At 43.1% G+C, this 72,089-nt stretch overlaps 2 long non-coding RNA genes across 2 annotated transcripts; both read left to right on the forward strand.

Annotated features, from left to right (window-relative positions):
* Window positions 1-1,171: 1,171 nt before the first annotated feature.
* Window positions 1,172-8,578, forward strand: LOC140696955 (uncharacterized). Its single transcript, XR_012073691.1, has 3 exons — window positions 1,172-1,308; window positions 5,437-5,589; window positions 7,853-8,578. It is a non-coding gene; the product is annotated as an uncharacterized lncRNA (long non-coding RNA).
* Window positions 8,579-32,056: 23,478 nt separating this feature from the next.
* Window positions 32,057-48,494, forward strand: LOC140696954 (uncharacterized). The gene is made up of 5 exons (XR_012073690.1): window positions 32,057-32,141; window positions 34,950-35,622; window positions 39,449-39,609; window positions 45,877-46,357; window positions 47,984-48,494. It is a non-coding gene; the product is annotated as an uncharacterized lncRNA (long non-coding RNA).
* Window positions 48,495-72,089: the final 23,595 nt, after the last annotated feature.

A 72,089-nucleotide genomic window follows, 5' to 3' on the forward strand; every position in this document is an offset into this window, starting at 1 on the left:
AAGAATTAAATTTGATTGTCTGTGTTTGAAGATGTTCTTGCTTGTGTATTAACATGTTAAAGGTTGATGTCAGCCCAGAAAGCACTTTCTAGAGACTTGGTTAAACAGGGAACCAAAGTTTGAAAGGGAACATCTTAACATTTCAAAGAGAATATGTTAACAATGCTATTTAAGCCTTGGCATACTTGATATAAAGGACAATTAAAAGAACTCTCCTGGGAGGAAGAACATTTAAAAACTATCCTTCCTCCAGAGATTTGTAACCTAAAGTAATCCTCTACTGGCTGGATCTGAAGTACTTTTTTTGGAAAGTAAATTAGGCTTTCAAGATACTAGTATCTGAGTGATGGTAAATGGCCCAGGACAGGACTTTAGAGTCAGATCCAGGTTATTATATTAAATAAGATACATACGGAGCTTGACAGGATGCTTGGCAGTAGCACCAGTAAATGGTCATCATCAATGAGGCAAGGAGAAGTGTATCTGGCTTATATGACCTCACCTCGGGGGCTTGTTGCCTGGAGTTAGCCAGTGAGGTTAGTTAGATGAAAGACAATCTTTTAAAGAGAGGATAATAATACAAAGGGCGCTGGGATCAATTTGACAGAAATAAACGAGTGTATGGATTTTGTCCTATTTACCCTGTATCTCCAGACAAGGCCTGGTACATAGAAGGCCTTCAGTAAATATGTGTGAGTCCATGAAAGACCAAAGAGCAGGAGGTCCAGCTCCCTCCTCCATAATTGTGAGCATTCAGGTGGAGGCTAGTGCTTCCCCTTTTCAAGGTGGTTGTCAATGAGCTCCCTCTGGGCTCCACCCCAGGCACATCCTCTCCCCTCTGGAGTTTTATTCACCAAATGTGGATGCATGAACACTGGCCCCTTTCACTTCCAGTGCCCCTAAAATCTCTACTACAAAGATGGTGGGTGAAGCTCACCTTCTCCAAACAGCACGTGAGGATCATAGCGCTGTTCAGGAAAACACGTCCCTTGGAAGTCCAGTGAACATTACTGCTCCTCCAGCCTCTGGACCATTCCTGCCACAGGAGACCCATTTTAGATCAGCTCTCTCCCACGCTCTCCTTACAAGGGCTCACTGCCTTAGGTGCGTAGGAGCCAATACGACGGCACCCACTTCTGAGAAAAGAGCTTTATCTCGAGGACAACGGCAAGGAGACAAGAGGCAGGGCTCAAATCTGTCTCTCCGATCTTGGGTTCAGTCAAACTTCTATGAATCAAGGGAGGAGGGCTGATAAACGTAAGCAGGGCAGGTTTCGACAGAAGGGCTTTGGAACTTCGCAGGTTTACGGTAAGATGTGGTAAAGGGGACTTCAGCAACGGAGCTTTCCGGACTGTGGACTCCGTTCTTCTGAAAGAGTTCCGGCATTCAGGTTCCGGTCGTGCCCTGGCCCTTTGGTTCCGTGGGAGGCCAGTGGTAGGAGAAACTTTGGTTCCGGTTGTTATTTGAGAGCAAAGTTTTCTCCTCTGCGCATGCCCCAGCTGCCTGACTCCGTTTTCTTGTCTCTGGAAAACAACTCAGTATCTTTTTAGAAACGGGATAGGGCCAGTTTAGGCTGGTTCTACAGTTACACCTTGATGGATCAGCAGGTGTTTAGGGCTGGTTCTCCCATCTCCTCTCTCCCTGCAGAGACCGCCAGTCTTGGCTCCCACAATGACGGCCTGGGGGTGGCAGAGGTGGATGGAGGGGCTCAATAATTATGCTTGGGCAGAGCAGGTAAACCCATTTTGTCATCCTCTCTCTAAGACTACACCGAAACCTTATCTTTCAGAACCAAAAAGGCATTAACCTGTTTCTAAAAATAATCATACCCCTAGTATATAACCCACTTACCCCTACTCCCACCCACCAAGTTCACTGGTAAACATTTAAAGTCTTTTTTTTTCCCAATCTTTACTTCCATATTTTTAACATGTTGCTTACACTGCTGTTTCTTGATTTATCCATTTTAGACATTATTAATTGACTTACATACCAGTGAGACTCCATAAACCTATGCCAGATAATTTAATAGAGAGAAATTTAATATAGGATATTAGTTAGAAAGCGTTAGAACTGCTGAAAGAGCAAACAGAGATCAGTAATTCCAGCTCCTGCCTCCCCCAGGGCTGTAGGGACAAGAAGGAGGTGTTCCTCAGGCTACCCAACAGGAGGGGGAACCACTGGGGCCACCTGGCAGATTATGTAAATATTATTCACTGCTGAGTCAGTACCATAATTACGTTTTCTTTCTCATACAACTTCTCCTTGTTTTTCCTGAAATGATTGCATTTTTTGGTGCTATCCTTAGTTTACTGTATAACTAGTGCCAAGTATTCCCAAACACGCTGTGAAACCTCTCTTCTCAATGCTCTCCTCCACGTAGTTCAACACATAGATGAAGGGGTTCAGGACATGCCACCCCAGAATCTGCTGCTTTGGCATGTGGATTATTTTGAGCTGAAAATGTTTGAGAAGTAGCAGTTGCAGGAAGGGGCTCTCTCAGCTAGTTCCCTCTTTCCTCCTAAAAGTAGGTCACAAAGTTTCCCATGAGAAAGATACCCTTCCTATAGCAGGAAGAAAAGAACAATCTCACTGCCAGAATGGACCCATGCAAACAAAACTACTGTAATAACCATTATCTTTTATTAGTTCCTCCCCCCCATATAACCTAGCCACTCTCCCACAATTTACTGCCCCAAGCCCAAGCCCCTTTGTCTTGTCATATCCCCACAATTTATCCTTCTTTGTATAAAAAGATATATGAGATATATAAGCTTTGAAGACTCCCATGTACACATAAGAATATTAAATAAATGTGTATATTTTTCTCCTGTTAAACTACTTTATGTCAGTTTCTTTCTCAGGCCAGCCACAGAAACTAGAAGGCAGAAGGAAGTTTTCTTCCCTTACATAGACAAGCCATCAGTTCCCTGTTCTTTCCCTGGAGACCCTTCCCCACCACCCCCAGCCCTCCCTGCTCCTGCCTGGAATGGTTGCCGTCAGAGACCTGGAACACAGCTGTCATGTGACTATGTCCCATAAAGGAGGCCTCCATAGCTTCCTATTTCTTGGTTTACTCCCTTTTTTTTTTTTTAAGTGTAGTTGCTTTACAATATTGTGTTAGTTTCAGGTATACAGCAAAGTGATTCAGATACAGATATATAGATATATAGATATAAAACTGAATATATATATACACACAAACACATATATATTCTTTTTCATATTCTTTTCCATTATAGGTTATTACAAGATATTGAATATAGTTTCCTGTGGTATACAGTAGGTCCTCGTTGTTTATCTATTTTATATATAGTAGTTTGTATCTGCTAAACCCAAACTCTTAATTTATCCTTCCCCTCCCCCCCAGACTTTCCCCTTTGGTAACCATGAATTTGTTTTCTATGTCTGTGAGTCTATTTCTGTTTTGGTTTACTTCCTTATTGCGCTGAAGCATAAGCTCCCCCAGAGGACAAAAAGTACAGTTTTTGAGTCATGACTGTCTGAAAACACCTTATCTTATCATTACACTGGATTGAATTCCAGATTGAAAGTAGTTTCTCCTGTGGTATCTAGAAGGCATCCCTCTACTTTCTTGCAACCTCCACTGTTGCTTTTAAGAAGTTCAATCCCTCTCCCACAGGATTTCTGATCCTTTGTACGTGACCTTTTCTCTCTGGAGTCTTTTAGGATTTTCTCTTTCTCCCTGATGTTCTGAAAATTCACAGTAATGTCTTTGATCTGGGTCTTTTTATATTCATTGTGTTGGTCAATGCAAGGACCTTTTGATCCAGACCAGGAATTAGCCAACTTTTTCTGTAAAACATAAGATAGCAAATATTTTAGGCTTTATAGGCCATATAGTTTCTGTCACAAATTCTTGAGTCTATCATTGTAGCAAAGCAGCCATGGACAAATAAGTAAATAAATGAGCGTGGCTGTGTTCCAATAAAGCTTTATTTACAAGACAGGTTACAGCATGAATTTGACGCATGGGCTGTTGTTTGCTAACCCTTGATCTGGACTCTAGATACTCGTGAGCCTCGGTTCAGGGTAATTTTCTTGTATTAATTCTTTGATAATATCCTTCCCTCCATCTTCTCTATTCTCCCTTTCTAGATCTTCTATTAGTCAGATATTGGCCTTGTTAGATTGATTCTCTAATGGTCTTTTCTTTTTATTGTCTGTCTTTTTGTTTTACTTTATGGGAGCTATCTCCCGCTATTGAATATTTCTGTAATTCTGTTTTTTAATTTCTAACATCCTTCTTGCTCTTGGATTCTTTTTTTAAACAGTAGCCTGCTTTTGTTTTGCAGGTGAAATATTTTTGTCTTTCTAAGAATTATTGTGGAGGATTTATTTTTAAATTTTGTTCTGTTCTGGGAGGCATCTCTGTTTCCTCTGAGCAACACTTCCCTAACCTTTCCTTCATTTTTTTTGATTTTGTTTTGTTTCTCTGTCTTTTATACTAGATTCTTTCCTCAAACTTCTGCTGACCCTTAGCTGATAATTCATATTTTAAAAGGTGGAGAAAGGTGATAGGAGAATAAATTACCAAACAGTAATAACTACCAAAAAATACTTCCCGTCAGGTCTTATCAGACCAACACTCCTCCAGAAGACTGCTGTAAACACTGAACAATATGTAACAAACCACCACCTAAAGGCACTAGAGAGACCAAAAGTAGCCAGATACTGGAGAAGCGTTGACATTGGGCAGAACGGATCATTTCTCATTCTGTTACTGCTTCTGGCCTGAGAAAAAGCCCCAGTCTGTACCACATCGAGGGTCAAAATACTCAGAGAAACCCACAGACTTACTGGCTTGAATAATCAAAGCCCTGGGCAACAGCAAAGTGAGGGGCAATCCTGAAAGGAGAGTCAGAAAGGGGAACCCCCAATTCTGTATATAAACTTCCACCCCATCTCTGACTCCCCCTAAACCACCGTGTATACCAGGCCGAATTTAAGCAGCTCAGCTAAGGCTAAAATCTAGAACTGAGCTGTCAGCTGCTGCCCACCACAGGGGAGACGGAGTTTGCAGTTTGAGTTTAGACAAGGTAAGTTTAAAAACTAAATAATTAATTTAAAAGAAATAAAGAAAATAGTAGTGATGAGAAGCCAGGCTTACCAACTTCCAAAGCTTAATGGGGTCCTCAGACATCAGGATCTGTATGCATTTCCTGTTCAGTTTCCCCAGAGAAGAAGCCACCTCTTCCGCAGGGGGTTAGGCCCCGGCTGTCAGCATCTAGAAGATGGGCAGGGGATGGTAGTGGAAGGAAAGACATGTCATTGATCTCTGTGTGTGTATTTTATCTGTGTCTCTGATCTGCAGTGTATGATATCCTCGTGGCCTGGGCCTCTCCAGGTTCAATTTCTAAAGAATGAAGGTGGGATTGTTAGAAGGGCCAACTCTGGTTATCACTTCTCTTCAAGGTCAGGAGGTGCCTGGGGCTCTAACTGAACCTACACAGAACTGAACCCACAGCCTGACTCAGCATGCTGCCCTTCTGGAGCCCTCAGGCTGCTTCTTGCTTCTCCTCAGCGCCCTTCTCTGCTGACACTGACGGCGTAGCTTCCCCCTCTCCGGTGAGTCAGTCGCCACTCTTTCATCAGCTTTCCATCCTCCAGGAACGTGTTGGCATCTTTCCTAGTTTCCCACATTTTCTCTATCCTGTGGCTTCATAACTTTTTTTTTCTTTTGAGGCGGGAAGCCCCATAAAAAGACTGGCAGGACCCCCAGACAGGGCTGCTGCTCTCCTCCCACTAGCGTCCGGTTCTCTGGCCCAGAGGCTTTATCTCAGACGTTTTGCCTCTAAACCTAGAATTCTATTGGTTCCCTGAGCTCACTTCTGATTGGTTATTACTCTCACTCCTAATTGGTTATTACTCTCACTCCTGATTGGTTATTACTCTCACTTCTGACTGGCTATTACTCTCACTTCTGATTGGTCCACTTCCCTAACTTCTGATTGGACCATTTGTAGTACATCATTTGCATGGAGCTCATTCCTGATTGGTCTATTTCTACAAAGCTTGTTCCTGGTCGGTCAACTTCTGTTGTACTTTATTTGCATATGATGTTGCAAAGTGTAAAACTGGCAGCCTATAAAAGGCCTGTGTAAACCTACAGACGGGGTCCAGAGCTTGAAGTGTTAAGTTTTCTGGACTTGCTGGCATAATAAACCTGGGTTCTCCAGTTCTTACTGGTGGGGATCCGGGTTGCTGTCACAACTGAGCTGTAACACATTTTTCCCGCAACATTTTGATAGTCACGTTTCAGGAGGAAGAGAAGCTGACCGCATGGGTTAAACTGCCATGTTTCACTGGAACTATGATTTAGGAACATGCCCAGCAACTTGCACCAGGCAGTCATGGCGCTGGGCAGCCCAGGGAAGGATGTGACTGGATGCTGACAAGCTTAGCCAGTAGCTGGCCTGGAAAGGCAGGCACAGATGGAAAGATTTAAAGAACCACCTTCGAAGGTTCTTAATTGTCCTTTATTTCTGTTTGAAGAGGGTAGTAGCAGAGGCTGGGGTTTTCAGCTTGAAAGTGTGTGATGTGGAGGCAACAGAAAGGGAAACACAGCCCTGGCAGGTCGTCAATGGATAAAAGCCAAGGGTGTCCTGATGTTCTAGTTGAACCTGCCCTCCTTTCCTGGCATCGTGTGATTTACGCTAGGGCCTCTCTTCGGCGACAGCTGCCCCTCTGTTCTCCTAGCAGAGTTTCTGGCTGCTTCCAGATTCCTTTCGAGGAAAGACAAAATAGCGTTTTTCACAGAACATGAGGGGCCACCTTGGGTCCAAATTTCTTTCCCAATTAAATTGTTAGTGAGGAGAGCCGGGCCGCCTCCCTCCCATCTGTACCTTTGGCAGGTCTCACATACCCAGAACAGAAACGGAGCCAAACCTGCCTCACAGGTGTGTGAAGATGCAAAGATTTCTCAGAAATTGAGCCTGGCCAGCAACCCCAGACAGTGGTACCAGTATTGGGTGGATTTTATAGCTGGGGGTGAACTGTCGTGCCCACCACTAACCCCTGAGGCCCAGCACAGTGAATGGCATGTGTAGGAAGACCTCAGTAAAAATTTTGTGACTATAAACATGAATGAGGAGAGGTTAAGGACCCAACCAAGTCCACACCGGTAGGACCTGAGGGAAGGGGAATTGGAAACCAGGGCTGAGTCCCACACTGAGGCTGGCACCGCAGAGCTATGTGGACAGAGACAAGGCCCAGGAAGAAAGAGCCCCTTACCTGAGCAACTGAAGATCCACAGGCTCCACGCACATCTGACCCCTTCCCAGCCTAAGTCTGCCTGGCTGAGCCTCCTCTCTGCTTCTTTAGCTGGCCAATGGTGCAGAGTTTTTCTACAACCTGAGCAGACCGAGTGCAGCAAATTGATACCCTTGGATCGAGAGCTTCCTTCTTCCATCTGCAGGACGGCTGCTTCTCAGCAGTAAAAAGAAATCAATCCCTCCTGTAGTTACGTTAGCCAGTCCTGGGGACGAGGAGGCAGCCTCCCCTGCCCGGACGAGAGTGCTTCTCCCAGCAAAGGACAGGGAGGGCATCTGACCTGGGGCTTCATGCCGGCTCTCTGAGGGCACTTTCTGAAAGAAATAGGCAATGGAACTGGAGGCTGCTGAAGGATGGACAACACCTCCAGGCAGGAGCTGTGTCCACTCCAACCTTTGTGCCCACAGCTTGGGCATGCCTTCCTGTGCTCACCAATAAACCATTCCACTGGTTCCCGCTTCCCTGTTGGGGATGTCTCTCATCCTGTCCTCACTCAGCAGCCAGAGAGAACCTTCCTTTCCTCAGTAACACCATCTCTGTTTTCCCTGGCCACAAGCAGGAGACCAGCCAGTCCCAAACAGCCCAGCGGATCTAGGAAGCTCCTAGAAGTGGAGAGAAAAGTACTCAATCAAGTACCCCTTTCAAAGGAAAAATCTGGAAATCAGCTTCTCTTCGGCATCAAGAAAGATTTGTCCACTTTTTTTTATTTCTCTCCTTCCCACTCTTTTCTTCTGCTGACGGGACATTGTCTGTCTGCTCCAGGGGAAAGTTCTCTTTTTTGTTAATCCCTCCTGCAGGGAGACTCTCCCTCTTCCTTCCATTCCAGGAGCCTGGAAAGCCTGACACTTGTTTTGAAAAGGACCCTGTTTCCCAAGGAGCAAAGGGATCATGCAGTTCAGATATAAAATATGATTTATAGGGGGAAGACTTACAAGCAGAGAAGCAGCTGAGCACATGTAACCCCAGGACCTCTTAACATCCCACAGGTCAGGCCAAGTGTAGATGGTCCACATGCTCCACAGTAAGGTTCCCATCAAAGTGGTCCATTCCTGGACCTTTGTGTCCACTGTCATTTTATGTGCATAATAGTTATTTAACATACACCTAGTAGGTACCAAGCACTGCATTAAATGGATGGGAGCTCCTAGCATAACAACACTTAAATGTCACCCAGATGTCTGCTACCTGTGTGTTCCAAATTATCCAGCATTCCTGGGTCACCCTTTCCTTCAATTTGTAAAATAAAATATATTGAACATCCCTCCCTTATTCCATTAAACTCCAAGATTCCGATGCATTTTTGAAAGGGCTCGTGTCCTCGTGGTCATCTCTCTACCTGATTTCCCCACCCTGCTAAACTCTCAGTCACCTTTGAGAGCTTCCTGCAGAAACCCCTCTCCAAGTCAGTGTTCATTCACTGCTCCACTCCCTCAAGATTTTTGACAATAGTTTCCCATTAGAATGAACTCCAAAAGATTGTCCACATTTTTATTTAGGACAAAGTTCCCCCTCATTGAATACTGCTGATATAAATAGGCCATTGGGAATCACTGGCATGCAGAGATTTTCATTATGCTGGTATTTGCTATATGGGATTGCACCCATGTTTGAAATTTTCCATTGGCTTCAAATTGAATTCCTTTCTCTGACCTTCCAGGAAGTGAGATGCAATTGCCCCCAAACATCATCACAGTGTTTAATGATACGGAGCTATCTAACTCCTCCCCGCAAAGAAACAACTGCCTGTAGAGTCCCAGGAAAATCTGGCGAAGACAGAAATGTATAGGCATGCACAATATTAGGAAAATTCACTGACCTCCTGTGGACATCAGCATCTCAGAAGTAGCCAGCACAATAACATAGATCTCAAGCCTATCTCAAAGTAAATTTTGTCCCCAAATATACAGAGATCAGGTTCTTCATAATATACTTTTCACAATGCCCACTGAGTTTAATATTCCCTGACTTCCAAAACAACATTCGGTAAAGAGCAGTAGCCATGTTATTAAAAAAAGATGGGACAAGTCTTCAGACGCAGTTTGTACCTTGATTCAAAAGTGCTTGTCTTCAGGCATAGTATTTAATGTTATTTGAGGAGTTCTTGGTCTCTTATGAGAATCTGCTACCCACAGAAAAGGTCCTCAGACACTCATAAGCATTTCCAAAGTGCTGGCTATCAAGGAAATCACTGTATGCCCTCCCTGCCACACACACACACACACCCTTCCTCTCAAAAAAAATTGTCCTGCAAATGCCAAGTTCACATAAGTCTTAAGAATCGTAGTTCAGACAACCTACTATACCTCAGCTACAAAATGAGTCTATGAAGTGTTCTAAGTGCACTACAGGGCAATGGAGGATGTCGCTGGGGCAGGGACTCGCCTACTCCAAAAACATTTATGCAAAGTAAATTAAAGGAAAGAGAATTACAGTCCAAAGCACGTGTGAAATGTTTACTCAACGCAGAACTTGCCCCTTAAGCTTGGAACTTTATCTAATTTACCTCAATTAAGTATAAGCATCTCACCTCTCAAGACTCCACAACCTCTGTCACCTAGTTTTGAGACCACCAACCATCCCCGGGTTCAGTCCTCATCAAGAACCTATTCAGAAGACTCCAGCTCGTGCTGACTCCCAGAGTCTGTGTGCGTGGGGCGCCTTCGAATCCGTTTCATTTGGGCAGCTGCTTATCAAGACTTTTCCCCAGAAACTGGTTTAGTCTAGTGATTGTGAGCAGCAATGACTTCTGCTTAATTAGTAATCAGTGCAAATTCCCCCTAAATAGTAAAAGACCCATTTGGCAGGTGCCAAGTGATGCTTAACCAGGTGCTAAATAGGTGTGAAAGCCTCAGTTCTGGTCCTTCCCAGCTAGTTGCCAAATACATAGAGATGGAATGGGGTCCTAAGTATGCCTGGATGGATGAGTTGTTTAAAACGTCCCTCTAATTGCTGGTGACACCCCTCCCCCACCCTCACCACAATGAGTTCTTGTAAAGGCAGAGGCAGCACCAGGGACAGAATAGAGCAAAGCAAAGCTGAAAGCACTTTGATGTGTCTGCTCCTGATTCCCAATTCCTCCTCTTTCGGAGCCGCCACTCAGCATTCCTTTCCTGGTCCTATGTCCTAATTTCTGCCTTTGTGCATAACAGTGGAACTGCTTTTCATGCACTGAACAAGCCCATGGCTGCCATCCCAGCTTGTGCACTGCCCTGTCATCCATTCTGATGGGAAGTGAGATTGTGCCCCTGGACCAACGGAGGGACTGAAGATAAACATTAAAGATAGAGGACATTCCACATACAGTCAGGTGTATATGTGGAACTGACCCAAACAATACTCTCCTCATTATTTGGAAACATAACTAATTTTACTGAGGTTTTTTCTAGCTATGAGCTGGAAAATGCCCGTGGGTTATACAATTTCATCCTTCCTGACACTCGGTCTACCCCATGCTAAGCCAATGCATGGCAGTTCATGGCTGGTTATTGGTCCATGGGTGCACATGTGCACTAAGAGGATCCAAACAGTTGGAAGGGCAGTGCATGCCTTCACTGTTGGGGCAGAGGTTTTTTCCTCTCCTTCACTAGACGTAAGGGAGAAAGCATGTTACCCCGCTTGCTGTTGCTGACCCTCTTGCAAATGGGAACGGAACCAGCCTGATGACAGAGCTGAAAATCAGAAGAGGACAGAGCCAAGAGGACTGAAGCCAAGAGCCAACAACACTTGGGCCCCAGCTACATTTTGCCTGGAGCCCTCTACATCTGGACTTCTTCCTGTGTGAGCAAATACATTTCCACATTGTTTAAGTCGGTTTGGGTTGGCCTGTGTGTTATTTGCTGCTGAAAGCATCCTAATCAAAACCACCGCACTCTGAGGAAGGAATCGTAATATCCTTTCTCTAGCTGAAGGACCAGAGGTGCAGTGGGGTTAAATAACTTGGCTGGGGAACTGGCTGAGGCAGGGTTCAAACCCAGGGCTGCTTGGTGTCCAGGTTGTGCAGCTGTCTCCCTAGGAGTGAGGAGAGCCTGAGAATACCTCAGGAGTGGCAGAACTTCATCCCTGTGATGATCAATTTCATGTATCAGCTTGACTGGACCATGGGGTGCCCAGATCAAACCTTATTCCTGGGTCTGTCTGTGAGGGTGTTTCAGATGAGACCAACACTTGAATGGGTGGACTCTGTGAAGCAGACGGCCCTATCCAGTGTGGATGGGCATCATGCAACCCAACGTGGGGACCAAATAGAACAAAAGGCAGAGGAATGGAGACTCTGTCCCTTTCTGCATGACATCTGTCCTCTCCAGTGGCTGGTCAGGCAGAGAAATGACATCTCATCTAAAGTTAGGAAACCTTTCCTTGTGGCTGAAAGCAGTCCTGAAGGAAGAGTTCCAATATTTTTTAGCAATGACAGCATTCTACTATTCATTAGCTGTGTGATTTTAAATAAGTTCCTTAGCCCTATTAAGCCTCAGTTTTCTCATCTTTAAAATGGAAGTAATAAAAAGTACCTGATTGGATTGTTATAAGAATTATGGTGGGCAATAAATACTTACTGCTTTAAAGAGTGATTAAATGCAAAATCAGATTAAATATCTACTACAGGACCAGGTAACCATGAGACATTTAGTATTGGCACCAGTTGTCATTGCTACTGTATTTACCATATTTAATTATCATATAGTATATGGTGGCTGACACCAGTGGTCTGACTTCTTGGTTTGGCAGTTAAGCTTTACCTGGATTCCCAGGCTTATGTTTCTGCTGCCCTCTCTTACACTAACACTTCACTCCAGTCCTACTCTTCTGTTGATTATCTTCTAAATACAACTCACACATCCCCAGGTCTAAATACTAGTTTCTTCTACTACCCTTGCCTGCAGAATTCTTCCCATGCTCCTCCACTTGTCTAAATATTTTCCTTCACTTAAGGTTTTTAAATCATCCTATCTCCTCTCTAAGTCAGCTCTGACTGTACGCCACCATCTACTAAGCTTTTTCTTCATACCAGCATTTTCCGTTAGCCTAAATGGGTCTTCCCAAATTGCATATAAACTGCTTGAGGGCATGCACCTCGCCCCGTACCTCTTGGACTCCACAGTTCTTAGCGAGCTTCACAGCACATAGTAGGAATTCAATAAATCTTGACCATTATCATGATTATTATTACAATTTACAATTCAATTAGGACACAACAAATTTTTTCAAAAACACTCCTCCAGAGAAAGACTTTGAGAGGTTAGGTTATGAGTGAATAAATGTCTGTGTGTGTAATAAATGGCCCAGATTTCTCTGGAAGGGAACCACATCTCCTGACAGCATCATTAACAAGCTGTGTGTATTCATTGTCTCCATCCTAGAGGCTCCCCACCGTGAGCTGCAATCTGTGATCTGGGACCAGCTGCTCCACCAAGCACAAATTTTAATGAGGGGCCCTGCAATGGAAGCTATAGCTGCCATTGCTTTTTACATTTCTTGGGGTTGCTGACTGGCACCAAGACGGCTTGCCAAGGTCTTGGGGCATGTGGAAGGAGCAGTAAGATGTGCACAGATAGAATTTTTACATGTTGTTGATAGCCAGCGAGAGCAAGCTACACAAACAGCTCCTGGCCACATGAAGCTTGCAAAATTAAACTTATCTGGATAGAAAATACAGAATTAAACTTAATTTCATTCAGTTGAATGCCATTGCATATTAGGCAGAAAAGAGTTTGTTTCTTTTGTGCAAACCTGTGTCTTCCCCCAACCAAAACCCTTCTCAATAATATTAACCAGATCCAAGATTTGAAGTCAGAAGCACTGGATTTAAATCTCAACTCTGCACCTTACTTATTCGTTGTATGGTCCTGAGGAAATCACTTAAATTCTAGGGATCTCAATTTCTTCATCTATAAATGAGAATAATGAAAGTAAATTTTTAAAAATTTAATTCTCATAGAATGGCTGTGTGGTTCTGTTTCCCAGAAGCAGAACCTGAGGGGAGGATCCATGGGCAAGTGATTCAGTATGAAATGCTCCCAGGAGAAACGGGTAAGGCAGTGGGGAACGCAGGATGGGAAGAGAAGGAAACCAGGCCAGTAAGGTGATATGACTATGTGCAAAATTTTGTTTATAAAACAAATTTTAAGCATTCTTAAGCCTAAGTCTTCAGGACGATTTAATCTAAATGATCAGCTTTTTATCTAAGGGAGAGACACTGTGTGTTGATCCCTTTGGCTAGAGAAAATAAACCCAGTGCCCCTCAAAAAACAAAAACAAAAACACACAAAAAAGAAAGAAACCTAGCCAGGCTGTAATTTCAGGCAAAGTTCCACAGAGAGTTACTTCTGCCTGATCCCACCAGGGAAACTTGGGAGCATAAATTATACTTGAGTTTGTTTCAACCCAAGCAAGGGAGCTGGTCTTTCATACTCCACACCTGGCTAAGGGCTGCCCTGGGGACCTGAATTCCGGGCCCTGACATCTCTGTGTGGGGACAGAGGACTCAAGTGTCTGGGGGCTTCAGACACTTGAGAGAAGGGAAGCAGGAGAAGGCCAATGGAAGCAAAAGTGCTCCAAACCCAGGAAAGAGTGGATAGTTATGATAAAAAGGAGTCAAGAGTAGACCCAGGCCTTGCACACAGTAGGGGCTGGACCTGAATCTGCCAGCAGGCGAAAGGTGCGTCATTTATTTTTAGGTCACAAGGTGGAAGATTCTGTACAACTAAATATCTAGAAGCCTGAGGGATATTCTGAACTATTAACCCTTCCCAAAAGCTGCATGTTCAACGCCCTGGAGAGATTCTTAAAGCAGCTTCTTGGGAAAGGATCAATATTTTCTTCCTCATTGCCAGTCAGGCTGTGAGTGAGAAGTTAAGATGAGGTTGACATTAAAATAATGAACAGGAAGCAATTCAAGGGAAATGAACTCAGTTCTTCTTGAACCTTTGGAGATTTTTGGCAAAAAGATGAAAAGGGGTCAGGAAATGTTTCCAGCCTTGTTAATAGACAATTCCCCAGCGTTGACTCCTGGGACAAATTTCACAAATCCACAATAAAGATGACTCTAACTACACCACTGAGGCTGAGCCAACTCTAACCAAGTACAAAGGGGTCATCAGGCAGCCCCCAGCAGACATCTCATTATACTGTCAGCAGCTTCGTGTGGGGCATTTATGCCTTAAGGGACTGGAAGAGCCACAACTCCAAAATGAGAGAAGCTTAAGTAGAACTTCTGATTTCATCATTCTGTGGGAAATAAGGATGCCCCAATACCCCTGGATTTTTGCCCTTTAGCTCTTATGAGACACTAAATTGAGGGATTTAGTGGGTCAATGAAAATATGACACCTATTGTGTGAATGAATAACTCTCCAAACACATTAGTTGTTTCTTCAATGCCAAAAATACTCAGTCTTCCTGGAGAAGAATAAAGAAAGAGAGAGAGCTGCACAAAGAACCCTAAAGCTCCAACACAGCCCCACATTTCCATTCCAATTAAGATATTAATAGAGCTGTCACTGTGAGCTGGGCTCTCTGCAACCTGTAGGGGGCACTGGCGAGTGGTGCACGGCTCTGGTGCTGCTCCCGCGGATAGACTGACATTGGAGGCAAATGCGAGCATTGCCTCTCTCCTCCCAGAGCAGAGGAGGAGAGAGGGGGTGAAGAAAGTCAGATGGATTTTGAGCAGGGGTAGAAGCCAAGAGCAAAGTGAGTGGCTGGTGCAGCAGTCGCAGCAAAAATTGCTTATAGCAAAATGATTTCTCTCTCAGCAGTCTTACCTTGAACCTCTTACTCCACATTCCTACCAGAAAAATAGCTGCCTTTGGGGGAGCACCAGGGAGAGCTCCTGCCCTTCATTCCCTGCCCTCACTCCCTCTGCCCCGAGGCAGGAGATAGGTCTTCTTAAGGGGCCAAAACCACAACCCAAGCCCTTAAAGATTATCACAAAGAAGGCTCACAATGAATGTGGCCAAGTGATTTGGGTTCTAAGCAGATGAAAAGGAGAGATTAAAAAAGCAACTGAAGCAAGGGCTATTGAAGAATCAAGGTTTGAAGGTGAGGAGGAGGCAGTAGAAATGGTGATGACCATACGTCCAACTTTTCCTGTTGTCCTGGCTTCACTATTCATAATGCCCCCTTTTAGTCTCAAGAGTGTCCCACTTTGGACAATAAATTATATAGTCGTAATAAAAAAAAAGTAAAAGCATATGGGGGGGAGAGTAGCTGGTCTTGATAGAACATTTACTCCTCAGATGAAAGAATAAGGAAAAAATGAAGATGTATGAACAACAAGTTTATACTGTAGAGCACAGGGAACCATATTCAATATCTTGTAGTAACCCATGGTGAAGAAGAATATGAGCACGAATGCACGTATGTTCCTATGCAACTAAAGTATTGTGCTGTACACCAGAAATTGACACAACATTGTAAACTGACTGTACTTCAATAAAAATAAATTAAATACATACATACATACATACATACATACATACATACATACATACATAATGAAGCTGTATGAGTGGGAAGTCAATTTAAGTGACCAAAAGAGTAGATTATTACCACCAAGCCAAAGAGCTGGGTTAGATTATCTCTGGGTTCATTTATTTCTAAGGCCTCTTCCAGCTCCTAAAATTCTGTGATTCCGTGGTTTTTCCCAGTAATAAGGAAAGAAGTGAATGTTGCGAGCTTAAATGGGTTGGTAGCTTGGCAAAGAGTTACCAACAGATAATTATCTTCTGATTTTCTCTACCGAGTATCTCACCTGCAGGCCTCTTAATACCCCTCTACCCTCAACACATACCCCTTAAGAAAATCCTAACTGGAGGTATTTTAATCTCCAAGAAATAACTTGGAAACTAATTAATTGTACAGAAAGTTGGGTTAAAATAGCATGAGGAGAAATGGTCTTCAAAGAGTGTAGATAAATAGAAGCCAAACAATAAGAATTTGCTGGTATGTTTTCAGCACTGCCCAGAGGATGACGTGGCCTTTTTATTCGCTTGAATTTAACAAGCTACTTTTTAAATTATAACTTATGAATTTGCCTACAAAGAGAGAAGGCACAAACCAGTCAAGTCAATATTTACACACAAACAAATATACACTCACCCCTGCACCACCCCCAAATTTTATGTTCTCATTGTAAATATCTCAGATTCCCACTTTTACATCAAGCTCACATGAGTTTAGCAAATGTGAGTCAGTTATCTGAGCCTAGACTTCTCAGAAGAGACAAACTCATGTTTCTGAAACCAGAGAGCTTAAAAACTGACCCTCAGCTGGGCAAGGCCCCATGAGGCCCTTACTGAGCTGTCAGCCCACTTCTCCTTTTGGAACTCCATTCTTTCTACAAAGGTAATACCCAGGAATGCTGAGCAGCTCTAGAGCCTCTGGAATCCCTCTGCTGTGGGTAAAGTCTGAGAAACTCAAGGAGGATCTGTGGTGGAACTGGAGCTCTGATTCCTCCTCTGCATCCTCCGAGCATCACTAGACCCATCTTCCTGGAGTGCCCACCTGAGCAGTCTTAAGGCTCTACCCAATTCCCCTGGGACCAACTTCCCAGAAAGTGTAGACTGGCAGATCTTGCCCTTCCTGATGTTTTCTGTCTTTGAGGATCCTCCTCAGGCAAATAGAAGTTTTCACTGAAACAGTGTGAACTTCTTTCTTAATTTCTTCTTTGTGCCAAGCCCATCTGACTTAGCAAATGTTATTTCCTGCTATTCTCCAAGTCAGGCAGATCTGGCCAATGCCAGTTCCCACCATTAGTCAAGTCCCTCTGCTGCAATATTCTCTCCCTTCCTTCCAAGCCTAGCCTGAGCACCCCTGACTCCAGGTGGCCTTCTCCACAGATTGGTTCTCTTTTCTAACCTCCAGAAGTTCTCATTAATTGACAAACCAAACACCTAGCACTTGCTCACACCCCAGCGGCAGGAGAGAAGCTAGAATAAGGCAAGTGAGCATGGCCAGGGAAGCCTGGACTCCAGGGTATTATCTAGTAGGAGCTGTGTCACCGGCTTAAGGTCACCCAGCCAGCCAATGGCCATTTTAGATTTTTAGGCATGCTGAAAGTGATGCTTTATGAAGGAAAAGAACATTTTCACTAATGCACTGGCATAGGACACTGTTCATGCAGAAAGCAGGCAGGAAATGCCTACTCGTTAGTATGCCTCTGAGTGGTGGCATCTTTCAAGCTTGATTAATACTTAATGTGATTGTCTTTAAAATCTGTCACTATTTGGCAGTGATCAGACGAGTGCCAGTGACAGAAGCAAATATTTGTATTAGGCCTATGCCGTCTGCTAGGGTTATATGATTAATAAGTTCTGCCTGGCCACCCGCAGAGATTTTGTTTTCTAATTTATCCAGCAGTAGTGTTAACCAAAAATGCTGGAACCAGCGTGAAAAAAAAGGAGAGGAGGGGCAGGTTGTTCGTAGCTTTGGGGTTTTTCCTTTAATTATGGAAAGGGTAGCCCGTTGCTTAAAGGGACTGGCTGACAAATTAAAAAGTCCTCAAAATCCTGCTGGAACCAGAGCGGACAACCTTGAAGCCTCAATTTCATCAAGGTGGGAAAAGTCTAAAGAGGAGAATATGCCAAAGAAATGCTTTAAAATTAAAAAGAGGGGAGGGCAGGCGGAGAGAGAGATTCTGCTTCAGGGAGAAGAATAACAATTTTTTTTTAACTTTCAGAGTAAATGCACACAAAATACCATATGCTGTAACTTCAAGAATTCAAATAGGGCCACACTAAGTATTTCCGAGCAAGAGAGAACGTTCCAAAAGGAGACAGAAGAGAGGGCTGCCCAGGCTGCTGCCACCCTGCTACCCCAGGAACAGCTGGGAAGTGATGACGGAAGGTTCTGCCTGCTCCAAGCAAATCCTTAAAGGTCAGACTCTGCCTTTAACTCCTCAGTGGTCACAAGGTGGTCACGTGGGGCACTGTGTTCTGGTTTTTCTCATTTCAGGTGGGGAGAAAGGCCTATAGGTACCTCTCCAGGGCTTCCTGACTATGTGCTGAAGCCAGCTACTCAGAATTGCTATGTCCTTGGGGAGGGTGGGATTGTGGGCTCAGAACATGGGTTTCAGTCACTCAAACCTGGGTTTGAATCCTAGCTCTGTCCCTTATTACACAAATGATCTTGGGCAAGTCACTTAACCTCTCTGGGCACTGGTTGTCTCGTGTGTAAAATGAGGACAATACTTACCTGGGGGCAGGGAGGGGGAGAGGTGTTTTAAGGTTTAAATGACCTACAGAGTGAAAAACAGTAGCCATTATTCCTAAAGACTCATTCCTTCCAAACCTCTCATTTCTACCTCCTTCCCTCCTTTGTCTGTCCCTCCCTCCCTCCTACCTTCTCATGCAGCATTAATTTCTAGACATCCACCAACATGAGCCCATCAGGTCTGCCAGCTTACCTGGAAATTCATCTCCATGACACACAAAATCATCCTTCAAGTACTAATACAAAGACATTGATCCAAACAAAGGAAGACAGCCGTCTCTATAGGATACAATACTAACAGAAAGTGTCTAGTTCAATCATCACTATATTATTACCATCATCATCATTAATTAGGTGTCTGCTGTGTGCTAGCTTTATACAAGATAACTTAACCACCTGGGTCCTGTAAGGCCAAATTACTCTGTGCCAAAAGCCAAATACTATACAGGGTGGTGAGGGTACAGACAGGAGAAACTGCCAGAGAAGAGGGGTTTGGGTCCAATGGCCATCTCTGAACGCCGACAGCTTCATGAAAGGAGGCTGACCAGGAATAAGAGGATAACTCAGCAGGGGATAACTTTTTTCCCCAGGTTCACTGAAATATAATTGACATACAACATTGTGTGAATTTAAGAGGTACAACATGATGATCTGATAGATGTATTGTGAAATGATGACCACAATAAGGTTAGTTAACACATCATCACTTCACCTTTTTTTTTTGTATGGTGAGAACTAAAATCTACTCTCTTAGCCAATTCCAAGTATACACAATTTTTAACCATTATCACCATGCTTCACATTAGATCCCCAGGACTTACTCACCTTATAACTGGAAGTTTGTACCTTTTGACCACCTTCTCTCATCCCCCACCCTCCTGTAACCACCAATCTACTCTCTGTGTCTATGATTTTGTTTTTTTAGATTGATATATAAGTGAGATCATCAATATTTGCCTTTCTCCACCTGACTTATTTTACTTTGCTAGTGCCCTCGAGTTTCATCTATTGTCAAAAATGGCAGGATTTCCTTCTTTTTTATGGCTGAAAAATATTTCATTGAAAAAAATATATATACCTCATTTTCTTTATCCATTCATCCACTGACAGACACTTAAGTCGTTTCCATGTCTTGACTATTGTAAATAATGTGGCAATGAACATGGGAGTGCAGGCATCTCTTCAAGATTGTGATTTCTCTTCCTTAGGATATTCGCCCAGAAGTGGGATTGCCAGATCATTCTGCAGCCTTGAAACAGCCAATGACAGACCCACAAAGGAATCACACTCACAAGCTATATCTTCCTTCAAAATTTTAAAATTTTGAACATGAAGCTTCAACATATATAAATGCAGGTACATGCACAGAAATACATGTGTATACATATAACAATACCAATAATTTGTATCTATTATAAAACATACTCAAAAACAGTAAGTTAAGTAAAAGGGTAAAGAACAGTTATATCCTTAAATGGCAATTCTAATATTTCCCTTTTCCCCCCATGGAATCATACTGTGCAATTTCTGAGACATATGCACACCACTTGGGACATGATTATTCTAACCATCTGAGCCTTCAGCCCCTTCAGTAAGGGATGTCTGTTTTCAGTCAGTTCTGCTAAGCTGAACAAATCCTGAACATGAACATCTTCTATGAGACCCGTTGATAGAGAGTTAGATAGTGCTGGAGAGTTAAAGACAGGCAAATCAGACCCAGTCCTGACTCTCAGGATGCTCACAGGCTAGTAGGAGAGAGTCGCAGGAATGCTGGAAGTTCACTTGTGGGCATTTGGCCCAGACTAGGGAGGAAACGGGAGCAATGTTTCCAGGAGCACATCTGAGCCTGGTTGTGAAGCATGAGTAGGAGTCAGGAGTTGAAGGATGGTGATCACCTGATTGACTGAAAATTTGTGTTTCCGTATAGCCTTCCAAAACACAAGTCAGTGAAAAGGAGAGAGCTGGCTAATTGGACCAGAAAATAACTGAGGATTAAAACCCAGAAAAGAATATAAAAAGGCATATGTAACATGCCTTGACCTCTGAATAATTAATTTGGAATTACATTAAGTCTAAAAGCCAAAATCCTGGCATCCCATTCTCCACTTCTTAGCCAAATCCCAGAGAAACAGGAAGTAAAAACATTTAGAACTTCTTGAACTCCATGACCCCATCTATAAAATGGGATGTCAACAGATCACTCACTGACTGTAGAAAATACTTTAATCACTAAACATATAGAAGCCTCTTATAAATGTATTTTGAAGCTTCTAAATCTAATCTAAGTATCAATTAACAGAGCTTTACCATCCCAATGAGTTAGTAAATTTTCAAAGGGGAAAACTGAGTCACAAGAGTGGCAAGAGCCTATCTATAGCGGCACTGCCGAAGCCCAGGCTTACCATTGAGCTCTCTACCCATCCACACTCCTACTGTCCCTTTGGTGTCTGCCTTGGGCCTCTTGTCTACTCCACCCCCTTCCTGGTGCCCTCACCACTCCCACAAATGTGCTCAGAGCTCCCACTTCTCCGCCTGTAGCCTTGACCTCTTTTATGATCTCCCTGCCCTTTATCCAACTGCCTCATGACCACTGCTCTACTGGCTGTCCCAAGTGAAACGTCACCTTCTAACTCGCTCTTCTAACTATTCTCGTGCTTAAAACCCTTCCAGGTTTTCGACTGCCCTTAGCACAAAGTCCAAATGCCTAGACACAGCTTATATGGCCCTTTGGGACCCGGCCCTCCCTACATGTCCAGATTCAGCTCCTACCTCTTCCCTCCTCAAACTCTATGTCTTAGCTGTGTTGAAATCTTTCTTCTCCATGAAAACACCATACTCTCTTTCACTGCTGGGTGTTCATAGACTGAGTTCCTCTGCTTGGAATACTCCTCCCTCTTTACTAGGCTAATTCCTATTTATTTTTCAGATCATCTTCCTCTAGGAACTCTTCCCTCATCCAGTAAACTAACTTGTCAGCCCTGTAATATCTTCTCAGTTGCATCTATACTTATCAACAAAGTAGGGGCTGTGCTGTGGCGACAATAAACCCCAATGCCTTAGTGACTTAATAACATTTACATTTTAAAAATTAAATTTGGAAATAATTTCAAACTTACAAAAAGTTGCAAGCCTAAAAATAGTACAAGGAACATCCACATACCTTTTACCCAGATTTACCTCTTGTTAATATTTTACCCCCATTTGCATTAGTATTTGACGATAAGTTATATAAATTGTGCCCTTTTGCCCCTGAAGACTTTAATGTGTATTTCTTAAGACTAGAGAGGTCTTTTATATAACCTTAGTACAATTGTCATCTTCACAGGTCGACAATACAATACTTTAAAACATCTAATATAACACTTCAAAAAAAATCTAATCTCACATTCACATTCCAGTTTTGTCTGTTGATCTAATTATGTCCTTTGCAGCACTTTTCCCCTTTCAGTACAGAATCCATTCTAGGGGCGGCTACTGCATTTAGTTGTCTCCTTTAATGTGGAATATTGCCCCAGGCTTTCTTTGTCTTTTATGACATTGACATTAGAAGTTTATTTCTCATTCACATCATAGTCTGAAGCAGACTGGGCCACCCTCCTCCATTTGTGGCTATGCCCTCTGGCATGTGTGGCCACCAAAGCCATCAAGGCAAGGTAAGAGTGAGCGCGGAGAAAATCTGTCCTGCATGAGAGTGACACATCACTTCCACTCACCTGCCTTTGGTGAAAATTAATCATACAACCCTACCAGATGCAAGGGACTGAGAGCTGTAGAAAGGCAGACAGAGGAGTAAGTCTGATAGTCTCTGCCATCCTTCCTACGCTTCCTATAAGTGAAACTTATCTTTTTCTATTGTATATGCTTATGGAACTGGTTGTCACACATGTAGATTTTCAACTGTGTCATAGCAGGGTTTCGTTAGTCACTGCCATCTCCCAAGCGCCTAGTGTAACACCTGGAACATAGTCAGGGCTCACTAAATATTTGCTGAATGAATGAGTGAGTAAGTCTGCTCAGTTTACATATCATTTCAAATATCATGCACCCTCAAGAACCCTAATAACATTAGAATGGTCAGAATAGAGTCAGCACATCCAGTTTGGCCAAAGAATTCTCCCTAAGTTCCCAGGTAGACAATCAATTCTAGAAACAAGATGTAAGCCTTACTAATGACCATAAATAAAGCCAAGCCAATAACTATTTGTTAACAACCTCCTAATTGTGGTTTGAAAACTGTTCCTGGAATAGCTACAAACTCTAAGATGCCCACTCATGGCTGGGTAGGATGCGTGAATTAAGGGAAGGCAAAGATTCAAGTCATATGAGTATCTCCAACCAGTCTCTCTAGAGCCTTTAACAATTTGTTAGAGAAGATTCTGTCTCTTCCTTGAAGTCCTTGGATGGAACTTAATGCATATGTGGAGGTTACTAGGAGTAATATGTAAAACCTTAAAAATCGATACCCCCAGCTGTAGGGACTCGCCAAGGTCACGACACTGGCAAATGACAATGCCAAGATTAGAACCGACTGCGGATTCCACTGTTCATGCTATTCTTCCCTTTTAGCCGGTAGCCTGATCAAGTGCCAGCTCTGTGGAGCGGTGGCTGCCTCTGTTTAGCTGCTCCTATCTCACCACCCAAACTCATGAGTGCTGTGCCCCCACAGTGCTCTATCGCCGGGCTCAGGCTTACCAGTCTCTTGCTGTATTTGGGACTGGCTACATCCATGTCTGTGTCTCACACAAAACTCTGGGAGATGGGTCCCCGTTTTCTTCACTTACATTTTTCCCCAGTTGGCATGTTAATTGGCTAGAGTTGTTACAGATCTGATGGCATAAACTAGAAGCGTTTTGCCCTGTTCTGAGGTCTCCTAGTCAGAAACCTCAGCTCTGAACTAGCCCTGAAATTGGAGCTAGGACATCTAAGCAGATGTGACAAGGCAGGCTATGCATCATCCCGGCTCCGGTAATGGTGGCTTTCATCATATTTCTTCCCTCTAACACAGCACAGTTAGCTCTTTTGTAAAGACTTTACCTTGAACATCTCTTACTAATTAAGCCCATTCCTTCCTGGCAGTCTCTTTGTACTGCAAATGGGATGACTGCAATGTGATTTGTAGCCACAGGAGGTACAAAGGAGCAGGGTGCCCCGGAGAGCACTCTGGAAGAGGTGGGAGAGCAGGGGAGGGGGTGAGAGGAGTGATAAATTGTTTATTTGTTCTAAGTAAAAATTACATATCTCCTCCTGGACTTTCTCACTAAGCACTGGATTGTTTTATTACCAAGCCCTGAAAAGAGCCAGAAAATGAGTATTAAACGTGTGGAAAACCTACTTTAAAAGATTAGTTCATTTGGCAAATAATGTGAAACAGTGCTTTTTTCCAAGCTTTGCATTTTCTTAATAATCAACATACATAGGGTGATTATTTTATGCCAGGCATTTTTAAAGCTCTTAATATATACTAATTCTTTAACTCTTTTATTAACCTTTTGAAGCATATGCCATTATTATGCCCATTTTACAGGTGAGAAAACTGACGTACTGGAAACGGAGTACAGTCAGTTCTTAGAATGAGTGGCAGAGCTAGAATTTGAACTTGGCAGTTTGATTTCAGAGTCAATGCTTCATCACTACACCAAACTCTCACAGGAGAAAGAAAACTGTCACAAAATTTTCTCTCTTAGTAATCTTTTACTTTGAGCAAATTGCTTAATCTCAGACTGTCTCCTCACCAGGAGAAGGTTAATCGTATTCATCTCACAGTTTGGATAGTCAGATTGGTGGCAAAGTCTATGAAGTGCCTGCTGTTGGAACTCACAGCATATACTCTGTAACAGGAGTTATTATTATCTTTGTCATTCTTTATATGTCAAGAGGGACACCACAACAGCTTCTTCTATAAGCACAGTCACCATGTAAAAATATGATCATTTAAATCCAAGCCCAGAGACACCAAATAAATACTAATACTTACAGCCTCGGTATGGAAAAACTAACATCAAAGTAGACAAATGCCATGGATCCAAACACCTGGAGAAACTTCCAGACATCTTCCCCTCTCTCATCCTGTGTCTCACCAGGTTCTGGTCAGTTCCCGGGGCCAGCCTCAGCCTGGGGGGCCCTTTGGGCAGCCAGGTCAAGTCTAGGCCCTTAGGGTCCATTCTTGGTGGGCCTGAGTGTTGGTTCAGAGCCTCCCCAGAGTGCACCTCATCTCAGAGTTCAGCCTGGAATCCTCCCCAGCCTCCCAAGGGCTCTTCAGATTGTATGAGTCCTGGGTTAACCACCTGGAGAAGATGTAGATTTGAAAGAGCTCCCCTGGGAAGGAGGAGGAGGAGGGTAAGAGACAAAGCACCACTCCCAGGCTCTCAGAGTTTCCTGGGCCCAGGGTAAGCCTTGCACCAAGCAGGGTAGTCAAGCTCATAACTGCCTTTCAGTCTCATGCAGACTTCTTTCATGGAAGGAAAAAGGCTCAAAACACACAGCTTTCCACCAGGGCCTGTGACCACAACAGGCTTCCAGCCTGAGGATGGAAGCTCAGAGGAAACACAGGTGGAGGGAAGGGAGATTAAAGGAAGTGGACGCCCCTTGGAAGCCCAGCTGCGTGGAGGATGTTCCTGAAGAGCCACGGAGCGGGGTCAGACAGGGTGTCTGTCCAGCCTGGGATCTGCTGCAGCAAAGAGAGAGCCTCAGAAGCTTCCGGGGACCTCCTTCTTTCAATGTTGGGGGGATCGATGAGCGGCACTAAAGCGGGCGCTTTGAGGGTGAAGTCGAAAGGGGTAATCCTGATGGGTGGTTTTGTCAGAACAGGATAAAAACTGTCACTAGAAAAAGAAAACTGCTCATGAAAGGGCTTGAGCCTTTCCTGTCTACTCAGAGGAGTGAAAGAAAATGCATCTGCTTCGCTGCTGAGCTTTCCTTGAAGAGCAGAGAAAAATCTACGAACCTGGAAAAACTGACAGCACCTCTGCGCAGGGCGAGGATTCGTGGTCAAATTAAAACTTCAGTTTGAAGAAATTGTTGTTAAAATCCCCAGACATGAAATTAATATAATTAGGTAATAGCTCCTGAACTTAAATCTCTCTGCAAACTGAGAGTGGGGAAAAGGGAGCTAGACCAGACCTCATTAAAACTGAATGAATAAATGCCAGCTTCCAAAAGAACACCAACAAGAGAAAAATGCCAACGAGAAGAAAAGAAAAAATGCAGTGAATGTAAGCTCGGGAAGGGGCAGAGGCAAAGCAATGGAACAGAAAACGCTCTAAACTGGGTGCCCGGAACCCTGGGTTTGTGTCTTGCTGTCAGCTATGTGACCTTGGACAAATGACACAAGCCTGTGTTTCTTAAACTGTGGCATGGATCAAAATCCTCTGGAGGGCTGGTTAGAATGCTGGGCCCCACCCCTAGGGTTAAAATGCAGATTGCTGGGCCCCATGCCCAGAGTTCCTGGTTCCCTGAGTGTCATGTGGAGCCTGTGAACTGGCATTTCTAGCAAGTTACCAGGGGAGGCTGATGAGGCTGGTCTGAGGACCACATTTTGGGACCCTCTAGGCATACGTGGGTCTTCATTTCCAAATCAATAAAAGGAAAAAGGAAATCAGGTGATCTCTAAGCTCTCCTCCTCTTCTAAAATTCTATGAGCTGAACAACCCAGGAAAGCAAGAAGAGAAGCGAGAGAATTCCTCAGCAATTACCCTGCGCTGCCTGAACCTTCAGGGAACCGTGAGAAGGAGGGTACTCTGGTTCAGCAGAACTACTGATGACCCAGCACAGGACAGGGTCGTGAGCAACACATCCTGGGTGGCAGCCGCAGTGCCAGCCAGAAACAGGAGCTTCCTCCCTACCTGTGAAAAAAGGAAACAGTGCAAGAAACATTGGAATTATCACCACTCAAAAGTGAGGGTAGTTTGTGAGGAAGGGGCAGCCGCAAGCATTGAGGAAAGATACTCTTTGATTTGATGATTCCAGGGACAGGGGAACCATTTGAAAAGATACATATTATCCGGTTTTAACTTTAAATGCACGGTCAATTGTTCATGTTCATCACTTTCATATCTTCTATATGAACATGTTGGCCATGCTTGGCTTTTTGGTAGGAAAAATTGAACAATTACAAAAAAAATGCCTATAAACTTTGGAGCCCACTCAGGTCTGAGAGCCCATTGCTCTTTATACTTGTGAGTCTATATAAGTGAATAAGGTAATCAACTTTGAGTCTTTGATATTCTTTGACTGTTCAGTCTGTTCCCCCATATTTATCACTAAATATGTATCGCTTATAACCATAACGTATATGTAAAAGTATGTAAAATTGACATAGTTAAGTATCATTGAGCAAATCTGATAGAAATATGTATTTGATTCATATTTATAATTAGTTGAGTTTATATCTGTGCATACATGTATATATAATTAAACCTATGTACATTTCTTAGAAAACCTTATATAACTTTACATATAATACTCATATACTGTCTCTTCTACAGTGTCTCCCTGATCCCTCACAATCAGTTTCATGTAGTAAAACCTTTTGCTTTTAGTTTAGAACCTTATTTAATACATATGTATATTCAATTATCCGTATAGTTAAAAATATGACTTTAGAGTGAAGTCCACGTTTTGGCTCCACCATTTGGTAGCTAAGAAATGTCGGGCGAGTTACTTAACCTCTCTAAACCTCAGTTTCCTTCCAGGGAAAATGGAGGTAAAAAATACCTCATAGGTTATTGTGAGTTACATGAGTTAACGTATAATAAAGCACTGCTTTTATAAAATGGTAGCTATTATTATAAAACAATGTGACTTTTTTTCATTAAAATGTTTAATAAATTATGTATGGAGCTTTAATAAATATTAAATTAACATAATGAGTTTCTAACTTAAAAAATTAGGTCTCTGCTTCCAAGGTTAACTTCAAAAGTAATATAGAACCTGTCAGATGGCTCCCAGGAGGGGAGATATTGGTAAATGTGGTAACCTAACAAGCGACGACCATGATCTAAGAGAAACAGGATCATTTCATGAATTTGCTAGTTGGTCTTTCCTGTTAGATCTTTACCCATGACTTACAGCCAATGATTCATGTTTGAAATGGTCTTTTTTGCCAATACCTCTGACCTTAACAACTTTGGAATCTCTCACCACTGCCTATTTGCTATTTCCACACACATCCTCTTCTATATTATTACCTGGACATAAGTGCCTGTCATCATCCAGTGACATTTACAGATACCACAAAGCTTAGGATTCACCTACTATGAGAAAAATATACATAAAGACCCAGGCTTTCCCTTGAGCTGCAGTTTTTGTCTAAGGTCTTCAATTCGGTCAATAATTAATTATGTTTATTAAATCATCAAGCATTTGGAGACTTATTCCCTGGATGAGATTCTGAGCTGAGCACTCTGGAGGGCTACATGTGGGGGAAAATGTGATCTTAGAGTCTGGCGGGAGAAATGGCATCTAGATGCACGTAGCTATCACAGGTAGAGAGCAGAAGGTTACACTATCACAAAGGAGCGCTCCAAACTAAGACATACAGTTCAGAAGTCAGACTCTCTCCCCACTTGGAGGGGTCTGGGAAGGCAGGACATTGAGCAGCTCTAAAGTTTTGTATTTCTCTAGAACAGCATATGTTGAAAGAGGAAGTTGCAGGATGAGGAGATGATATTTACAAAGATATTGACATATAAAGGTAGGATTTCTTTTGGCCACAAGTAACATAGGAAATGTAAAGAGATGGGCCATAGTTAACACTGACTCACATTTGCTGAATGCCTGCCGTATGCTTTATGTACTGCTGTCCATTATTCCATCTGAACTTCTTAACAACCTTATGAAGAAAGTATTAACTGAAATGAACACACTTACCTATCGCTGGAAACAATGCTAGGACCAGGCAAAAATAGTTTAGCTGCTTATTCTTGAAATACTTACTCCTGGAATATCAGACTGTGAACCACATCAGATAACTCCCTTCAAGACCCCTGCCTCATGGTGCGCACCAATCCAAAGCCACTGTCATAAACTGCCCAAGCCCAGCCTCGCCTGCCTTTTAAGACCCACCTTAAACTCATGCAGCCCAGGCCCTAAGCCCTATAAATACCCTCTCTTGACTTGATTTCCCCCTTCTTTTTTTTTTTTTGACCTCCCCCTTCTGAGACACTAGTCTTTGCCAAGTGGTGATCTCTCCTTTATTGCAGTAAGTCTAGTAAACTTAGTTCTGCCTGATCAACAGATTTTTTTAGTTGTCTTTTGAGGAGTTGACATACAAATACTATATTCCCATTTTACAGATGAGGAAACTAAGGCACAGAAAGGTGAATTAACTTGTTTACTGTTTTAAAATTCAGTGGCAGACCTGGGACTAAAACCCAGATATTTCTGATCCTTAAGTCCAAGCTCTTACCCAGGCAGTGGAGGCTAGAAATGGCAAGTCTGAAGTCTGGATATTTTTGGTTCTCAAAGGGTATATTCAAAGGCCCGTTCTCCTAAAGCCTTCCAAGTCCTGCCCTGCTGAGGAACTCCCTCTACAAACTCACCAGCAAGGGGCCATGGAGACGCTCTTTCAGTATTTCTAGATGTAGGTCCTTGCTGATCCAGACGACAGCCCCTCGCATGATTCATCTGAACTAAGCACTCTTTAGCACTGGGCCTTTACAAAAGAAAAGAAGTCCACTTATTAGGAGCATGGGCCCACCCCATATTCCTCCACCCCTGGTATAAGATGCTCCAGGGTCCTTCTCGGAATGGCACTGGCTTATGTGTCATGACTTTAATCGCTCCATCTAAACAATGGTCTGGCTTAGCAGGCCCCTGATTTTCATCCTGGCATGTCTAAGAAAATAGGATAGTTGGGCCTTCAGATACCTCCTGATGCTACCAACCACAGCACTTCCAGTTAGTTCCCGGGGCTCAGATGTTTATGCTGAATTTCCAAACTTCTGTTCATCGGAGCACAGCCAGCTTCTCATTGATCCTATTCCCAAAGCTGTGACTTCGCAAGCAGGGAGTACTGGCGGGGAGGCATGAAGGAAGGTAACTCACTGATTTATTTCCCCCCGAAACTCAGGCAGAAGATTCAGGGTCTAACTTCTATTTGACCATGTCTTTTTTAAATTTTTTTTTAATTTAATAAGCAAGAACATCCTTCTGTCTGAGTCGTGCTGACTAGTACAAAGTTAACTTTTAATGTTATCACTTCTGAGCCAAAATATAATTAGAAATTCCTTGGCTTCTATCTTTTCCAAAGGGATAAACATATACAGAAGAAAATGATTATACATAAGACAGTATCTCATCTGTCTTTTTTCATTTCAACCTCAAGTTTAGAAAACTACCCAGAGAATTTTAAGAATTCACTACTTCAAAGACATTAACTTAGTTCTGAAATTCACATCAACCATAAACTTGAGCATCAAGTGTTCCACCAAAATCATTATTAAAAAAAAAGAGAGAGAGAGAGGATGGGGACAATGACAGGTCCCTGGAACACACCTCTCTCAGCATTAAATGAATACCTCTGAAATGAAATTCACCTGGACCCAAAGATGTGCGCTTAGTTTCAAAAACTACATTCTCATTACCTCCTCCCAATTCTTGTGCTTCAATTTCCTTAATGATTCTTAAGTGTAATCATTTTTCCTTTCTGAGAAATGAATATCTCCCGCCTCTGTACATACACAGCAATGTATTGGTACTTCGATCCTAGCACTTATTCCTGTCCTGGGCCATAACTCATTGCAAGCATCTGAAATGCAGGGGCCACGTTCTGTGTCCTTCCAGTGCTTATCACTGTGTGAATAGGAGCCCCGGCACTGTTTGCTGAGTCATTGCTGAATGGAGCCAATGACAATGACATTTTGAAAGAGCAGTTCAGGATGATTAACCTGGCTGTGGCCTATGGGAGGCTTGGGAAGGTGTGGAAAATAGAGGTAAGGGATCACTTAAGGAGCTATGATGATACCTCAGTGTGAGATTAGAAGGTCCCGAACTGGGGGGGGGGGGGGGAGGGTGGCAGCGGGAATGGAAGGAGAGCACAGTATGAGAGAAAACTGGAGACTAGGCATGACTGACAAGTGACTGAATCTGTGGGGTGAATGAGTGTGGCCAGATAACTAGCTGATGACCAAAAACTCATGCCTCCCTCGAGGAGTGTCAAGAAGTGACTGCCCTGCCAGAAACTGTATTTACCCAACCCCCATGCACCTGGATGGGGCCACACAGCTAGCTTTTGCCATTGAAATGTGAAAGGAAGTAATATCTGTCCCTTCTAGATCAAAATGGTTTAAAAGTGGGTGAAAAATCTCCACGATTTTTTGTCTCACTTACCACCCAGAAGGAGAGAATTCCAAGGCTCTGGAGGTGGTTGGAGACACTTTGGAAGAAGCCTGTGTCCTTGAGTGACCACAAGGAAGGCTGCCTACTAACTGAGAACTGAGAACTGAGGATGCTGTACATGAGTGAGACATGAATTGCTATGGTGTTTATTTTATCTATTACAGCAGCTAGTGTTATCTTACTTAAAATAGAAAGGGGCAGGAAAAGCCATGGCTGCTTCTGGGTCCCTGGTGGCATCCTGTACTTTGGAGAACGGTGCCACTGTCTTAATATAACGAGAGGTATCAAGAGGAGGACCATTAAGCAGGGACATTTCAATACACAGCTGAATGACATCATTATGTGAGGAAAATAACAGAAGATGGGAGTCAGAAGGCTTAGCTCTAGACGCAGCTGCTCCCTTTAAAAAATACTCCCTTAAACAAGTCCCCTCACTTTTCAGCCTCAATTTCCTCATCCAGAGGGCAATCCATAGTGGCAAGTTTTATAAACAATAAAAAGCTATTCCAGTGTATAGTAATATTATTATAATCTTATTACCTCCTTTTAAAACTACAGGGGAACTTACAGATCATCTGAGTGAGAAAAACGCTAAATCTCATACAGCAGTTACCATAAGTGGGCACTGCGTTAACTCATATCATTTTCATGCCATAGATATCATTATTATCATCCATCACTAATTTATAGGTGAAAAAAATGAAACACCGATGGGTTAAGTAATTTCCTCAAGGTCACACCACTAGTAAGTGGAAAAATGGGGGGGGGGTCAAACCCAGGCAGCCTGCCTCCCAAATCCATGCTCTCTACCGTACAAAAAGACATCCTCTCTAGGTACAGCTTCTTCATTTTAGATGTGGAAACTCAGGTCATGTCACACAGGTGGCTATGCACTAAATATAGTGACACTATATGCAGTGACAGAGAAGGCAATTTTCTCCCCGGGAAAATTTTAGTTTCTCATAAAAGGCTGGTTCTGCAGAAAATCACTGAGCTGAGAATGCATAAATTACTAAAGAAACTGAACCAGATATTTGAGCAGAATTTATGTTGATAGAAGAAAAAACAAAATGAGCCTTACCCTTGCCATATCTTTCAAATACAAAACAAAAAGGATAAGCAGATGGATTTATTTAAACAGTTTCCAGGCAAACTTTTCCAGAAGTTCTAAGACATAGAACATAGAACTCCTGAGAGAAGTGAATTCCAGTCCCTTGAGCCCCTTCCAATCTGAAGCAGAAAGATAGCCCCAGCACAACCACGAGGCCAGACAGAGCTCAACTCTCCTTTTGAAAGTACTTAACGAAAGTAAACCCAGTACGAGGAGCTGCCAGGATCCACATGGCTGGCTCATTCCTACTAATCCTGTTTGGGGAATGTCATCGTTCTCTTAAGACATAGGTGGAATATCTTAGATGAGTTCCCAGATGGCTAGTCTGCCCCTTTCTATTTCCCACACTGAGACAGATGCAGGGCTGTTGGTTGCTACAGACCCACACAGACAATTTTGATTATGTCTGTCATCCCTATGTGGGCTGTTTACTTCTGACCATTCGTTGACCTTGAATAACTTAAGAGGACTCAAAAATCAAAATACATTAACAAAGATCTTTGTTATGAAATGTGAAGAAATGATAAGATAAAATCAAAAGGAAAGATCTTTTTTAAAAAAAAAAGAGAGAGAAGAGAGTTAAGTAGGGGCCTTAGGAATCTATGATAAAGAAAAAGAGACCAATCACTGCACAGATTCTTTCCTTCCTGTCCCAATGCCAGGGGTGCAGAAACACAGGTAACACCTGCCCCTGCATCACACACTATTGCAGAAAGGCAGGAGAAACAGTTATTTTTCACCTTTAGATTTTATCACTTACAAAGCCTCTCCTATATCTTACCTAATTGGTTCTCCCAACAGCTCATTTTATAGGAAGCTGCGGTCAAATTATTTAAGTGATTTCTCCAGGTCACAGCATTCCAAACAGAACATATCTACAAGTTCCAACCTCAGTTTCTTTGTCCCACATCACACTTCCTCTTGCATCACCAAATGAGTTTGTGAAAACAAGCACAGTTCCTGCCATCCACCAGCTGTGTGATCAAGGATGAATTACAACTTCTTTAGGGCCTCAGTGTCTTCACTTGGAAAATGAGGTTACACTAGAAATGGATGGTCTATAGTTCTGAAACTCTATGAATCCAGAAATCTGTTCTCCAAGAAGTTTAACAAACCAGTATTTTCTAAATTGCAAGTTATAACTTACTAGTGGATCATCAAATTAATTTAGTGGATAGCCATCATTACCTCTTTTTTCTTTTTTTTTAAGTGAAGTAGAACAGAGAAAGTTTGAATAGAATAAGGAAGGGTAAGATAGGAAAGAGTGTCAGCATACATTCCATGAAGGAAGGGTGAACACTGTTTTGTAAAACTGGGTATGTGTACTGAGTCATAATACAACATTTATTTCTTACTGTGGGACACAGTCACAAATGATCCAAACTCAGATTTTAATTATAGACTCACATGACACATTACAGCAGACTTTTTACTATATTCCCAAAGTACGTATATACTTGCTGTGTGTGTGTGTGTGTGTGTGGTTCATTTGGCTCTGGTTTGACTTTCTCTTGCTTTTTTATTATCTTTCCCCCACCCCCACCCCCAACCAGGAATACTCATCCTCTCCTTTCCTTTGTTACTTGCTCAGCATCCACCTTCTTTGGGGAGGTTTCTGGTGGCTGCCAGAGAGGGGAATTCTGAAGGAAGGGAAGGCATCCAGGTATTGGAATGCACTGTAGGTTCTGCTAAGCTCATGACATCTGATTTCCTGAAAGAAGGGAACACAAATGATAAAGAAAATCTAGTTGGAATGATATTGAAGGCCCTGGAGATTCTGAACAACCATGTCGTGGTCTGGGAGGTATGGGGCTACAAATAACAAAATCTCTGTCTCTTCCACTCTCTCTTGATGGTAAGGTGATCAACATAAATGTATCCCAAGTCTTGTGTAGGGGCTATTTCTGCTTTCCTAGGGCTAATTCCTAAGAGAAATTATTTAAATTCATACACAAAATGGAAGTTTGGGGAGGAAACTGAGGACTAGGGCTTCTGATCTGTTGCTCAAAACTATTCTTCCCCCTGCAAAGGATTGCCCCATCTCATTCAAGTTTAAGCAGGTGAGACAGGGAGTTCCATGGGATTAGACAGGAGTGCCATAATCCTGGAGCCTCCCACAAGAGATTTCCAGTCATTATCCTTTCCGGGATCTTCTTGGGTCCCAAAACTCTGACTTCCTGTGTAATTCAGGGTCTGAAGTCAAGGTCAGTGGATAGAAAATGGAGTCCCCTGTGCCATCAGATTCTCAGTCATTCAATGTCAGTAAAACAAACATTTGATGGAGACCTTTAATTCTAAATCATCTGGCTGGAAACTCGAGATCCTAATTCTTCCTATCAGCCTGGTCTCAAGACACCTTGGTTTGGACTAATGTCCAGGAAATTATTAATAATGAGAAACCATTGCTCCCAGCAGGCTGAGTCTATTAATCAGGATGTGAAATGTGTGATCTCATGGGTTCTGCGTAAATACTCCTTTGATCTCTCGGTGGCAATACCAGTGTTTCCTTCAAGGGGCTGCAGGTGGAGGTGAGACAAGGGTGGTACCCGAGTTCTTATTAGCTCCCTGCACTGAGGTCTGTGCATTGAGAATCACGGTGTCCATTTTGGATCTGCCTGGCAATGATGCCTTGTCAAGTGCTATGGTGTTAAGCAGTCCCTGCGGCTTTATAAAATGGTTGACCTGCTGTTGACCTGTTCTGTGTCATTGGAGCTCAGGAGCGGTCTCTCTGGCTAAGTGCTTATGGGCCCCATGATGAATTATAATGAAGATTACAAAGGCACAGCTAAATGTAATGTCTCCCGACTGCCCTACCGTACAAGGAACAGTTCCTGTCAGAGGAGCAGGGGTGAGTCCCTTCGGGGAGGTTAGGTCAGTAGCAGTGACTCAAGCTGCTCAGTAGCAACCCCCTCCCAACTCCTCTCCCTCCAAAGAAAGCCAATGTCTATCACGGGCAGCCCCACGTTTTTCTTCAGAAAACAAACCTTTCCTTAATTTGTTCCCAGATCCACAGGTGGATGCAACAAACTTCCACAGACAAAAATCTCATCTTTAACATCAAAAATGACATACCAGGAATTATCCTTCTTTCTACTGGGCAGGGATTTCAAGCAGCATTCCCGCCCTGGCTGTAGCCAAATAAGTTAAGCACTTGCAGATAAGAGAGCCAAAGCCCTAAAGCGATACTTAGCTGAAATCAACGTTGACAACCAACACCCTGCGTAAGATGGGAAGTCCCCCAGAGGAGCTGGGCGCCTGCAACAGCTGAACTGGGTTTACTGGGAACTAAGCGTCCTGAGCACCAGCACAGAGGGAGCTTGATGAGTTACCCGGCTTTCCTCGCTCAAGGGGAAGGAAATGCACCAGTTCCTCAGAGGAAGTAAAGTGTGTCCTCCCATTTTCCCCTAAGATAAATTTCCCATATCAAGCTTCATAGCAGAAGCACTGTGTGGACGAGGTCCTCAACAACAGGAAGTGCAGTCACAATTTCAGCAGGGCTCTTGTCACTTTTCTCAGTGAAAGCCAGCGGGATAACCAAGCACAGGTCAGTGAAAGCAGTCTGCTGGAGGCCAAGCAAGATGGCCCGACCACATCTTTCCTGAGGCCTGGCTTGATCAAAGAATGAAGAACAGAGTATCTGAAGACGTGAATGCACCTTTCAACTGCCCTCCGTAAAGGGTAATTGCTTCGTGGAAAATACTAGAGTGGTCAATCATGGTCTGCCCTGTCCTCCAACCCTCCCTCCTCTAAGGAGTCTGCTCCATGCTCAAGCCACCAGGACCTGCCTGTGCTGGTCGCAGATGGTCTGAACAGGGCAGGCATTCATCAGATGGCCAGAGATCTGGGAGGCCTGACTTGAAAGATATGCAGAGCTAATCAGATTACTCCCCAGGAATTTGAATCCAGAGCCCCAGTCGGAATCAGGAATAGTTCTAAGGTCAGAGCTAGGAAAGGCTGTGATGGTCAAGTGCTGAGACTGAGGAAGAGGAAAGTAGATGTCAAATGATATCAGGAAAGCCAGCTGGTAAAGAGTAAGAATAGAACACTTCTCCAGAGAGAGAGAAACCAGGTAAATCAGAGACCATGCAGCTCTTGAGAGACACCGTGATCATATACTCCCCCCAAAAGCTGCCTTGGATCCAAAACACCTCCCATTTCCAGGCCTGGCTATGATGATCCTGAGGAGAGTCCTGGATTCTTATAATACACTCTAATCTTCTCAGATAAGATTGAGAGGGTCTTTATTACTTGCCAATAAAGTGCCTGATCAAAACTCAGGCTTTTAATAAGAGTCACTAAAACAGACAGCACAATGTTCTAGTCTCTACATTGCAGGCATTGTGCTGTTGAGTGAGGTCAGGTCTGATACACGAGAGGTTGAAAGCAGATGATATGACACACAACAACGTGGATAAATTGCAAAGGCCTTATGCTGAGTGAAAGCAGCCAGTCTTTAATGTTACTCACTCTATGACTTCACTTAAATGTCATTCTTAAAAAGACACAATGATGGCGATGGAGAACAGATCGGTGGCTCCCAGAGGCAGGATTCAAGGGAGAGTGTGACTATAACAGGACAGCACAAGGGTTTTGGGGATGATGACACTAGCCTATATCTTGATTGTAGTGGTGGTTACATAAGTCTACACCTGTGCTTAAAAACATACACTGTAAAAGGAAAAGAAAAAAGGAAGGCAGGAAAAAAGGAAGGAAGGAAGGGAAGGGGGAAGAAAAAGGTGACCTCTCAAGTGAGCACAGTCACTAAATGGACCTTCAGCGAGACCGGGAGGGCCGACTCTAGGCAAAATCGTCTTGGCATGGGCTCTTCTCAGTGCTCTTAGCCTTATCTTTTTATCTCTCAGTGTCTCCTTCTCTTCTTTCTGGCTGACATTGCCTTCATAACAAAGTCAAACCAAGGAAATGAGCGATGAAGGTGGAGTTTCAGGTTACCAGCCAAGAGGCGAGGGGGATTTGAGCTGGGATCAGGCCTCGCCGTCTCTCCTAAAATCACACTGTGAAGTCACGCTTCTGACAGATTTCAGGATGGGAAAAAGCAAGAGGGCCCAGAAGCAGCACTAAGCTTTCTCAGGGACAAAGAAAGGAAGATTTCCAAACAGAGAGCAGATTGAATATGAGGATAGGGAGAATCGAGGCCAAAGCAGCTTGCGCTCTAATCAAGATGACTATATCCAAGATTTGGGGTTGGAATTACGAGTGGAAAGTGAAGGCCTTCCCCTGCTCTGGTTTAAGCTACTTGGGCCCTCCCAGTGAGGCAGGAAGGGACCACATGGTCCAGCACAGCTTCTTGGTCTTGGCCGACAATGACTCTGTTCTCTACGCAAATTATTTCCTTCGGGAGCCTCTCAGAGAAGTGGCCAGAGCAGCACAAAGAATGGACATTTCTATGTTTCCCAACCAAACACTGTCACAACGCTATTACAACTTTACAGTGGTTTGACACATGGCATCCAGCAAGTAACAAACAGTTATTGAGTGAGTGACACAGAGAGAGAGAAAGGGAGAGAGCAGAGGAGGGAGGAAGGGAGACGCGAAGCCTGAGGCTCACTCCCTCAGGGAACACGCTCTGTGAACCGGACAGTCTCCCCCTCAGCAGGTGTTTGTTGAGTGCTGTTCCGGAGATCTGAGATCTTCCTTTCCCCTCTGCACATTCACTCTCCACCCTTGTCCACCCCCTGAGCCCCAGGAGACCAAACCGTGGAGACTGCATCAACAAGGCACCCTTGCTCCCAGCACCAGGTGGATTCAGTCACTGGGGAGCAAAAGCAGCAGATCAGGAGGGAGAAGAGTGAGATCAGGGAATTAATTCCCCCACTGCAGCCTTTCAATAAAGTTCTCTGAGTCTCAGGCTTCCTGCAACCCCTCCCCATCTTGCCTCTCAGCCTTGGGTGGTAATTGCTCTCCCTGTTGCTAACACAGGGTGTGCACCATACCTTCTGGCTCCCCACATCCTACCCACACCTTTGTAATAATCATTTTAGTAAACTTTGAGTTATCTCTGCTTGATTCCACCAAACTGCTTTCTGCTGGACCCTGATGGATACAAGCACCACCCATGGGCCAGGCACTGTGCTGATCTCTGGGGCTGCAAATACAGTGAGACACAGCTCCTTCAGGAGTCACCGTGTCATCAGCGAAAGTCACCTACCAGCAAATTCTAATGCAGGTTGGTATGCTGCAGTGAGGGAGCTATGCCTAAGGTGGTGCTTTCCAAAGTCAGTTTCTGGAAATTAGGCTGGGATCCGCCTCTCAGGGAAGCAGTGGACAGCTCCCGTTGTGAGATGCAGCGTGAAATGTGGAAAATCCAGAGGTATTGCTCACAGAGCTGGTCATGCTGAGTTCTTTTTCCTGGTCCCTGGAATAGGAAGAAATGACTTACTTGAGACTTCCAACCTGTAGTTACAGAAACAAAAGCAAGTTCAAAATGAAATCTAGCCATTCCACCGACTGGATTCTTCAGATTCTCCTAGTAGCTCAACACAGCCTTCTTGTTTTGTTTTGTTTTGTTTTTTATTGGTGTAAGTGATTTACAATGTTAGTTTCAGGTGTACAGCAAAGCAATTCAGTTATAAACATACATATGTATATATTCTTTTCCATTATATGTTTTTTTCTGGATTTTTTTTAATTTTTTTAATTTTTTTTTTACATTTTTTATTGATTCATAATCATTTTACAGTGTTGTGTCAAATTCCAGTGTTCAGCACAATTTTTCAGTCATTCATGGACATATACACACTCATTGTCACATTTTTTTCTCTGTGATTTATCATAACATTTTGTGTATATTTCCCTGTGCTATACAGTGTAATCTTGTTTATCTATTCTACAATTTTGAAACCCCAGTCTATCCGTTCCCACCCTCTACCCCGCCCCCCGCCCCGGTAACCGCAAGTCTGTATTCTCTGTCCATGAGTCTATTTCTGTCCTGTATTTATGCTTTGTTTTTGTTTGTTTGTTTGTTTTTGTTTTTTAGATTCCACATATGAGCGATCTCATATGGTATTTTTCTTTCTCTTTCTGGCTTACTTCACTTAGAATGACATTCTCTAGGAGCATCCATGTTGCTGCAAATGGCATTATGTTGTCGGTTTTTATGGCTGAGTAGTATTCCATTGTATAAATATACCACATCTTCTTTATCCAGTCACCTGTTGATGGATATTTAGGTTGTTTCCATGTTTTGGCTATTGTAAATAGTGCTGCTATGAACATTGGGGTGCAGGTGTCCATTATATGTTAATACAAGAAATTGAATATAGTTCCCTGTGCTCTACAGTAGGTCCTTGTTGTTTATTTTCTATATGGTAACACCATGGCCTCTTTGATCAAAGTTTTTAGCTTCTGATTCCCCTTAGGTAATTCTTATTAATTTCTTAACTTGTTGAGCAAGGTATTTCACAGTGTTTCTTTCTGGTAAACAAATAGAGTTTTATTTTTCTCACATGACAAGAAAGTTAGAGCCAAGCTCTTGCTGGTGTTTCAGTGGCTCAGCAGTGCTACAGAGGACCCAGATGTCTTCTTCATTTCTGCTCCAGCAACTGCATCATGTTAGCTTTTCCTCTCCCTACTTGTTGCCTCATGGTCACAACATGACAGTCACACCTCAGGCATCATGACAAGTACAAGGACAGATGAAGTCAACAGGTAAGCTCTCCTCTTCCATCTGTACCTTTTATCAGGAAAGCAAAGACATTTTCAGGTACCCCAAGCAGACTTCCTCTCACATCTTATTGGCCAGAAGTACTTCACATGACCAGCTCCCGCTGTAAGCTATCCTGGGAAACTGAGTATCTGGCTTTCATTTTAGTGCCTGGTTGCCCTCTTTTCCTGCCATTATCAAATTCATTTTTCTCTTCTTTTTTGCGCCCAGAAGCATCCCTTTGTACCTGTTCAGGAAGTCACTCACTCAGCTTGTTAAAGAGATACTTCACGGTATTTCCCCTGAACTCAGGACCGAGGGGCGCTGGGACTGGTAGCTCCCAGCTCTTTCTCAGTTTTCCTCTTCATTGAGAGACACTGGTATGCTCTAACTGACAGCAAAAGCTTTAGCTATAATAACCCAGTTGTGGAGTAAAAGGAAACCTGTATCAGTGTACAAAATCGCAGCAATCACATCCTGGAGGATCTAAACTGTAACTCAAACAGGGTCCTCAGATAAGTAGCAATAAACGGTTGTTGCAATTTTTCTAAAGAAAGGTGGAAGGTAACTCTGCAAGCCAGACAGGACTCAAACAATGGCAAAGGAGAGTGAGAAGACCACATGTACCAGGGCTGGCCATCCACCAGCCACCTGCCATCTTCCATGATCATTCTCTTCCCAGACACGGAACTGCATAGCAGGCAATGAGGCAGAAGCGTCAAGAGCAGGGGCTCTGGGGCCAGAACCTGGCAACACCATTTCCTAGCACCATGATCTCTGGCAAGTTCCTTAGACGACTCTCCTCAGCTTCCTCATCTATAAACGGAAGTAATCATAGTATCTACCTCATGGAGTTGTGAAGATTAAGTGAAATGTATATATAAAACACTTTGGCGGGGTCTGGTTCGGTGTGCTGAACCTCCACCCCAATACACACACGTGCGCACCACGACCACCACTACCACCACCATTACAGTTATTCAAGGGGACCTGGATGCACCAGCATTGTCCACTGCAGAGAAGCACTCAAAAATGCTAGTTCTCGCGATGTACCTGACAATGAACCACCTCTGCTCCTCACAAGAAGAGTCAAACTGAATGAATTAGGAGACACTGCCCATGAGAAGATTTACACCAGTGAGACAGGGAGCAGTAAATAAAAGCAACAGATTAGTGCAATATTACTAAATTTCATCATTTAGGCTCCTGGCAGATGTAATAAATGAGATCTATCTCTTCTCGGTAGATGCAGTTGCATAAGTACCCTCTAAATCAGGTCTGCAGAGAATCAAGCGACCTGACGGATCTCTGTCTTTTCATTCAATAGCAGGAATGCATGGAGGATTTGGAGGGATTTGTGGGAGCAATTAGAGAACGTAATGTTTATCCTGAGTTAACTAATTTTTATAATCAATGTACTGTGAATGAGATGCGCCTGCCAAAGTAGATTCGTGACCTGCCTGAAGTATCAATTATGTTCCAATTTATATAGTAAATCTATGTGGTCATATGAGTTGTTGCAGCAATTTTAACACATCAGTAAAGATGGAAATCAATTTATTTGCCTTAGAATTTGACCACAAGCTTGGTAAATAAAAAGGGAAATATAGGGTTTCCAGGGCCAAGCCAGCCTTTTGCTTCAGCCTTTTCTATTTCACGGCTGCCGGCTGAGGGCAAGGGTTGTCCCTCTGGAAATTCCACTGACACCAGACCAAGCTGGGCCGCTAACCTCTTGAGTTTGGGGGAAAGAGTGGGACCTTCTTCGGGACTGGCCTGTTGCTGGGTTGATGGGCTGGACCTGAGCTTTAAAAGTGTGTCTGATATTGCCACCCATGTCATCTCTAAGTAAAGGAGGTAAAGGAGGCTGGGAAGATACTAGCAATTCTACTTTACAAATAAGAAAACCAAGGCTCAAATTCAACAAGGGATTTACTTAGGATAAAGGTGAGGCTCAAGTTCTACATCTTCTGCCCATGAATCTGATGTTTGTCTGTAAATCCACAAAGTAACTGAATGGCTTAATCTCTGTGTAAATATGCCCCAGTCTTCTGAGCAGATGAGAACAAGAGGTCCATGAGACAAGCAGGAAGTTGCCAAGGAGAGAGAAGGGGAGAGACCCTCAGACAGAGTAGACAACACATGCAAAAGCAGGGAGGTTTATCAGTTCTTGGTGAGATAGAGAAAGCCAGAGAGAACATGACTCCTCCACTTACAAAAAAAATATTTCACAGCGATAAACCGTGCCTCCAATATGCTTCTTACAACCATCCAAGAGTTGAGGGTACAGGACAACTAACTAACCCAAAACCTGAGGAAAGACAGGTAGCTAAGGAGAAATGACTCGTGAGCTCTCATTTACTGGGGATGGATGCTGTTGAGCAATGAAGAATTCAGCTAAAATTCTCAGCAATTTGATAAAGAACAAGGTGAGAGTATTTGAAACCTCTGGGGAGAAGCAGATTTCAAATTCTACATCTTCTGCCCATAAACTCTGATGTTTCTTCTTCACAATCTCACTGGCCACTCAGAGAAGCATGGCAAGAGTCCTGAGGAAGGGTTCCTTGTGCAACAGGCTTGTGGGAGGGTAACAGCTGCTGCTGCGGGAAACACGAGAAGCCTAACCCGGATGCGGCTGCCCGTCTCCCCAACAGAACCAAAGCTCTAAACTTTCGGGGGAAGAGCAACACACACTATCGCCCTTCGGGCATAGAAGAAAACTCACTTCAGCTGAGGGAAGAAAACAGACGAGCCCTGCAGGTGGGGAAGGAAAGCCTGCTGGACCAGCACTGCCTCTGGGAGGAGACAGAAGCGCCGAGACACAGGGACATAGCCCCTGTGTGACACTTTCTAATCAGAATGACAGAGAATGTGTCTCCACTGCCCAACACCTCCAGCACCAGGCTAACAAGCAGCAGGTAACGAATGACAATCGAATATTGCTGAGAGACTTGCAGGAGTGTGGAGAGAGACTCTTAGGCAAACGCAAAGAGAAGATGGAAACTTGAGGGTAGAGAAGACCCTAAGAAAAACCCTCTGACCAGCCCCCACTCTAAACACAAGGCTGTGCTAGAGGAATTTTAAGTCTGCAGTGTGCTAAGGCTAACCATGACGACAACAACAAACCTTGAGCCCAGTTCACTAAAAGTCTAGCAGAAGGAGAGGTGTGTTCATTTCCAAGCACAAAACCTATATAGTTTCCACTATGCTGCACAAGATGTCCAGATTCTTTAAAAATTACAAAGCATATTAGAAAGAAGAAGTAAGTAATACTGCTAAGAGATAAAGCCAAAAAACTAGGCATATCGTATTAAAACTGCTGAAAACAGAAGATAAATTTTTTTTTAATTCAAGAAAGAGGAAAGAGATATTATATACATAGGAACAAAGATAAGAATACAGAAGACTTCTTGTCAGAAACCAAGCAAGCTAGACAAACATGGAGTGACGTATTTGGAGTGCTAAAAGAAAAGGATTATTAACCAGAATTCTATAACCAGCAAAAATATCTTTCAAAAATGAAGGAGAAATATTTTCTAAAAACAAAACAAAACAAAACAAACCTGAGAGAATTAATTACCAGCAGATCTGCACTATAAGAAACACTGAAGGAAAAATTTCAGGCAATAGCAATATGATACCAAGCAGAAACTTGGACCCACACAAAGAAATGACAAGTACTTGAAATGGAATAAATAAAGGGAAAAATAAAATTCATTTTTTTCTTATTTTTAATGGCTCTAAAATAGCTGATTGTTTAAATAAAAATAGTAGCAATGTACTACGCATTTATATTGTGTGCAAAAGTAGACTATGTGACAACAATAGCACAGAGGATGAAAGAAAAAAACTGGCAACACACTGTTGTGAGGTCCTGACATTACACACAAGGAGGTATAATATTAATTGAAGACAGACTCCAATTAATTGCAGATGCATGAAGCTGTATAGTGCAAACCTATTGGCAATCACCAAAAGATGAAAAAGAAAAGGTATAAATAATAAGCCAATTGTGGAAGTAAAATGGAATCATAATGTATCTTTAATTAATCCAACAAGGTAAAAAGAGAGGAAAAACGTTAAAATAGATGTAAAAAAATAGAAAACAACCATGTAGATGGTAGATTTTAAAGCAACTATATCAATGGCCATACTAATTATAAATGGTCTAATCCCATCAATTAAAATGTAGACATTGTTCAATTATATGGAAAAAAAAAAAAGCAAGACCAACTATAATGCAAAAAAAAAAAAAAAAACAGTCAAAGGAGAAACAGACCAGCCCACAATTATAGTTGGAGGCTTCAGCACGCTCCATCAGCAATTATAGAACAAGAAGGCAGAAAATCGGTAAGGAACAGCACTGTCCACCAGCTCAAGCTAATTGGCATTTACAGGGTACTTCACCCAACGAACGTAGAAAACATAATCTTTCCAAATGAATACAGACCAGTCACTAAGACAGACCATGTTCTGGACCACGAAGCAAACCTTAACAAATTTAAAGAAACAGAAGTCATACAAAGTGTGTTCTCTAATCATAGCAGAATTAAACTAAATTCTATAAAACAGGGATCCCAGACCGAGTTTAGCCAGAAATTGTAGTTTCAGCAGGTTGGGAAGGGAGCTCAGTGGGCTTCTGAGACCATGCTGGTCTCAAAGCATGCATTACAAATGCAGATAAAGACAGGCAAAAGCTTTATAATTTACTGTGAAATTAACATACATAGGAGGAAAACAATTTTTCATGATCACATTCCTTCCCATCTAACAGGAAATACCTATGCTTTGCTTTGACTTGAGATGCATATACAGTCAGCTTTTTGCATCCACAGATCCAATCCAAAAAAAAATTTTTTTAATTCCAGAAAGTTTCAAAAAGTTAAACTTGAATTTGCTGCATGCTGGCAACTATTTACATAGCATTTACATGGTATTTACAACTATTTACATAGCATTTACATTGTATTAGGTATTATAAGTGATCTAGAGATGATTGAAAGTATACAGGAGGATGTGTGTAGGTTATAATTTATGGCATTTAATGTAAGGGAGACTTGAGCATCCAAGGATTTGGGTATCTGCAGGGGTCCTGGTACCAACCCCCCTCAGTTACTGAGGGATAGTCGATAGTCATCATCACTGCAGAGAAGGGCAGTGAAATACAGACTGATGTCTGGGAACCCAAATCCAGGGTCTCCTGCTCATCATGCCCTGCTCTTTCCTCTCCTCTATCAGATCACACAGTGCAAGCAGTACAGTGTGATTCAGCCCTCAGGCCTTAAGGACCTAGGGAGCGAGGCTCAATCCTTGCTCCCCTGCTCACTAGCTATGTGGTTATGGGTATAGTACTTAACCTCTCTAAACTTCATTTGCTCATCTGTCAAGTGGAGATAGCAACTGTATCTATCTCAAATGGTTTTTGTGAGAATTAAATGGAGATGATGTATGAAAATACTTAGTACATGGCATATATACCACAGTAAGTGCTCAATAGAGATAGTTATCACCATTATCATCAATTATCATCCATTATTATTATTCCTAGAGAAGAAATTCTCCTGGGAAGCTCTCCATAAGGCTAAAGCACTTATGCTGTTTAGAGACAATTTATATAATTTGGAACCTGGCAAGAGGCATAAAATCTATAGATAGGAAGAAATTAAATCTGCTGTGATTTCCCATCTCCTCTCTGGGAAGGTTGGGGAGAATAAAATGGAGCCAAATCACTGGGCTGTCCTTATACAGACTCTCTCCCAGGAAGACCCTGTCCCATTTCATATCCCCCAAGCTGTTTTCCCGACCTGATTGTCAGTGTTTGAATTGCTTTAACCAGAACCAAACACTGTCATTCCACAACAGAAATATGACTTAAAATACATATAATGCTGGGATGGGTGGCACAGTGTATTACACTCTCATTAAGGTAGGAAAACAGATTTTATATAAGTAGGAAGGGGATTTGTTTACATGATTGGAAGGTCCTTACTAAATAGGAAGACAGTACAACTTACAGACCACCTGAACCCAAAGAAAAAGGTAAATGAGTAAAACTAGAAGGATCCTGGAGGACACACAGAACAGAGGTCTTCAAACACCAGCTGTCCAACCACTCTGTTAGCATCACCTAAGGAGACTGTTAAACATACAGACTCCTAGGCTCCACTCGAGACCTACCGAATCTGAACCAGTTGGGGTGGGATGATAGAATTTTAGCAAGTGGGAGGAGCCAGATGGGGGAATCCTGTATCAATACCAGCTTTTTCCCTTCACAGAGTTAGAAACTGAGCCCAGGAGAACGAAGTAACTTTGTCCAGGGTCATTTCACAGCTGTCTTCAACACACTTGGCTCGGCTGTAATTTCAGGAGTGAGAAAGCAGTGTGCACCGGCAACTCTAGCCACTTTCCCATCCGCCTCTAGTGGTTCACTTGAGCATTTAACACATGGACAGCGCCTTCTTCCCACGAGCCCGGTCTCTTTGTGCTACCCATGGAGACAGCACTCCCAGGATGGCTGAGCTAAGCCCAAACTCCTTGAAGCTGTTGTAAGTTCAACTTCTTGATTGCAACTTTTCTCCAAACAGAAGAACGATCAGCGCTGGAAATGTCACATTTGGTCAGTGGCTGGCAGTCATGATTGGAGCAGCACACGCTAACAAGAGAAAGTAGTAAGAGGCCAAAAATGAATCTAAAGGGAGCAAAGTGACCTCTAACCAACAAGAAAACATGGGCCAATCAACCGAGAAAATCGATGAGGTGAAAATGGTCTGCTCGGGAAAAATCAATAGGGTGCAAATCAGCTGTGCTCAACCCTGTGGCCTTGCACCTGGCTCTGACCCCAAAGCTAAAGTGCACCCTCCCTGCTTCCCAAAGACAGCTCCTCCCCAATCTCCTCCCCCAGCCCCACCAAATCTTCCTATTTATACCAGATTTTCTCCTTGAAATGCCCTCAATCTTGTCAACACATGAAAATGTGCTTTCTCTATCCTCCCAAGGCTACCACTTTTGCCCAGGACCTCATCATTTTATACCTAGATTATTTCCAGAACCAGTTCCCTCTGCCTCCCTCCTGTCCTTGATAAACCTGGCATGCAAAGCTCAGAATAACCTTCCTCCTTGGTCTCCATTACTCCCTTAAATGAATCCTCTGCCAACAAGGATGATCTCTTCTTTATCCCTGCCTGAAACTCAAAGCTTTTGTCCAGAATGGGCCTTAGAATGCCTATTCTCTTCTCTCTCTGAACGTTCAGATCTTTGCCCATTTTGAGTTGAGCTAGAGTGTCTCCATCTCTACCAAGCCTTCCTGGAACACCAGCACCCCCCAAAGACCCCCTCCTTCTCTCAGCACCTATGGAGCTTTCCATCTGCATCCCTCATTTCTACATCCAGTACACGCCCACATTCACTGCTGCCATGCTGGGGGTTGGGGTAAGGGCTGGTATCTCTGTAATATTCTAAACTCCAGGAAGAAGGCAACATAGAGTGAAAGTACACGGGGATGAGAGTTGGGAGTTCTTGGTTCTGTCCAGCCTCTGCCTCTAATTATTTGGGTCCTTGAGCGAGTGACTGAACCTCTCAGGGCTTTTCTAGAAACTGACGTGGTGGTGTGGGAGATCGCTGAGTCTCCTTCTCACCAAATATTCTAGACTTTTAAGGCAAACCTTGTCTCTTCTTAATATCCCCCATAACACTTACTAGCTCTCTGCTCCTAATTTTCTTTACCCTCTTAAGGTTCTCTTTCCTTACTTATTAAATGAGATTGGTAATAATAACTTTTTCATAGACTTTTTGAGGGGCTCAAATAAGATACTGCTTGTACGATACTTACCACAGTCCTGGCACAAAATAAGGGCTTTATAAAATTTTGTTATTATTATTAAAGAAATAGAGGAGCATATTAAATGTCTGTTGAATAGATGAATAAACACAACTATTGTTTGAGCCCCCTCCCCAAAAAACTCAAGTAATTTAATTGCTATTTAAACAATAAGGCATGTTATCATTCCTTTGAAAACAGAATGTATTTTCCTTTTCTTTCCCTGAGGTAGAAATTCCCATTTATGATTGCCCTTCTACGTCCACATTGAAAGCAGAAGCTCAGAGCTGTTTCTTCAGCCCTCTGTGCTGGACACTGGGTCCCAGGAAGGTTAGGGAAAGATGTACCCATCCAAGGTGGCACTCCTGAAAGTCAAAGCCACTGCACATCCTGAAAAGGAAGCCCAACATCCCATTTAGAGAAGCCACAGTCGCTTCAACCTAAGACACAAAGATAGTGTTTCCTTGGGAATAAAACAAGGAGAAGGTGGAGTTCACAGGCCACTGGGGACAAGGTGTTAAGTGTCAGTGAACTCACTGAGTGAATCCTTTCCGTTCTCAAAGCAGATTCACTTGATGATGCTTTTCTGAGTCAGAAGATAGAGGAAACTCACCCCTTTGGTGCTCATGTACTGAGACAGCCAAGTCCAAAGCTGAGGAAGCCCCCCTCAGGCAGGCCCCTGGGGATGAGATCACACCCGGAGCCAACCAGCGGGGAGGAAGAGTCCAGCTCGACAGGTCAGCATGTTTCAGGAGGAACCATGACAGGGCCAGCTGCCCCTGTGACTCAAAGCAAGACAGTCAGGACATAAGACTGTCTGTAAGTACTCAAGGAAACAGAGTCAGGCTGCCTGCAGCCAATTAGGAAGCCAGAACGCACGGCACTCCGGAATTCAAATGACCCAGACTAGATTTAGGGAGAGTGGGGATGTCCTCTTCAGGAACATAACAACTTACTAAGCTCAGAGAAAAAAAAAGCTTCATACATTAAAAGTTTTTACTACTGCTTATGATTCCAAACTTTTAATATATTGCTTCAAGTGCCAACAAATAAATAAATAAATAAGTAACCAACACACTTCCTCTCTTTTGATGGAATTCTACTGGGATTGGGAGGCAGGTATGAGTGTGAGATACAGAGCATGATATAAAAAGAAATGAACACTTTCAAAAAGGTATTACTCAATAATTAGTTTAGAGATGGATGATTGGTCAAAACCAATTTGTAAAGGAACTATTGCAGTATTCCTATAATCTTATGCATGTTAAGTATGTACCCCTCATTCCACAGGACACGTCTCCATCCTGAAATCTAATCCATTCTGGACCCTTTGTAGGTTGATGGTTGAAATGACAGCTACAAAGCCTCCCTTCATTGACACATAGTCACTGGAAGGTAGTAAAAACACAAAGTTTTTTGAAGTCTCTCTGCTGGAAGTCAGACGGTGTGACATCTGGGGATGGGGTTACCCAATGTTTAATGTTTTTTTTAATTATCTTGTATTTGTATAGGGTGTGGGTATGATATCAAACATATAAAGCACATATGGGAACTTGACCAAAATTACTTGGCAAGGAGAAAGGAAATGATGAAAGTGTGTGTAGTGTACCATGGTGAAGTCTCAGCAGAACAGGTGGGAAAAGAGAAGAAATGTTATGGGAAGTCACAGTAGAACAAACATTAAATACAGGGTCAACAGGATGAAAGCATGTCACTGCTCTGCCTTTTACCAGTTTTAAGAGCTTGCATAAGTCCTCATCTTCTCTAAAGCTCAGCCTCATCATCTCCAAAATTGAGAAAATAGTAACTGTATTTTGTGAGATCAAAATACTGTTTTTCCTCATACAGGATCTCAGAGAGCAATATATAAAGACAAATCAGTGAGTAGACCCAGAATTCTGATCTTTAACAGATTTCTTGATCTGTTTGGAAGATCTGTTGTTTGTGGTATTTTCTAGTCTCAGGGTCCTGGGCATGAAATAAAGGGTCAGCCCCTGAGTCCCTTAGTCAGGAAGGCACCCTCACCCCCAGTACAGTGAGAGCTTTGCTATGGCTGCTGGGACTAAACAGGTGGGGACTCACGTCTTCTCACCTGCTCTGGCTATTAAGGTACAAAGGCAGGAATTCATTTTTATTTTCATACAGGAAGCTTCCTGGGTGGCCTCATCTCCTGAATACTTCTCACATCCCCAAAGAAGGAAGCTTAATAGGTTGGTTCTGCGTTTATAATGGCGACACCCACCACTCTACTGTGTCATGTTCCTCCAAGATCTCTGAGGGCACGCACATGTGTGTGTGTGTGTGAGTGTGTGTGTATGCTTGTCAGCCACTATAGAAGTGCCCTGGGTCTAGAAGGCCACTGACTCTCTGAAGAAGACAAAGCCAAAGTGACAAGCTTAATCCTGCTGTCCGTGGGAATTCCATCCCTGACCACCAGTGACAGTCCTGAGTCTGCCTCAAAAGTGGTTTCAGCAAGCCTGGGAGCCCTGCCCTCCCCTCAGAGTCTCATCCCTTGTTGTGCCAAGGCTGCCAGCCAAGGCACCAATTAATGTCAACGATGATGTCAGCACTTGTCTGGTGAGTCCCGCCTTCAGCCACATCTTTCTAATGAAGCTCTGGACTATTTAATTAGGAGCCCTCTGACAATTCTGTTCTTGTCACATCAGTCACAGACTGGAATACAAGGGAGAAAATTTCCACTGAACCCGTGCCACGGCATTTGCTCTTTAAATTGAGCTGAGTGGGATGCATTCACCTTGCTAATGCGTGGAAATAAGAGGTAATGCAGTTTCTCACCCTCTCAAGCAGGAAAGTACAAAGACACAGCCACGCATAAAATGAAGGATGTTTGTTTCTCTCCCCACCCAAGTGGTTGTTTGCTCACCACTTCTTTTTGAGGCATATGTGCGCTGCCTTTTAGGACATTGTCCTTGGAGTCACTGGGACCTGAGTTTTAATTCTGCTCTGGCCTGATTTGGGGCTAGATTCTTAACTTCTCTGGGGCTCAGTTTTCTCACCTGTTAAATGGGAATAATAATGCCACCCTCTAACGATGTTGTGATGCAAACAAACATACATGTGACTATAAAGCACTAAGCATAAGTATGAAATATTCAAAAAAGAACTTTTCATGTTACTGTTATATCTCAATGTCCTGAGTTCTGAAATAAAAGGTTAATTCCACACCAAGAGAAATATAGCATTGGCTTTATTCGCCTTTCTTCTGTTACTCAGTCCAGACCCTTTTTTGTTCCAACCTAGTTACTTCACCTCTTCTTGTATAACATAAGTTTCAGCTGCCTCACCACCCCAATTGTCTTCCTCTATAAATTCCAGTTCGTAAGCAATTTTCAAAAATTTCAGCTCCCAAGTTTAACCCCAAGCTCACTTTCACAAAGTACAATGGGACTTTTATTTCCCTTGAACTTGGTAACTTGCTGACTAATTCAGTCTCAGATCCCATTAACTTTTTAGCAGTCATTCCACGTGGGATGGGAAAGGGCCCTCCTAGCCCAAGGGCCAAGAAGAAATTTTCTTCCAATTTATTTGGAAGAAGCCACCTAACTCCACTGATGTAAGTTTTCATTAAGTGGAGAGAAAATGAGATCTTGAGTTATACAATTCATCTGTGATTATTACATTCTTTGAAAAGGTTAAGGTGTTTACCACAAAATATAAAACAGTATCCTGCATCTTTACCGCTGAAATTTCAGGAAGGAGATTGAGAAAGTTTGGAAGGCAACCATCTACTAGAGAGTCCTGGGAGACAAGCAAAGATTGGGATGGAATCTGACAATCAAGGAAAATGAAAATAAAGAGTAAAATAGACCCACAATTTCACTGGTTTCCCCCTTCCAGTTCAAAAGAAAATGTAAGTCTTTTCAAAAGCTAAAATTGCCTTTAAAAAAATAAGAAAGTAAGATGGGATTTTTTCTTTTTCTAAAGATGAACTTTTTAAGGGACATTCCAACAAAGAGACTCACAATCACCATGTGATCACAGCACAAAAGAAGATTAACTGGGAACAAGATCCATTTAGAATTTTTCATTCCTCATTCAATTTGTACCCAGGTCAATAATATATATATATTTTTTTAATCTGGCAGGGATTTCCACATTCCATAGTATAACTGCACGCGAAGCCTTTTGCGTCTGGCATATCTATCTGCAAAGCCGCCACTTCCCTCTAGAGCCAGCCCGAGAAAGAAGAGGGAAGAATGGCTTCGCTGGGCTGAGTTTTCTGAGAGCCAGAACCTGACAATGACAAGGATGGGAAGTAAAAACTCTTACATGCTAGCAAAGGAGCATTTTCACTAATAACTAAGAGGTAAGTTAAGAGTTCCTTAATGCTCCTATCCAAAGGCAGAACCAAGAGAGAAGGTAAAATCATCTGTCCCTTCAACCTGAACATGGAACCAGAAATACGGAGGCCAAGCATTCTAACCCAGGGACTCTATTTGGGAGCTAAAACGGGTGGGTAGAGAATGAATGACAGACAGAGGGACAGACAGAGGGACAAAAGAGATCCTGAGGGAGCCCAGAGAGAGAAATGAGACAGAGAAGATATGATTCAAAGACATGAAGCAGAGAAAGACATGGGTAGATACATGAAGCCCAGCCATGCATTATGTATAAATATACAATTTTTCATTAAAAGAATACACGTCTTCACCAGAGAATCAGCAGTGCCTCGAAGTGCTTGGCACAAGGCCACCAGTCAGTAACTGAACGGATAGATATTTGTTGAATGAATGAATGAACGAACAAATTAACAAATGAGTTGAACAACAAGAATCTTTCTTTTGGGAGAGTTTAGTTACCATCTAACCAAGGTTGGGGACAGAAAACAGAACTACTCCAAATGGTTCAGGCAGAGAGCTTCATATGGGGTCACAGGGGCTTACGTAGACGCCAACAGAGCTGGACGAGCATCACTCAGTCTGAGAGCTGCTCAAGCATACATTTCAAGGTCACCCCACCGTGACAAGCCCCAGGTCAGGAAGCTGCTGCTTCAGTCCTGGTCACAACTATCCTTCATACCCACAAATCTGGTGAAGACACAGGGATCCTGGTCCCACTACCATAACCCTCCCAACACTTAGGTGTCATGACCCACTTGCCAGCAACAACAGCTAGAGAAAAGTGGCACCTGCCTCCTTTCTTCTGAACCTCAGCCCGAGTACACCTAATTGGCAGGACAAATCTTGCATCCATGAATCTGGGACATGTAGTTTTCATAGCTTCCTAACATATCAAACTAGAAAGAGGGTGGGGTGAAGGTTGAAATAGTCAATCCATGTTGGGAAGTTCTTGCAATCTAAGGAGAAAAATGGTTGGTCATGAGAGAGGACAGAGCAAAAGAAGAAACAGAAAGGACTAAGAGATAAACATAAGTACTTTATGGCCTTGACTTTCTAGTATGTTCCAGTTCAAATCTTGGGTCTATCACTAGGCCTCATATATCTTTTGGGGTTTGTAAAACTTGCTCACTTCAGACATGAAAGAACAAAATGCACGCCATTCCCCAAATATCATCTCTTCTATGACTTCATCCATACAGAATACAGCCAGTATTCCAGAAAGAAATGACAGTACAGTAAGGCTAGGACCTGGCCTGCCAAATGTTTCCTCGGGTGGAATCTTGAAAGCCTTCCCATCTGTTGCACAGAGGAGGCAGGTTTTCCAAACCAACTTCTGAAAGAACCACAGCCTGGGGTGGCCATGAGAATGGGCCTCACAGACTTCCAATTGCAGAATGCCACTGCTCAAGGGCCCCAAGCTGCTGCCGCCTGACATCTGTTGAAATTCATCACTGCTGTGGTACCCAGGTCACTCTTCCCACAAGCTGCTCCCAGGTAATGACTGAGTACAGCGAGGAGTCTAAGGCAGGCTCTTTACTGGGAGAAATGGGACTCCTTTAATGGAGGGCATAGGCTCAAGGACTCCCCCAGATCTTTGCCAAACTTTCTTAGAACTTCCCTTTACCTGCTCAGCTGTCTCGGGTGCTCCTGTCTAACCTTCCTTTCAGGTTCGCATCATGATCTAATGGCTCTGCCAGCCCCTCTCAGCTTCCTCCCATTTTCTCAGACATTTTCCCAGGCATTTCTCTTCAGAAATCTAGTCTATAAACTTCATGTCAGTCTTGTGCAACACTGTAACCTCAGCCCCTAGCTCTATGCTGGGCACATAGTCAGCACTTTAAAAAAAATTAAGTCTCAACCTTGATCCTTACGAAGGCTGACTTGATGCAAAATCGCTCACAGAAGATTATCTTTACATTTATTTTTTATTATTTACTAATCCCCTAAACAAGGGCACATCTAGAAGGAACCAAATTCAGAGCTGACTTTCATGGTCCAGATCATGTAAAGTGGAGAAAGGGATTGCCACGTGCCCACATGGCAACTTCAGTGTTGCCAACGAACTCTAAACACAGTCTGTCCAACTACAGCAATACAGTGAATACCTGTTCAGCCACCCTTGGAGATCATTACCGTGTGAAATGCTCAGGGATACCCAGCCCCTCTGAGCAGTCTAAGAGGGCCTGGGGTTGCTTCTATACCATTGTTCCAGCTCTGGAAGTAAACCAGGAAGCAGAAACTGCGTCCTGCCCAACCAACATTAAATCCATTGAGCCCACACACCCAGGGCTCGCTTGGTCAATAGGGTTTGACTCTAAATGAAGCAAGAACAGGCATCTGGCCAAGACAGTCCATGACCTAATTATTAGCATCTTTCTAGGGTAACTTTGATTATAGAGGCAAAGAATGCTACTTTTTTGTGGCCTAGAATTTGAAAAAGGAGAACAAAGATTTCTGAATAACAAAGGTAAGGCTCAGTGTGATGAGTCTGTGTCTTTTGTAGTGATTTTTTTTCCCTTTACCCCTCCTCCCATTTTTTTTCTACCACTCTGGATCCTGCCCCTACCCAGCTAGGCATGATTATGAAGTAGGGAAAGCCTGGTCCTAGAAATTCATTCTAAAGTTTAAAAAAAAAATACACTTCAATAAAAAACAAAATTAAAAAAAAGAAATTCATTCAAAAATCATTTATTGAGCATATACTACATTTCAGGCCTGAAGTCAGGTTCTGCGGAGACCGTGATGAGGCCAAACTGACACACTTTCTACCTTTGCTACCTTGATACTTTCACTAGCTCTTTAAGTTTGGGAGGGAGATCATCAGTAATAAAGTAATCTCACAAATCAACATCCAATTATACATAAGAAATGTGCTATGAAGAGCAGGATGCTACGAAGCCTCCCAGAGGAAGTAACAGATGGAGCTAAGGTGTGAAGCTTGAATAATGGTTAGCTGAGAAGAGGCGGGTAGATAAGAACTGGGTGGGGAAGGGCGAGGGGCTCCAGGCAGGCAGATCATGGTGTGGAAAAGCAGGAAGAAACACAGAGCATTTCAACAAGTGTTCTAAGGCCAGGGTGGCTGACCCACCCCCAGCGTGGAGGGAGCGCAGCGAGGTGAGCCATGGAAGAGGCCACAGCCAGACCAACAGGCCCTGCACACGTGCCAGAGCCCTGAGGACTGTTTCTCCTTTGGCTTTTCTTTATCCCCTTATCCCAGAGCCCAGTCCCCCTAAGCTTGCAAGTGACTCAGCTGTGCATGCTCTCCTTAAGCACTGCAAAATTCTCCTCCTCCCCTCCCTCTCTGTGAAAACACGCAGGCTCTCATCCTGGGCTAGAGTCCCCCGTCCATTCCTGCTATCAGCTCTGCCTCCTTGACCCTGCTGATCCCTTAGTGCCAAGTGTCTGGCTACTTTCTCCCTCTTAGCTCAGATTTATTCTCAGCTCCTCCCTTTGTCACAATATAAATACCTGGCCAGCACCTACTGTGTAATCCTTCCCAACAAGAGGGAAAGCAGAGCCCCTCTGCTTTAACCCACAACAAGGAATCCCCAGTCGAGGTCTCCAGGGAGGGTATCCTTCAGGGAGGAGAGAGATCTGTGGGCACCACATTCCTGGTACTCCTTAAATCCGCTGTGTAAGCCAGTGTCACTTTCCCCAAAGGATGCTTGTCTGGCTCCTAGCAGAGATGTATAAGAGAGAAGGTCATCCACAGCCACATTCAATACACCAGTGCTTCTTAACTGGGGATGATTTTGGCCCCCAGGGGACTTATGACAATGTCTAGGGACATGGTTGGTTGTCATGCTGGAGTTGGGTAGTGATGCTTTTGGCAGCTAGTAAATAGAAGCTAGAAATGCTGCTAACATCTCTTTTTTTTTTTTTTTTCTCTTTTTTTTCCCTTAAAGGAGGCTCTGGGGATAGAGCCAAGCATGAGCCCTACCACTGAGCTATACTCCCCACCCTGCTGCTAACATCTTAAATGTCCTGCAACATACTGGGCAGCCCCCACAACACAGAATTATTTGGCCCAAAATATTAATAATCATGAGACTGAAATACCCTGCAATAAACTCCTCCAACTTTGAAATGACAGTTCAAGGTTTATATCCCTCATCCCTGATTAATATCATTAATTTATCATAATTAGTATCATTTGGCGGCTAACCACCTCCACAATGAGTTCACATAATTACTGCCTATATTTGTATGTATTTTTGTTGATTACAGTTTTACCCTCCTTGTTTCTCTAACTTGGACATTTAAGGTCTTCCAGAAGATAATACTTCATATACACTTAGTAACCCAATAAGACCTGGTTGAGCAGTTGGCATCCAGCAGTCTTACCCTATGTTGAGAAAGATGATCAGTTGCTGAGAAGTACAAGGTCTCCCTTTTGCTTTGTACATTCGCTTTATACAAGGGAGGGGGCCTGCTGCAGTGGACCCAGAGCTGCCCTGTGCGGAGGGAGGGTGGTTAACAGTCCATACAGAATCGAACATGCTAGAGTGACAACAATCTCAACATCTCGGTGGCTTTAAACTACATGAGTTTGTTGCTTGCTCACACTGCATATGCACTGCAGGCCAGTGGGGGTTCTGCTCCCCTGTGTCACTCAGGGCTCTGGGCTATTGGACACTCTGCCATCTCAAGATGGGGCTTCTGGGCTCACTTCAGGAGGGAAAGAGATGCTAGACAACCAAGCCTGAGCCCAGAACTGATACAAGTCACTTCTGCTCATGACTCACTCAGAAAGTCACATAGCCCCAGGCAGACTAGAAGTAACAGCACGAAAGCTAGCAAACGTAGGGGAGCAAATAGAATATTAGATGAGTTTGAATTCCAGCTTTATCACTTACAATCTGAGGTAAGTTATTTAACTTCTCTAAGCCTCAGTTTCTTCATCTATAAAGTGGCAATAATAACAAATATTTACTTTGTAGAGTGGGAGGATTAAATGAGATGCTTTGTGCATAACCCATGGCATACTTCAGTTATATAATATTGTCTCAATAAGTGAAAACTGCTATTTGATGACAATAGTGATAATGTTCTTTGGGCCACAAGCAGGTGTAGGTCCAAGAGATCATAATGTAAAGTAGACCCCCCCAAAAAGCTACTCTCTTTGTTGTTTTTTTCCCACTGGGGTAACATGGTGATTTGTCAAAGTTTCTTTTGATTCCTGAGAATAGTTTTCCTCTTTGTTCATTCATCCAAGATCATTTTTGAATACCTACTATGTTCCAAACTTACACAGATGCTGCAAATAGGAAAATGAATAAGGTCTCAGTCCTGTCTTCAAGAGTTCACAGTCTGCAGAGGAGCCAGCTGAGGTCTATGGAAGCCCTAGGACAGCACCCTGCCGACCAGGGGGGCAAGAGTCAGATCTCAAACGGCGAATGGAAGTTATCAGGGAAGGGAATGGCCTGGACGAGGGAGAACAACCCAGCTAAGGAAAGAACACTTACAAAGGTGCAGTCTATCATTTAGCAAGTCCAGAGCGCTGAGGGAGGGGAATGGGCAGATGCAGAATGATCTTCCACACAAAGAAGAGTTCAAGCAGGACACTGACTTGATCAAATTTGCTTTTGAAAGACTCTACTTAAGATGCTGTCTTAGTCTGCTCAGGCAACTGTAACAAAATACCACAAACCGGGTGGCTTAAACAACAGAAATTTGTTTTCTCACAGTTCTGTAGGCTGGGATGTCCAAGATCAAGGTGGAGTCAGGTTTGGTTTGTCCTGAGGCTTCTCTCCTTGTCGTGCGGATGGCCACCTGCTTGCTGTGTCCTCACGTGGTATTTTCTCCATGGTCTGTATATCACTGGTGTCTCTTCCTTTTCTTATGCGGACACCAGATGTATTGCGTGGGGATTAGGGCCCCACCCTTATGAACTCATTTAATTTTAATTACCTCCTTAAAGGCCCCCATTTCCAAATATAGTCACATCGAGGCGACGGGTGGGAGTTAGGGTTTCTATACACACATTTGATGGGGAGTCGTGGATATAATTCTGTCCCTAAGAGTGGGCAAGCTTGGTTGCAGGCAAGCCAGAGACACAAAAGCAGCAGCAGCAGCAGCAATCCAAGCAAAAAACTGTGAGGCTTGCACAGAGTTAATGGGAATAGGGGTGAACAAAAAGGGAAGCATCTGAAAAATTAAAAGTTGATGGGATTAATGAGACGTGATGGTGACACACCATGGCTACGACTTAGGCAACTAGGTAGGGAATAATCATCCCAGGTACTGAGGTGCAGGCTGTGAAAATGCATTAAGGAAATCTAAGTCTAAATTGAAATTGGGAAGCCACGAAGGGAGGGCTCTCAGGCACGAGCCCCTGTGCAGTAGGAAGAAGGAAGGGTTTCTCTGTCGCAGCAGCAAACTGCCCTCACCTGCAGCCAATGAGAAGCTGCCACCACTTCAAACTCTCATTTTCCTCCAATGAACTTTTGCTCAAAGCAACCCGCCCCAACTTCCTCCTTTCCTCTATAAAAGAATGTTCTCCTCATTCTTCTCCAGACTGACCTGTGATTCACCATCATTTGTTTGCCCCAAATTGCAATTCCTCTACCATTCCCAAATAAACTCATTTTTTGCTTAAATAAAATTGCCCTTTGCTCTGTTTAAGGCTGACAAGGGGAAGCAGTATGTAGGGGACAGACGAAGAGTTCATGTTTTAATGGTTGGTTTTGAGGTTCCTGGGGGAACACCCCAGTGGAGAAATTAAACATGTAGTAGGTATGTGGTCTGACTCTGGGAAGAAATCTAGGCTGGAAATACAGATCTGGGAATTGTCAGCATAGATGGAGCTGACTAAGGACATGAGAATGAATGAAACCACCCAAGGAAAGAAAGTAGAGTGAAATGAAGAGGTGGCCAATGGCCAAAAGTCAAGCCTCAGGAAAAAAAAAAAAAATGTGAAGAGTAGGTGGAATAAGAGTTGCTTGTGAAGGTGCCCAAGAAAAAGATCCAGGAAGGGAACTGAGCAATTAAGAGCGGATGAGGTCACAAAAGCCAAGGGAGGTGTGGGTTTCAGGAAAGGCCTGGTCAGCAGGGTCCAAATGCCATTGAAACATTAACAATGTGGGTTTTAAAATGGACTAAGTGTGCAGCTATCACAAGTGACCCCCATCAGACCATTTCCAGGTCGGCACAAGAGGCAGAACCCATGCTGGTAGGGTCTGACCAAGGGGGATGAGGAAGGGGGGACATTGAGTAAACTAACCCTTTCAATTTACTTGTGTGAAGGAAATGACAAGGAAAGAAAGGAAACTACAGAGGAACCTAAAACAAATTAAGAACTTGGTTTTGTTCAGCTGAGAGACTTCAGCACGTTTATATGCTGAAGGGATGTGCCAATAAACACACAGATTGAAAATATAACCAAGTGGAAGAAACTGATAGCATGAGATCCCAAGAAAGTAGGGGGATGCAACCCAGCGTCCATGTGGATGGAATGGCACCAGGTATCAGAATCTTTTGCATGGACAGATTACGCCCCTGAAATCAATAAGGAAAATCAGCATGCCCAGGCTCCAACCTCTCCAACCCCCGTCTGCTCAGACATCTCCCTCTTTCTCAGGACTAACCCATTTTTCCAGGTCGGGCTAATGTTAGCTAGACATCCGGGACTTAGCACAATTTCTAGTAAGTTCCATATATATTTGCTGAATAAGTGAATCCAGGAGCAGAACCTTAGCCTTTTCTGTGCAGACCTTGCACCTTCCCATGGTCCCCAACGAGTGGGCCATATAGAGGTCGGGGGGAAGAAAAAGCGAGCACACTTGCAGGGAAGGTCACTAAGAAACATTCATTATTCATTCCACAAACCTCTACTGAGTGTATGGCTTGCCTTCAGCCATAGAACAGATCGCCCAAGGCAACTGACTCACAGGGACTCCTCCAAACTGGAGGATTCCCTGCTCCCTGCAAATGACAAATCCGTGACTTCTACACACGCCCATCTGCCATGATCTGGAGCCCAAATATTCTTTCTGAATCCGCAGCACTGGGAAACAGATCACTACCAATTTCTCCTTCTGTCAACAGGATCTGAGGAACAATTATGCCCAATTGACACAGGCAGCTCCAAATGCCTTCAGAATTCGGCCTGAAGCCCAATTATATTTCTCTAGCTTGTGCCACAGTACATGAATGGTACAATTTGTCTCACTTCTTTCTCTGGCTTCTTAGAATATTCAAAAAATTTTGGCTCAGTGAAACCAACCAAGCATGTTCTTTAAGAATAATTTTGAGTGCGATCCATAAGTCAACTTAATATGATACATATTCTGAGAGAAATTCGGTTGAAAGCATCTAGATATATTATGTTTAAATTATATGCACATGAGTAAAGTACACTGCACACAAATAATTTTAAAATGCTGTTGCTAGTTTGAATATAAATCAAGGTTGTAAATATGTACATGTGCACACACAAGGTCCCAAATTCACCAGTGAGCTGTTTTGTAAAAATTATTTTCTAAGCTGGTTGTTTGAAATTTAGACTGTATGTTTACAGAAATAATGCCATGAATGGTGGGCAGCTTCCCAGAATTATCTCCAAAACCCCTGACACATAATTCAGATGAACTAGGTGGGACTGATCTGGTTCCTGAGGAGAGTGGACTATGTTCAGAAAGGGAAGAAAAGGAGGGTAGAATAGGGGAGCATAGAATAAAAAGGAAAAAAATCAGCTCCAGCTAAAAACTGTTAGGGAGCAGTGGTCTGAGCACCCTCCTCTTCCCAAGGCTTCCACGTTGCCCTAGTTCTCAGGTTCTGCAATCCTTTCCCCAAGCTCAGATCTCCACTTGACACCAAAGGCTCCGTGCGGCAGCTGTGCCCATGACCGAAAGCCACGTTCCCTCAGGAGCACAAATCTTACCCTGTGAACAGAGCAGCGCTGTGTCTGGGCTTGTCCTCAGGACAGGACCAGTCTGGAACTCCCTGGTGAGACCAGACCGAGGGAGGGATGGTTTGGCGCATTCAGTGAAGGCTCGTTCAGTCTTGCTTTCTTTCTTTTTTTCTTTCCTGTGTATAGTTGTTAATACTAAAATCAGGAAGAGAGAGTAGATATTACGATTGCTTACCAACCTCCACTTACCCTTTTCTGGGCAGACTCCCAGCCCATTAGTAGTAGGTGGGGCCACATGACTGCTTCTGGCCAAAGGACTGTGAGCGGAACTGACATGTGCCTTTGAGGCAAAGTCAGGGAAAATTCTCTATGGGTGTTCCCTGCTCTTTCTGCTTCTCAGTGTACTGGTTTCCCAGGGCGGCTGTGACAGAAATTATTGTCTCAGAGCTCTGGAGGCAAGAATCTTGACATCAAGGTGTTGGCAGGGCCGTGCTCCCTCTGAAGGCGCTGGGGACAGATCGGTTCCAGGCCTCTCCCCCACCTTCTGGTAGTTCCTTGACTTGCGGCAGCGTAACTCCAAGCCCTCATGTGGCGTTCTCCCTGGGTGCGTGTCTCTCTCTGTGTCCATGGTTTCCCCTTTTGAGAAGGAAAGTTGTCACATTGATTTAGGGCCCACCTACTGACCTCATTTTAACGTGATTACCTCTGTAAAGACCCTGTCTCTAAATAAGGTCACATTCTCAGGTACTGGGGATTAAGCCTCCAACACATCTTTTAGAGGGGATGCAATTCAACCCATGACATTTGGCCACTGGGAACATGGAAACCTAGTGTTGAGGTGGTGGAGCCTGGATCACTGGGTCAACTACCGCATGAAGGGAAATTGCCCTGGAGAGTTGCCAAGACTCCCAGGGAACTTCACATGCGGGAGGAAAAGTTTTTGTTAAGCCATTAGGTCTTGAGGGCTGTTTGTTACCACAGCTTAGGCTAACCTAACCAACTAGTGATGCAAGACTATTTCATGTAAAAATCCAGATTTCCTCTTTGGAAGATCTAGCCTCCTGGGCTTGCCTCTCAAGCTGGCAACTGAAGGTTAGCAGTTTCCTTTAGACTGAACCAAACCCTGCTCCCCAGTCTCCAGTTCACTACTATCCCCACTGCTCCCTAGTGTTGCCCCCCAATCATTAGATCAACTACATTTTCCGTTGCACATCTGCTACAATTTTTCTTACTCCCGCCCTGCCTTTTTTGTTTATATGACCTGCCTGGCCTCTTTAAGCTTGTGAATCTGCCAGCTCTGCTCTAAACTGGTCCTATTCTTCATAGCTGCCTCCTTACTTCCCCTTCTGAAACTTTAAATTATAATTTTTGTGTGTGTTCTCAATAGCTCCCTAGGTAGCTGCAGGCGATAATGGGGGAGTAAAATCCCTTCTGGCTCAGAGTTCATAATTATCTGTTTTTCCCGTTCTCTTTTAATGTAGAGGCATAAACACATTTCAAGGGCAATTTCAAATATATGTTGAAAAACCATCATAATATCACAAAGAGAACTTTATGCCTATTTTAAAGCATTGTTATAACAACCTAACAAGTTAGAGGTAGAAGTACTATTCTCATTCCTTTGCCAATGAGGAAACTAAAGAGTCGTGAAATCAGGTGATGGAACCACAGTCCCAGAACTGTGATTGGTGAAGATGGGGGGGCAGTTTGCCGCCCTTAGGACTCAGAAGCAGTGTTCTTTTAACCTCTGGGTCTCCGTTTCCTTGCAGAAAAATTAGGTTATTAGACAGGAAGTAGGAGTTTCTGATTACGCTTAGTTGTGTGAGTTTTATCCTGGTCAGAGCTCACCTAGAACAGCCCAAAGTACGTCACTGGCTCTGGCTCATGTATAGGTGGACCCCAGAGTCACATAAATGACATTTTGCTACTGGCAGATGTTTTGACCAAGGAACATTTTGACTCAGGAGAAAGTACAACCAATTAAACTTTCAACTTAAAAAAAAGTGACCAATTTTCTTTTTAAATTACAGAATGTAGGGGATTGAATGGTGGCCCCAAAAGACATATCCACACCCTAATCCCCAGAACTTGTGAACGTTACCTTATATGATAAAAGGCTGACTGCAGGCTTATTTGGAAAAAGGGTCCTTACTGATTAACTTAAGACTTTGAGATGAGATGATTCTGCATTACCTGAGTGGGCCCTACCAATGGAAGAGTTCTTATAAGAGACAGAAGAGGAGACATGAGCACAGAGGACAAGGCCACGTGAAAACAGAGGCAGAGACTGGAATTACCCCATCACATGCCAAGAACACCTCCAGCCACCAGAAACTGGAAGAGACAAGGAAAGATTCTCCCTACAGCCTTTGGAGGAAGCTCAGCCCTGCTGATACCTTGATTTTGGAATTATTGCCTCCAGAACTGTGAGAGAATAAATTTCTATTGTTTTAAGCCACCAAGAGTGTGGCCGTTTGTTACAGCAGCCACAGGGAACTAACACATCAAGGAACGTGGAAAACCAGTAAGCCCAACCTATACCTTAGCTTTTCCACATTACCAGCACAGGTCCAGGCTGAAGACGCAGGGGTGAGGTCAAGTTGAAGGGTGTTGGGGGGGAGGTGGATGAGATTCAGAGATGGGGTGAGGCCCAGGAATTCTTTAAGAATTTACATGCACCTTGGCTGGTCTATGTCTCAAATTCTCCCAGTAGGGAGGGTACAGCTCAGTGGTAGAGCACATGCTTAGCATGCATGAGGTCCTGGGTTCAATTCAATCCCCAATCCCTCTATCAAAAAAATAAGTAAATAAACCTAATTATCTCCTCCCCAAAAACAAATAAATAAAAACAAAAATCAAATTATCTCATCCATCCATCAGAGTTGAAGACTCTGTGCATACTGATATTTAGCCCCTTGGTCTCAGCTCCAGACTGCACAGGAAATTGCCAGTTACATCTCTAGCAGTTCTCTCAGAAGGTGTGATGATATACATTTTCATTCCGTAATATTCCTGTGTAACGCTGGTTTGGGGAGATAAGCCTGATGCTCCGAAGAACCTATCCCAGTTTAATCAGACTTCTAAGAAATATCTTCAATATTTTTTTCTGAGTAAAAGTAATAAATATGCATGAAAACTCAAACAATAGATAAGTGGATAAAACAGAAAATGAGAACCACAACAAGGGTAAGGGTGGGGTAGAGTGAGGATGATGGGTAACCACTGCACACATTCTTGATGATAAGGACCCCTGCTTTTGTGATTTCACAGGATCATTTTGTGCAGCCCTGCCTGCCATGATACAGTATCTGCATCAAAATGATTGAGCCAGGATGAACTCTGCATCATAATAGCCGTGTCAAAATGCCCTGCTTCGCCCATAGAACCATAAACTGTCTGACCTTCCAGGACCCAGAAAGTCCCTTAAGAGATTTCCCGAAACCTCTAAGAGATCTTTGGGCCACAGTTTGAAAAATGCTGGGTGAGACATTCTCAAAGTGCCTCTCAGCTATAACATTCAAAAAATGTGTGTAGATGTAGATGTGTTTAATAGACAGCCATAAAATAGCACAATACAACCGAAAGCGATTGGAATGGACACCCATAAACCAGTTAATGCCTGTCAGCAATCAGAAGACTGGTAGCTGCCTCTATGGATGCTTGTGATTACAACTTAATGATGTTTTTACTTAACTGATGGCAGCTGTCTCCATGAGATGCTATTAGCACATCAGGTGTTTATTAAGACTGGCAAAGTAATAAATAATGCTTATGCCTTTTCTTTTGTTCACAAGGTTAATTGTTGCTTAATAATATTCTTGTGATGTATTAGGAACTCCTGAGGAATCATATATGCAAACCATTAGACTAAAAACAGAAGTCTCAACAATCTACTAATTTACAAGTTGTAGATAGACCCAAGACATACCTGGCTGTCAGGTACAGTGTATTTTGATGATTGTCCAGAATTTTGCGTTCATTCTGATTTTTTCATTTAAATTAACAGATACTTATTTAGCAAAAACTAAGCTAGAAACTCTGGGAGGTACAAAGATACATAAGACCAGTGCTCTCCAGAAATGTCCAATGTTGAGGAAAATACGCATGTGTTACATGGATTATTGAATGAGTTGTATTCAGAGGATGCAAAGAGAAAACTACTCCAGCCTGATTGTAATATATCATCATTTTTACACGTTGCTGAATATGGTTTGCTCAACTTTGCTTAGAAATTGTTTTTTAAAGTCTATGCCTTTTGTTTAAGTCACTGTTAATTGGTTACTTTGCTACTTGCTGCCAAACACTTCCTACCTTACTTAGGTGTGGTCCATTAGACACCACTCCCTTGAGCAGGATGGGACCTAATTGATCATTAATTCCTATCTCTCTATCCTACCAAAGAGGAGGGTGGAGCCCAGGGAGATGAAGGGATTGGCTCAAATCATGAGGCAGCAGCAAAGCCTGGACCAACCAGGGTTCAGGTCACTCAATTTCTTTTTTCCTTAAGGCCTTGGACGATAGGTTCAATTGTGCTAATACTGTGCTTCATAGTGTGCCCAGTTTGGACATAATATCTCAAATCCCAACACACAAATTAGTCACATAGGCAGAAAAAAAAAGATGATGATGGTAATGATGGTGGTGGTGGTGGTGATGAAGGAGGAGGAGGAGAATGAAAAAAAGAAAGCAGCTCTATTTAGTGAGAGTTCCCAATAGACCAGGTACTTTACAAACACATCTATTATAATCTTTATAGCGTCTCTCTGATGCTATAGGAGGTACTAAAATTATAGTAGGTATAGTAAAATGTAGTATAGTAGGTACTAAAATTATTCTTACTTTACAGGTGAAGAAACCGTGACGTTGAATGCTTGAGGTCGCACAGTACGTGACTGCTAGTAAATGTGAAATCCCAGACTGGTCTGACTTCAGAGCCTGGATTCAAAACCACAACACATGTAACACCAGGGGCTGGGCAACTTCTGGAAAACCCTGCCCACCCTACCAGTCTGAGTGGGATGAGACAAGGATACAGGCTGAAAAAGGCTCAGATTGCGCCAGCAGCCCCCTAATGGCATTTCTGATGTTTTCTCTCTCCGTGGTGCTTTCAGTTACCAAGACAATCATCTCCAATAGGAATTCCAATGAAGCTGAGAGCAAATTAATTAGCCATGCTGCAGACACATTAAAACTCTGCGAGCAGTTACCATAGTAGGTAACCTTGCATGTTTTACAAAGTGTGGCGTTTTTTATTTCATCTCATGTTGAATAATGAATAATTTTCCCTGCCCCCTGCTAAACAGTGAATGATGAGAAGCCCTTCGGTAATTCAGTGATGTTGAATTAATCCGATGGTAGAATAGCCACATTTTTCCCCTAGGCTGCCATCTCCTGATTTCAGCTCTCTCTCCCTTTTCCCCTCTCCCTCCCAGACAAATGCCATCACAGACTTTGAAAGGAGACAGGGCTCCATTCCTGGCTACAGAGGCAGCATCTGCTGGCCACACCCAGCCGGAGGCAGGCTAGCGTGGGAACTTGGATGGAAGGACACAGGAGACCACGGGCATTCTAGGCAACCCAGAAGCGGTGGTCCTGCCCGGGCCTCAGTGCCCACGCTGAACCTACAGCATCACCTCCGAGGAAGTTAATTCCAATATCCTCTGTTGCTCTCCAGGCCCTGCCCTGCTTTATTTGTCTTTAGAAAAGTTATGTATTTATTTGCTTTTAAATTAATTTTTCTCCAGTGCATGTAAACACCATGATAGCAGGGACTTTTTGTTTTGTTCACTGCACCTAGAGCAGTGCCTAGCACATAGAAGGAATGCAATAATTTTTGCTGGGTAGATGAATGACAGCCAAAAGCACTGGCCTGAAATGTCAATTTCACTGAGATTTCCTGGGGGAGGTGGAGGAGAGAATGAAATCACATTCCATGTAGCAAGACTTCACCTAGTCCCCTGCAGGACATCTGTCCTCTGCTGTAACCCCTCTCCTCTTCCCACCCAGCCTCCACAAGTGGCCCTCAATCTTCCCAGCAATCTACAAGTACCTACAAAGTATCAAAGCAAAGCCCCAAGTCTCTGCACACACACCCCACCTCCACCTTAGAAATCACTTCACCCAAAGACAAAACATCCCAAACATCAATAGGGAACTGACTGGATAAATTACGGTATATTAATAAAATGGAATGCCATGCAGCCATTACAAAAAATTTGGCCAATGGTAGATAGATCAATAAAATCAAGAGATCAAGAGATCAGATAGATTGATAGATAGAACAGTGGCCAAAACGTTGTTTAATGAAAAAAGTGCAGCACCACATGTATAATATGATTAGTTCTGTGAAAGAGAGAAATGCACATATATTAATATTTGCTTGGTGGATCTTTGGAAAGACACATAAGAAACTGTCAATGGTGGCTCTCTATAGGGAACAGAACTAGAAAATTGGGTCAAGGGTGGAATGAGACTTCTTTTTTAGGGTTTTTTTGGTACTATTCCAAGTTTTAGTTTTTGAGGGGGTGTTTGAATTTTTTATTCACATCAAATAAACATAATTATAAACTAAAGGATAGAAAGTGTGGGTTGCAGGCAGTCAGATAGTCAAGTAAGCCAGAGATCAATTTCACCATGCCCCTGAAAAATTCCTCCAACCAAACAGGGATGGCATGCCTTGGGGTTGTCTGCCAAGGAATTATCTCGCATCTTCACCCTTCCCTTCTCTGCAAAAATGAAGCCTCAGAGCACGTAATGGTATCCATTGGATCCTAAGGCTAGACAAACTCAGAGAGCTGACAATTGATTTAAAAATGCATTTGCTCCAGAAAAGCTATTTAAATGTGGCTATGGGATTGGTCTCCCCAGAACTTGTAGTTCCCCCAGCCATTCTTGTCATGGAAAATAATTTATAAAATTAGTAAATTAGCTTTTGTGGTAACAATATAAAGTAATGAGTGTTTGGAAATGTTCCATTTTTCAAAGAAATCTCCAATGACATCAGCTTGGTTTTCTGCAGTGTACATCTTGCCAAATTATTGATTATCTGCTGGTCCTGTTGCCCGTAGCCACCACTTGCTAATATACCCTATAAAGTTGTCAGGTCAATTGTTGAAGTAATGGAGAGAAAGAGCAGGTTTTTGTTACCCCTCTGGGAGGAATCCTGCCTGCCCCTCTGAAGGGTATTGCGAACTCTCCTGATGGGTGAGGGTGTTGGCTCTCTGTCAGGGAGACGCCACAGTAGCTGACGACCACCTTCAGTGGCCGACCAGGCTATGCTCCAGAGCCACCGAGGGACAGCAGAGAGTTAAATCAGGACTGAAGAAACGTTTAGTCTAGGTCATCCTCACCTCCCACAGATTCTGCCAGGTCACTCATCTACATCTACACCTAACCTGTGCCAAGAAATCTATACCTTTTCTCTTTGACTGAGCAGGACGAAAAACAAAAAACAAACAAACAAAAACTGAGGGGGAGTAAGCAGAGACAAGGGAAAGGGAAGGCTGGTGAATTTCATCCTTTAAAGAAGTAGGGGAAGCCCTTCTGTGAAAGTGACTCTGCGCTGCTTGGCACCATCAAGGAAACCATGGTGGCAGTTCCTGTCTGACTGCCAAGAAACAAACAAGATTGGATTTTATACTTCCAAGCCAGCTGAAAAGAGAGGGGACTGTGATAAAAACTGAAGAGCAAGTCCTGTGCTATCACATTCTGGATGTCAGGGTGGATTGTCAGCACAAGTGTAGGTGATTTAAGCTTAGCAAACAAGTGCAGGTTCATCTCTTTATAACTTGCTATTTTGCATCTTCCTAGAATTACAGAAAATTTGCTAATGTAATCAGCAAATTCCTAGATCACTGACAATTCTAGAGGATAAATGAACACTGGCATTTTAATTTAGGAGCTGATTAGCTAATAAAAGAGGTGCCATTTAGAACTGGATGATCCTTTATTTCTAGACTTAGAGCTTCACTCCTCTAATTTAAGTTCTTGATGATCACTTACAAATCGTTCAAGACAGAAACCACTTTAAACCCTTATCAGTCAATCACACCTAAACGTGAATTAATAGATTTTAATTTTTTTATGGGAGGAGGTAATTAGGTTTATTTAATGGAGATACTGGGAATTGAACCCAGGACCTCATGCATGCTAGGCACACACTGTATTACTGAGCTACACCCTCCCCTGAATTGATGGATTTTAGATCTTCCCTTAAGAATAGTTTGCTGCAGGAGGAAGAGGGGCAGAACATGGTTCTGAGTACTTGAGGGAGTTGGAAAGAAGGTGTCCCGTGGAATGGGGTAACAGGAGAAAACTGGGGAGCACAGAAGGGGCACCAAAGACAAATTTCACTACTTTTGGGGGGGAACAGGGCTCCCAGGCAGGAGAGAGCTTTGCCCACCTCATGTGTCTCTGTGTTCTGTCCAGTGGCAGAGAGCATGGTGGTTTCCTGGCATCTCCTGATACATATCTTTATCATTAGATCTTTACATATAGAGGAACGTCATCCAAGGATAGCTGCCAACTCTCCGAGCTGTGCTTGTTCTTGGTCCGTTCCTCTAACAAGCAGCAGAATAGCATCACCTCACTCTGAAGTTTCATTCTCTGATGCAGGGTATCACCTCCACCTGGCCATTGCCTCGCCTTCTTAACCACAGTAACATGACCTTGAACATCCTCCTTATATAGTAAATGTAGAATTCATAATGATTTATGGTCTATTATTGTCAAAACCTCTTGAAGAATCAATGCTACCATTAAATATGACTTCATTAAGAAATTTTTTAGACTAAATTCAAGCTGGATCCTATAGCCAGAGACCTGACACTTAGGGAAAACTGAATCTTGCATTATGAGTTAAACTATGTCTCCCAAATTCATATGTTGAAGTCCTAACCCCTAGAATTTCAGAATGTGACTGTATTTTGGAAATAGAGTTTTTGCAAATGATGAAACTAAAATGAAGTCATTAGGGCAGTCCCTAATCCAATATAACTGCGTCCTTATAAAAAGGAGAAATTTGGACACAGGGCTACACATATGTGCAGAACTAGAATACCACATTAACATGAAGGCGAAGATCAGGACGATGTGTCTACAAGCCAAGAAACAACAAAAATTACCAGCAAACCACCAGAAGCTAGGGAAGAGGTAACAGGTTCTCTCAGAGCCCTCAGAAGAAAACAAGCCTGTGATCTCCAAAATATATAAGCAGCTTATACGACTCAATAAGAAAAAAATAAACAACCCAATCCAAAAATGGGCAGAAGACCTAAACAAGCAACTGTCCAAGGAAGACACACAAATGATCAAAAAGCACATGAAAAAATGTTCAATATCACTAATTATCAGAGAAATGCAAATCAAAACTACAATGAGGTATCACCTCACACCAGTCAGAATGGCCGTCATTCAAAAATCCACAAATGACAAATGCTGGAGAGGCTGTGGAGAAAGGGGAACCCTCCTACACTGCTGGTGGGAATGCAGTTTGGTGCAGCCACTATGGAAAATAGTGTGGAGATTCCTCAAAAGACTAGGAATAGACTTACCATATGACCCAGGAATCCCACTCCTGGGCTTGTACCCAGAAGGAAATCTACTTCAGGATGACACCTGCACCCCAATGTTCATAGAAGCACTATTTACAATAGCCAAAACATGGAAACAAGCTAAATGTCCATCAACAGGTGACTGGATAAAGAAGAGGTGGTATATTTATACAATGGAATACTACTCAGCCATAAAAACCGACAACATAATGCCATTTGCAGCAACATGGATGATCCTAGAGAATGTCATTCTAAGTGAAGTAAGCCAGAAAGAGAAAGAAAAATACCATATGAGATCGCTCATATGTGGAATCCAAAAAACAAAAACAAAGCATAAATACAGGACAGAAATAGACTCATGGACAGAGAATACAGACTTGTGGTTACCGGGGGGGGGGGGGGGGGTAGAGGGTGGGAAGGGATAGACTGGGATTTCAAAATTGTAGAATAGATAAACAAGATTACACTGTATAGCACAGGGAAATATACACAAAATGTTATGATAAATCACAGAGAAAAAAATGTGACAGTGAGTGTGTATATGTCCATGAATGACTGAAAAATTGTGCTGAACACTGGAATTTGACACAACACTGTAAAATGATTATGAATCAATAAAAAATGTAAAAAGAAAAAAAAAAGAAGAAAACAAGCCTGCCAACAGCAACTTAAGCTCAGACTTCTAACCCCCAGAACTGGGAGACAATAAATTAAGCCACATGCACAGTCCATAGTACTTTGTTACAGCAGCCCAAGCAATCTAATACACTCAACCTCAAAGCCCTGGCTCAATATCCATTGGCTTAAACCCTAAAATCTAAAATTGCCCCTTTTTATACTTATGCCCAACCATTCTAGGATAATCAGCCTTCAGCAAAACAGCTCCAAACTGAGATGAATCTTAAATTTCCAACTAGGGAAAGAAAGTTGGATTTTAGGTTGACTTTTTTTGTGAACTTGAACAAGTTAGTTCCTATCACAATGCCAGTTTCCAGGTTGTCATGTGAGGACGTTGAATAAAATTCTGGTTGGCAAACAGATTTCATGTCTTGTGCCTATTCTAGCTGATTTGTGGCAGCTACCTAGAGCATTGTCTTGACCACTCTACGTGGACCATATCCCTGCATCTCTGAGCCTGCTGGCTCTGCTCGTCTCATTAGGGGAGAGCCAGATAATTTAATGAGTTGTTCCAATAGGCTGTAGGTGAGTACGTACTCCAGCTTTGGGATCACTCTGCCTTGCCACTCAGATGCCTTGACTGAATAGAAAGAACACCATGAACAGCCAGCAATGTCTGCTGTGGACCCAACACAAGATGGGACATTTGCCTCACATTACCTATGTATTTGCCATCCCTGGACTGAATCTAAAACCTTTATAATTTCTTTCTCCACTGACCCAGAGCATCTTATTACTTCTCTTATTGTCACATTCAACCATTGCTGCTGCTTTATATAGTTCTCTTCTGAACCATCTGCTCTTTTTTTTTCCTCCTGTCTCTTCTCCAACTGTGATGGTTAATTTCATGTGTCAACTTGACTGGGCTAAGGGATGCCCATATAGCTGGTAAAACATTATTTCTGGGTGTGTTTGTAAGGGTGTTTCTGGAAGAGATTAGTATTTGAATAGGTAAACTGAGTCAAGGGGATTGCCCTCCCCAGTCGAGGTGGCCATCATCCAATTTACTGGGCCTCTGAATAGAACCAAAAGACAGAGGAAGAGTACATTTGCTCTGTGGTTGAACTGGGACATCCTTCTTTGCCCTTAGACATTGGTGCTCATGGTTCTCGGGCTTTTGGACTCCAACCAGGGCTTTCATGATTGGCTTCCTTGGTTTTGAGGCTCTTGGACTCGAACTGAATTACACCACAAACTTTCTTGGCCCTCCTGCTTGCAGATGGCCTCTTGG

This window comes from Vicugna pacos, chromosome 6 (assembly GCF_048564905.1).
Source record: "Vicugna pacos chromosome 6, VicPac4, whole genome shotgun sequence".
NCBI lineage: Eukaryota > Metazoa > Chordata > Mammalia > Artiodactyla > Camelidae > Vicugna > Vicugna pacos.